Source organism: Hyperoodon ampullatus (genome assembly GCF_949752795.1).
Source record: "Hyperoodon ampullatus genome assembly, chromosome: 7".
Classification (NCBI taxonomy): Eukaryota; Metazoa; Chordata; class Mammalia; order Artiodactyla; family Ziphiidae; genus Hyperoodon; species Hyperoodon ampullatus.
The window spans coordinates 13744257-13798447 of NC_136920.1; the positions used below are offsets into that span (position 1 = coordinate 13744257).

Below are 54191 nucleotides of genomic sequence, written 5' to 3' on the forward strand. Positions count from 1 at the left end.
ACAGTGAGAGGCCCGCGTACCAAAAAAAAAAAAAAAAAAAAAAAACTTTACTTACAAAAACAGGCAGCTGGCCAGATCTGGCTGTGGATCACAACTTGCCAACCCTTGGCCTACATGGCACCAGTTCTTTGGTCATTTTGCTGTTACCTGTACTACATGAAGTTTTGTAATGTTCCGTGCATGCTTGAAAACTAATGATCATCTTATCCTTGGCCTGCTCCACTTTAAGCTTTAGGCCTGGCCCATGCAAACATTCGCTTTTGTAAAACCGTCACAGTGATTAAGAGATTGGATTTTGGAACCAGAGAGAACTGGTTGCCACTTTCCACTGGGTGGTTTAGGATAGATAAATTAACATCTCTAATCCTCAAGTTCCACATCTATAGGGAAAATAACCTACCTCACAGGGTTGGCATAAGGCAGACTTCAGTCATTAGCAGAAGTAGTATTAGAATCATCACTGAACCACTACTCTGTGAGGCAGGTTTCATTAAACCCATTTTACAAAGAAATTAAGCCTCAGACGTGTTTAGATAACCTGCTCCACATCTGACAGCTAGTGACAAAGTACTGATTCCCACCCATAACTTCTAGTTCCAAATCCAAAGTTTCCACTACTCAGACTCTGATTAATCAATCTGGTCATACTAACATGTAAGGAATTTATGCCACTCCTAGGCGAGGCTGCATTTTAAGACACCAGGAGAAAGGAGTTGCGAAATCGACTCCTTAATTCTTCGAATTAATTCTTTGTGGTCCAAGTTTAGTCCTTAAGGGGAAAGAAAGAGTTCTCCAGGGCCGAAAGGGCATGCAAGGTGCTAGCGGAGGTATACCCCCGAAACAGACTTCTGGAAGCAGGCTGCCGGGGCTTACACCCAGGACAAACGTTTTTCTGGGCTTGATCCTCTAAGCAGGTGGTGTCACCCAGCGGCGCACTCAGCCTCGATGACCTTGCTGCCCACGGCTGTGCTGCCGTTCTTGGCTCTCCCACTTCACCTGCCTGGAGCGCCTGGGACCTAAAAATACCTCCTTGGTGGAACCTCCCGGAACATGCATTCCGCTTTTTTTTTTTTTAATCGCCCTCATCACTTTGAGACACATAAATCACAGCCCTGACCCGCTGTCGACTCAGCGGGTGACGTGCCGCTGAAAGTGGCGACGAATTCTGTCCATTCCATTTCAATGACCTGAACTTTTATTTTTTTCCCTCCACTCGGCGCATATCGTATGTCGTGAGGGGTGCCAAGCAAAACCCGCGAAGACCGTGTTGGACGCTGGCAAAACAGTCTAGGAATCTCCATTTCTCCCAGTCCAGGCTAACCCTGGGACTCTTCAAAGCCCTATCCTGTGACAATCACAAGGCTTTTCTCCGCCCCGTCGGTGACGGAAAACTCGTGACTCAAACCTGAGCGCCGGGCGGGCACACAGAAGCCAGGGGCGGAGCTACAAGTCCAGATCGCGAGGAAGCCCCCGACGGGCGGCGCGTGCGCAGTGTCTCGCTATGGGACCTCCTTCCCGCCGCTGAGACTAGGAAGCGGGACGCCAAATCTGTCCCCGCGCAGCCGCCGCCGCCGGGCGCCGAACGGGGCGGCCGCCCTCCCCGAGGCGCGCCTGCGCACGTTCCCACGCACGCTCCGGCGTACGGCGGCGGCCAGGGGTCGCGAGCCGGTGGAGGACCCGCGCGTGGAGGATCCCGGAGAGTCAGCGCTTCTTCCCTCCCTCCCCTATTCCCCTCCCCGCTCCCTCCCCCCCCAAAGAATGTTCCGCTACGAGGTGAGTTGTTGCGACCGGAAGTAACCCCTCCCTCCCTCCCGCACTCCCCCCTCTTTCTCCCTCACCCCCCGCGCGTCTGTCCAACGCTCCTGGGGGGAGGGGGCGGGTGGCGGGACCCGCGGGACCGAGCGGAGTGCGTCGGGTCTGGCGTCGCGGGTTTAATCCGAGGGCTGTGAGCTGGCTTCGGGGGGGCGGGACTGTCCTATCAGTTGCCACCGAGGAGAACTGACCTCTGTTTTGGGGTGGGGAGGGCCCCTTAACCAGACCATCCCCCACCTCCGGAGGAGTGAGGAGTAGAGAGCGTTGCACCCACACTTGGTGGCTCTTGAGCAAGCGTCACCCGAGAAAGCCCAGAGACGCGTTTCCCGCCCTGGACCCGGAACCATCTCCCCTCCAATTACTTATACACACCCCCTTACAAACCGGCGACCGTCAGGGTCCCGGGGGCATGGACTCGCCCTTTGACTGGGGCCAAAGACCGTTTACTAAAGAGGACTCCGAATTGGGAAGGGGCGTGTCCAGCAGAAGTTCCTTCTGGGCGAGTGGAGGGGGACGTGGGTTTGGTGACGGTCCGGGTATGTAGCAACAGTCGAGAGTTCTGACAGTGTCACTGGTTCGCTGTATGACCTTTAGCGACTCCTAATCATTGGACAGGGTTTCTGGATTCGTAGAACCAAAGGGTTGGTTTAGATGACCCCTAAGAGTCTTTCCCATGTAAAAAGCAGTGATTTGGTTAAGTAGATCTTTGTGATTTGGGAGTGCTTCTGGAAGTTGCCTGTGATGGGGAGGCAGTTGCATGCTTGCTTTGTGTAAGTTTGTGAGACTTAAGATGGGTAGGATGGCCCTTTGACCTAACCTTTCATTTGGGAACAGCCTGGCTAAGAGGTAGCCAGTCAGGGTGTATCAGAAATGTGACTCCACAGAGAGTGTGGAATTCCGATCCTGAGTCTTTGAAAACTGGGGACACATAGACTTGGTATTTGATAGGAATGGTTCAAGATCAAACTGCCTTTATGTAAACATGGAGAGAGATGATGAGATGCAGTAGGCAAAGTTCCCAAAAGAAAAGAAAACTTGGAAAATAAATCAGTTGAAAACTGAAATGGGGGTGGGGGGTATGTTTAAGATAGAACACACCTAAGTTGTTAAACTGATGATATCTAGCATTGTTTAACAATACCCAATGTTTGCCTAAATCTTTGCCTCATTTGATCCTCACAACAACTTTCTGAGGTAGGTGGTATTGTCCCTGCATTACCACTTAAGAGATTGTGGCTTAGAGGCTAACACAGCCTGAGACAAAATAGGTGCTCAGGAGGTATTGAATGAATTAATCAGAAAGGATGTGACTTGCCCAAGTTGGTATCACTTGTAAGAGTAGAGACACAACTTAAACCTGTCACATCACAGCTTTTCAAGAGTTCACTTAATTGTGATTGAACACTTAGCTTTCTCCTTTATCACCAGAGTTTGGGCCTGTAGGAAAACAGAAGGGGAAAAGGAAAATGAAGAGAAAGCTTTAAAAGGGAATAATAAAATAGTTGAAAAGGTGACAAGAATATGGGGAAGATGAGAATTTCGTTGAAAAATATAGGTAGAACTCAAACAAAATAATAAAGTTTTAATTTTCAGTTGTCATTATTGTAACCAGTGATGGAAAGGAAGTTGGCAGGCCTCATTTCTTGGTTGCATGAGGAAATGCTGTTATTAGATTCTTGATAAATAGAGAAATGGAAGTTTGGGGGAAGAGGTTAAATAAGGAATAGGAACGAGAAGTTGAAAGAAAAGGTACTGAAGTCTTCCAGTGTCAGGGAAATTGGGGGATAGAAAAAATGCCATCTGCACAAAAAGTCATAATGAAGCTATTGTGTTGATCGGGAAGATAAAAACATTTTTTTAGAATGAGGTTGTGAACTTCATGAATAGCTGATCTCTTTTTTTAGTCTTTGGAGGATTGTCCTCTGGATGAAGATGAAGATGCATTTCAGGGCCTGGGAGAGGAAGATGAAGAGATTGATCAATTCAATGATGATACATTTGGGTCAGGTGCAGTTGGTAAGTGATGTCTTTCTTTTATAATGTCATCTTGGTCTCTTGCTGTTTTCAAATGCTCTCTTTTATAAGTACTTTTGTCTACGTAGGCGTAACCTCATTCACAAAGTTGGCAAACTGTTCTGTTCTTCACTCCAAGCATCTACCCTCCTCCTCTGGGCTTCTTTTTGCCTCACTTATAAAACCAAGTGTTTTCTAAGCCCTGTCCCTTCCAGCTTTATGATCTATGGCTCTAAGTTGACACTATAAGGAATTCAAATGATGAGAGAAGTGGACATTTTACAAAGGTTTAAGATAATCCTAGAAGAAGGAAATTTTTATTTGTGGAACATGGAACTTAAGGAAAACTAGTGGACTAGGAGAAAACTCAGATTCAGATGTATATGTTTTAAAATTCAGTTGATTAATAATATATTGCATGACCCTGCTATTACCCTATAGTATATTCAATAAATAAAGTTTTTTATTCCAAGAATTTTGGTGATAGAAAGTCTTCATAAGTTAGAAAAGTGTTGTGCACAGATGAAATTTTCTCATCCTTGGGTATAGATAAATATTCGTGGTGTTGGAAGTGGTTAAAAAATTAAAGAGCCAAACTAAACTAGAGGCCACAGTTATAATTACTGAGATGAAAGGTTTAGGGAGCAAACTTACATAATAAAGTTTGAGAGCTAGAGATCCTGGAACAAGTATACTAATAAGTTAAAATTAAACTGTACTTTGGAAAGATGAATAGGTAAGGGAAGTCCCTGGCAGTCCAGTGGTTAGGACTCTTCAGTCTCACTGCCAAGGGCCCGGGTTCATCCCTGGTCGGGGAACTAAGATCCCGCATAACCCGTGAAGCCAAAAAAAAAAAAGAATAGGTAAGGCCAGAAACTATAAAACTCTTAGAGGAAACATAGGCAGAACACTCTATGACATACATCACAGCAAGATCCTTTTTGACCCGTCTCCTAGAGAAATGGAAATAAAAACAAAAATAAACAAATGGGACTTAATGAAACTTAAAAGTTTTGCACAGCAAAGGAAACCATAAACAAGACAAAAAGACAACCCTCAGAATGGGAGAAAATATTTGCAAATGAAGCAACTGACAAAGGATTAATCTCCAAAATATACAAGCAGCTCACGCAGCTCAATAGCAAAAAACAAACAACCCAATCCCAAAAATGGGCAGAAGACCTAAACAGACATTTCTCCAAAGAAGACATACAGATTGCCAAGAAACACATGAAAGGATGTTCAACAGCACTAATCATTAGAGAAATGCAAATCAAAACTACAGTGAGGTATCACCTCACACTGGTCAGAATGGCCATCATCAAAAAATCTACCAATAAATGCTGGAGAGGGTGTGGAGAAAAGGGAACCCTCTTACACTGTTGGTGGGAATGTGAATTGGTACAGCCACTATGGAGAACAGTATGGAGGTTCCTTTAAAAACTAAAAATAGAACTACCATATGACCCAGCAATCCCACTACTGGGCATATACTCTGAGAAAACCATAATTCAAAAAGAGTTATGTACCACAGTGTTCATTGCAGCACTATTTACAGTAGCCAGGACATGGAAGCAACCTAAGTGTCCATTGACAGATGAATGGATAAAGAAGATGTGGTGCAGATATACAATGGAATATTACTCAGCCATAAAAAGAAATGAAATTGAGTTATTTGTAGTGAGGTGGATGGACCTAGAGACTCATACAGAGTGAAGTAAGTCAGAAGGAGAAAAACAAATATCATATGCTAACACATATATATGGAATCTAAAAAAAATAATAATGGTTCTAAAGAACCTAGGGGCAGGACAAGAATAAAAACACAGACGTAGAGAATGGACTTGACACGGGGAAGGGAAGTTGGGATGAAGTGAGAGAGTGGCATGGACATATATACACTACCAAATGTAAAACCGATGGCTAGTGGGAAGCAGCCACATAGCACAGGGAGATCAGCTTGGTGCTTTGTATCCACCTAGAGGGCTGGGATAGGGAGGGTTGGAGAGACATGCAAGAGGGAGGAGATACGGGAATATATGTTTATGTATAGCTGATTCACTTTGTTATACAGCAGAAACTAACATATCATTGTAAAGCAATTATACTCCAATAAAGATGTTAAAAAAACCCCAAAACATTGTATAGAGGTAACATTTTAACCACAATTCTGTCAGTATTGTGGGTTTTTGTTTTAGTATTGTTTTAAAATCATTTCTGTAATTGTTTTAAAATATTATCTCATAGTTTTAATTTTGTCCATTCCATTTCAATAAGATTTGACAAACACATTTGGAAAAAAAAAAAGATGAATAGGTAAGAGTCTATGCAACTCTCTTTGCTTTGACTGTTGGTGTTGAAAAGCAGCAGTGACCACATTTGTGTTGGGATGTGTGAATATGTGGGATTTCAGATATTCAAGTTAAGTAATAAGAGGAAATTTATCAGTAGTGGGTAACCCCAAAATGTTCAATATCAAAAACAAGTAAGAGGTCTTAAAAATGTTGTATTAGGACTTCCCTGGTGGCACAGGGGTTAAGAATCCACCTGCCAATGCAGGGGACATGGGATCAATCCCTAATCCCTGGTCGCGGGAGATCCCATATGCCAGTGAGCACCTAAGCCCGTGCGCCACAACTACTGAGCCTGCGCTCTAGAGCCCGCGCACCACAGCTACTCAAGCTCGCCCGCCTAGAGCCCGTGCTCCGCAACAAGAGAAGCCACCACAGTGAGAAGCCCGCGCACCGCAACAAAGAGTAACCCCTGCTCGCCACAACTAGAGGAAGCCTGTGTGCAGCAACAAAGACCCAACGCAGCCAAAAATAAAATAAAATAGTTGTACTGGTTACTGGTTTTGCACTGACCTAAACAGCTTAAGTTTATTTAAGCTTAGACTGAGTTGAATGAACTGGCAAAAATGAAAGAGTATACTATTTTCAATCAGGGTTTACAGAATTCCTTGGAGAGCTAAAACTGCTGCTGTTGGAAGCAGCAAGAGGAGCATTTAAGGTAGAAGCTAGGCTTATTACAGAAGGGAACCGAAGACCTTTTGGATTACAGCCATAGTTTAGGGGATGAGATTGTCCAAAAGGATGACATGATCTCAGATGCTGTTCTCTATCCATGGAGATCACAGGGAAAGGGACATAGAATAGAATGATGAAAGCAGGGAACTGATGTGAATTGCAAATTATATTTGAAACTTTAGTAAAAACCTATAGAATACAATAGAAGCTACAAACAGTGTGTGCTTGTTTCTGGAACTCTTTTTCTCTTAAAATATTGTACTGAATGTTACCATTTTTTAGCAAATTCATCTGTGTTAAAATGAAATTTATTAAAATGAAGTATGTTGAGGTTAGCCAGCATAGTAAATGTCCTCAGTTTCTAACCTGGACAGAAGAGGAATAGTTTTGCCTTCTCATTGACTTCCAGAGTGCTAGACAGTCTTTTTTTCTGAGTTTCTATGTTTCTCACAAGATGAGGAAAGTATTGCCTTAAAAGAATTTTAGAGTGTGCAGAACTGCATTTTATGTGATGGAAAATGAAAAAGCCACTAGGGTTACACAGTAAAAGAACAGGTGATAAAAAGTAAAGGCAGTGTAGTAGCATATGGTTAGCCCATTTTGTACCCTGAGGCACAAGGATGATTAAGGACTTCCTGGTCAACAAAGTTTATAATGGAGAAAAGATTTCCCAGTGTGAGCCCTTTCCATTGAGAGTATAATATACTTGAATTGTGAAGTTAAAACCTTAGTTCCTCATCTTGATATAAATACTATACGGGTTTATAAAAAGAAAATTGCTTTCTAAGTCGACCTGTGACTTGTTTAATATACTTCTAAAGGTAGATATACAGCTGGTGTAGAGAATTTAAACCAGGAGGTAAAATGTCAGACCTATGACATACATTTTGGTTGGTTGGTTTTTAACTCAAGGAGTGAGTATCTTGAGTAGTACTTGTTAGTACAGTAGTTATTTTAAGTCACTGGCTACAGATGCTCTGATGTCACCTTTCCTTAAGAAACTAGTCACTGTCTTCTGCATGGAAAAATGTTTGCATCATCTTTGAGCAGTAAATGGGCCACAGTAATCTCAACTCGTTCTCTAAAAGTAAATGCTTACACTTACAAGGTGCTTGTTATATGCTAGGGACTGTTCTAAGTGTTTCATGTATATTGTTAATCCTCATAGCAACCTTGCAAGGTAGGTACTATTATTATCCTCATGTTAACAAATGAAGAAGGAAAATGCCAGAGATGTTAAGTAACTATAAATACAATCAATGTAAGCTACCAGTTATGTTTTAACAGTCTTTGGGGGATCTTTGGGAATCTCCTGCCTCCACATGGAAGGGCTCCCCATTCTTTCTACTTCCTTTTTATTGATAGCTGCTAAAATCTTTAGGGACTGAGATTGCTCTAAAATTAAATCACCTCTACTTCCTGTTCATTTTGTTTTTATTCAGAAACAAATATCCCTGAGACAGACTTGAGGGGAATTACCACAACAAGCATACATTTATAAAAGCAGCCAGGAATTCAGTAACCCACATCAGGGTATAGGTTAATTAGTTGAAGGAAAACAGTTGTCTCTTTCCCTTCGTTTCTGTTATTTTTTTCCCGTACCCTTTATCATTTTGACCAATGTGGGTTGAGGTCAAGCATTGGCATATCTAAGTATGTTTTCAGGTCATTTGAAAAAGATACAGAGTGAAGTATCCTTTTATACTAAGGACGTGTGATCTCTGACATTACTGTTTCAGATGATTTTTCGCAAGAGCAAGAAATATATAAAATGAACATGATGGTGTTCTGTGGCATAGGTTTCTTTGCTTACATGTTTGAAAAAGTAACAATTCACAACAGAGCCTTTCTCACAGAATATGGCTACTTAACCAGCATTTTTTAAATTAATTATTAAGGACAAATTGATTATCATCTTTGGTGGGATGTAGTAAAGTTAGTAAATAGGATTATGAGAAGTGAATGAAAGCAATGCAAATTAGAACTCTTTTGCATTAGAATCAATCTTAACAAATCAGTTTCTTAAATTTGGGAAATAAATGTTTAAAAAAATCCCTTAATTCAGGATTATAGACTCCCTTTTTTTTTTTTTTCTGGCATTGTTGAGTCAGTAAAATTGCAAAAAGCAGTTAGTCCCTCAAAACATGCTTAGCTTACTCTTCCTTAGCAAAGATGATACAAATATTAATATCACAATTGATTTTTAATTACACTGTTCTTTAAGCATATTTTTTAAATAGCTGATAATTTAAATTAGTGCTGTGATTTTCATCTAAAGTAGCTTTTCCCCTTTACCACAAGTAGTGCATTCACATCTATCACAGTGCTCAAAGACTAGACAGTGGTTCTGATCATACAAGTTATAAATTTGGGAGTCCCACTTACCTCGTTTTTTTGTTTGTTTGTTTTTTGGCTGCGGCATGCGGGATCTTAGTTTCCTGACCAGGGACTGAACCTGTGACCCCTGCATTGGGAGCATGGAGTCTTAACCACTGGACTGCCAGGGAAATCCCTTACCTTGTTTTTTTTTTTTTTGGATCACTAGTGTTATATGATACATTGTTAAGTAATAAAAGTAGCAATTTTAAATGTTTATAATCTGACCCTGAAAGGGACTTAGGCTACTTAAATTTGTTATACATCTGAAGCTAATGTAATGTTGTACGTCAACTATACTTCAATAAATAAATTAAAAATTGCAAATAATCCAAATTTCCATCAGTAAGGGATAAGTTCAATTACTTTATTAGTAGAGTAGAATCTTATATAGGTATGAAAAAGAATGAGATGATATTATCAGTAGTTATGTGTTCCCACTTTAAAAAATTTAACATTCCTGAAGAATTATGGGGAACTTTCACTTTCTGAGTTACATATTTGTGTAATGTTTAAATTTTTTTAACAAACATGTATTTTAACAAGTTGCATATGAGCCCCTCAGAAAGTCTAAATCTTTTTTTAAGTGGCTACCATTAATTACACCCTTAGTATATACCAGGCACTTTTTTTTTTTCTTTTTTTCTTGTCGTGGTGCTCCCACTTCTTCCTTCTCCTTTCTTTAAATGAGGTATATAGAAAAATTATATGGGGAGGATTGTCATTAAGGACACTTTTTCAGAATTCTGTGTTTTTATGTTAGTAATTACCTGTTATCTCTCTGTTTTGAATTTTGCAGGACATACAAAACAAAACTAAAATAAGAATAAAAATATATAACATTTACAAAAGAATACATGGGGTTTTGGTGGGTTAGGAAGTAGTGCATGTTCAGATGAGGTGAAGGTAGAATTAAAATGAAAAGATTATTTAGGGAAAGCTTCAGTGAGGAGGGAAAGCTATCTGAATTTGAATGCTGAAAGGAGCAAAGTAGTAGAGCTTTTATGATGGAGCCAGAAGGGCATGATGAGCGATGAGGTCGAGGAGCACTGGAATGAGAGAAGTGAAGGAAGTAAGGTCTGGTTCTAGAGAAGCCGATAGAAGGTTCTGAAGATTTTCATCTGTGCTATAGCTGGACTCAAAAACAAGGCTGTGTCAGCATAAAAAACAACAACAACAACAAAATAACCTAGTGCCAGTGCTACAGATTATATAGTAGTATGTAGAAATAGACAGTTAAAGCAGAAGAGGACCGACGCTGGTCCAAGTCACCCACACCTTTCCTGTGGCATACTTGTAGTAGCCTCCTACCAGGCCTCCACGCTTCCAGTAGTGTTGCCCCTTTCTCTGCAAATCTGTTTTCAACACAGCAGCCAGAGTGATTCTTTCAAAAAGTCAAGCCACATCCAAACCTCCAGCAGCCCCCATTTCAGAGTGGCTCTAAAGGCCCTCTAGGAGCTCTCCCACTTTGACCTCATTTTTCTTCTCCTCTTCACCCCTGTTCATTCCAATCCAAGCACAGTCCTTGCTGCTTCTCAAAATCGTCAGTCTCTCATCTTAAGGCCGTTTTACTGACTGTCCCTCTGCCTGAGACACTCTTCTCCTAGATATCCCCATGGCTAACTTATTCTTGATATTTTGCTCAAATGTTACCTTCTCAATGAGACATACCTCTGACCATCCTATTTAAAGTTTTCAATTTGCTTCTCTTCCACCGTATTCCTGTAGCATATCATCTTCTAATACAGTATCTAATTTACTTATTTGTTATGTTCATTATCTATTATCTGTCTCTTCCCTGCTTAAAAAGCCACAGAAGGGCAGGGATCCTTGTCTATTTTGTACACCAATGTACCCCATGCACCTAAAACAATGTCTGTCACATAATAGATGCTCAAAAAATACTAACTGAATGACACGAATGGATTTAAAAGCTTGTAAAGAAGATGACAGTTACCTAAAAGAAAGTTGTACGCTAGCGCGAGTTTTTGCCTGAAATGTCACAGAATCTCAAACCAGCAGGTTGTACTATATCACCAACTTAGAAATTGGTTTCAGAATATAGTTTGCACATCGTTGCTAATGTATTAAGCTATTACTCTAAAAGTTTGAGTTTATTCCTGATAGGATGTTAGTTGTTCTCAATAGTGCAAAGCCCACTTTAAATGTGCCCCTTAGTTTAAACCTTATTTCATGTCTCTAGGTGGATAACAGAAGAATTTTATAAAACTTTTTTATTCCAATATGAGCTCTGTTTCTTTTTTATGATTTCCTTATAGATGATGATTGGCAGGAAGCACATGAGCGCCTGGCTGAGTTGGAAGAGAAGCTACCTGTGGCGGTTAATGAACAAACAGGCAACGGAGAAAGGGATGAGATGGACTTGTTAGGTGATCATGAGGAGAATCTGGCAGAAAGGCTCAGTAAGATGGTGATTGAAAATGAACTAGAAGATCCAGCTATCATGAGGGCAGTACAGACCAGGCCAGTGTTGCAAGTAAGTTACTGTGATCTGAGAGCAATAGCAGATTGATAATTAAAGCAAAGTATTGGGCTTGACTATTTTATTCCATCTACTATACTGAGAGAATTACATGTGCTATAGAAATTTGGTAGTATAATTCCTGATGATAGCAATTCTAGAGGGGAAGTTGGGAAATAAGGTATATTCTAGAACACTGTAGTTTCTATTCTCAAGCAGTTGAGGCTCTTTGGGAGCTTTGCTCACCGAAAGCTGGTAAGTTGCCCAGCGAGCCCGCACTCTTCTAGACTTTGTGTGTTTGTTTTCCTTTTTTGTTAGCCCCGACCAGGAAGTCTCAATTCCAGCATCTGGGATGGATCTGAAGTTCTGAGGCGAATCCGAGGACCACTGCTTGCTCAGGTACTAAACGTTTTCTCGTTATATAAAGATCCTAATACCGAAAAGCTGGCTCCTGTTGTTATCCTTTCCTTACTGGAACAATGTATGGATGTATATCCTTTGCCAGTCTTACGTTGATTATGTCATCCAGCACCCATAGCTGGACCTGTTGATTGTACCCTCCCCCAGACTCTCTGGTAATGCTCACTTGACTGTGCTTTCTTTGAAATGGTTGAAAGGGAGCCATTGGAACTCAAATTTGACAGCTTATGATTTGAATTACTTAAAGTCATCTTTAGGCAAAACTATAGGGACAGAGAACAGATCAGTGTTTGCCAGTGGTTGGGGGTGGTAGGAGAGGTTGACTACAAAGGAACAATACAAAGGAAGTTTGGGGAGTAATAAAACTTATGTGTCTTGATTTTGGTGTTAGATCCAGGACTCTCTGCATTTATCAAAATTTAGTGCTATACACTAAAGAGGGTAACATTTTTACTGGATGTGAAATAAAACTAAATAAAAAATTTTAAAGTAATTTCTCAAGATATCTGGCATCTGTAAAGGTTATTAAAATATTTCAAGGTAGCTAATTTTTTTAACACTACTTCCTCAATTAGGAAATGCCTACAGTGTCTGTGTTAGAATATGCCTTGCCTCAGAGGCCCCCACAGGGCCCAGAAGATGATCGGGACGTTTCTGAGCGTGCATTACCAAGGCGGTCAACTTCTCCTATCATTGGGAGTCCTCCTGTTAGAGCTGTCCCCATAGGCACCCCACCTAAGCAGACGGCTGTACCCAGCTTCAACCAACAGGTACCTCTCATTAACAGGCACTCAGCCCAGGATATTGGGAATCTGGGCAAAATTATTTGGGAAGTTGGTGATGCTGGGAGGAGGGTGGAAGTTTGGGGTAGGCGTTAGATTAAAAAGAAAAGTAGCCAATAGAGGAAAAGTTAGTACAAATAAGAGACACATTCCCCAATGCCCATTGCTGGTGCTACTACTGTTGCTGCTGCCTTTTAATTGGGGGAGAAAAAGGGTAGTTAACCACATTTAGTGTAAATGTCCTTTTTAAAATGTTTTGCTGGCTGCCCAAAACATTGGCAGAGAGGTAACTGAAAGCTGGGGGGAGTGGGAACACACAGCATTGTCCACATCCCTTTTTACCTTTAAGATATCCCTGCTTTCCCTAGAGCCTGTGCAGTCCTGTTCCATAGACTTTCCTCCACCTGAAACCAGCAGCTGAAAAGGAAGGCCAATTTGGAAGGTATGGGGGGAGGGTGGTATTGGTATGGCCTAGTTAGGCTCAATATCCTATGAAATGGTGGAGTCACAATGTACACGAAAGAGCTGAGCATGGCGGCCATATCATAGGGACTTCAGAATAGGACTTAGTTAATCCTCCAGCTTTCTTATCATTCCATCTCCCTCACTGCTACCAAAATATATCCTCTTGGAGAGAATTTGCAAGTCAGAATATCTGCTGGTACCTCCCTCAGATAGCATGGAAGGGTGGGGATAACTGGAGAATTAGCTAAATCTTCCTCAGTTAAAAGTGGCACATTGCTTGATATTTGTGAGAGGGAGTGACCAAAGGTTCTGTGTGTGGACCAAAGCCATAGCAATTTGCTTAGAAGTAGGGCTTTGCATTGAGTTCTGTGTCTCTGCCGGTACTCGAGGGGAGGAAGAGTAGGTAGAGGAAGAACTGACGTCACTGAGTGTAGTTGTATATATGTTTGTCCTGATAGATTCTGTGTCCGAAGCCTGTCCATGTTCGACCCCCGATGCCACCACGCTATCCTGCTCCCTACGGTGAGAGGATGTCTCCAAACCAGCTCTGCAGTGTCCCGGTATGTCACTTTACAATCTAATGAAAATATTTTCTGATCCCTGCCTGGTATGTAGACATCTCCTAAATCTTAACATGTTTCTTATAATCTCCATACTTGAATTTCTGGATCTGATAGTCCCCGGGTCCGAAGACATAGTTAGTTCCTCATATTCAGCTATTTCTTACCTCGACTCTTTTCTGATCTTAAAAATCTAAACTTGACGTGATCTGCTTTCTTGCTATTACAGTCCCTTATTCTACTTCTTTCTCTTTCATGTTATGTGATCATAGTGCTTTGTAACTTCTAGCATTACTCTCTTTCATATTCCTTCAGTGGACAGCTCAGCTCTACAATTTGAGAGCTTTTCTATCTAAGTTAATTCTGTATTTCTGTTGAGTTCCCCTGTTATTTACCTGTTTTCATGGTATAAATACAATTTTTTTTTTTTTTTAGAACTCTTCCCTACTGGGTCACCCTTTCCCTCCTAGTGTTCCTCCTGTTCTCAGCCCCCTCCAGAGAGCACAGCTTCTTGGAGGAGCACAGGTAAGCCTAGGGTTAGCTCAGCCCTTAAAGAGCTTTCTCACTTTCCTAAGGTTCACTAGCTGATATCCCCCTTTTTTGTTGTTAATCAGTCACTGCCGCCTCTTATTTTTTCCTTTACTTTCTCAAAGTTACTGATGGAAGCAGTATTCACTTTTCTGTGGATAAAAGTAAGGGGACTTGCTGATCAACTGAATCTAAGATCTTGTCCCTCTTGTAGCTACAGCCTGGACGGATGTCTCCCAGCCAGTTTGCACGGGTCCCTGGATTTGTTGGTAGTCCACTTGCTGCCATGAATCCCAAGTTGCTGCAAGGGCGAGTTGGGCAGATGCTTCCCCCAGCACCAGGCTTCCGTGCCTTCTTTAGTGCTCCAGCCCCCGCTACACCGTCTCCTCCTCAGCAGCACCCTCCTGGCCCAGGGCCTCACCTGCAAAACCTACGGTACACTAAAAACAAATGCCTCCATTTATCCATTGTCATCTAAGTCTCTTGATCATTGACGTTTAGTAATGTAACATAGAAGTCTGTTGATATTTGCAAGTGATACATTTTGAGATGTTATTTGATCCTCAAGTTGCCAAACACAGAAATGTTTGACAGTCTCCAGGCTTTCTTATGAATCACATTTCCCTCCAGTCACATGCTTCCTGTGTACATTTGCACATTACTAATCACCTTTTTTATTTCTCCTGAAGTTTCTTATGTCTCACTTATTTTACAAACACACACATACTTACATATGCACTAAGTGTTTGTCATTTAACAAGAATTATCATATACTAAGGAACAGAGAGGAAGTTCCCTGGCGGTCCAATGGTTAGGATTCGGTGCTTTCACTGCGATGACCTGGGTTCAGTGCCTGGTCGGGGAACTAAGATCCTGCATGCTGCACGGCTCAGCCAAAAAAAACCCCAAAAGGGAACAGAGATATAGATGTTGAGTTGTCAGCTAATCTCAGTGCTAGCTAGTTGCTTGCTTCCACTGTGATTTTATAACAAGAGGGGTTTAAGTTCCTGCTTCAGTGAAATTGTGTTTTATTATATATCGTATTGTATCAGTTAGGATTCTCCAGAGCAGCAGAACCAGTAGGATATAGATAAGTAAAGAAGAGATTTACTGTAAGGAATTGGCTTGCATGATTGTGGGGCTGGCAAGTCCAAAATTCATAGGGCAGGCCAGCAGCCTGGACATTTTGGTAGGAGTTGAGGTTGCAACCTTGAGTCTGAATTTATAGGGCAGGTGGGAAGGCTGGAAATTCAGTCAGGACATCCGTGTTCTAGTCTTGAGGCAAAATTCCTTACCTGGGAAACATGTTTTCCTTTCAACTGATTGGGCAAGACCCAACCACGTTATCGAGGGCCATCTCTTTTTTTCTTCAGGTCAACTAATTGTAAATGATAATCGCATCTACAAAATACCTTCACAGCAACATCTAGATGAGTGATTGTCCAAACAACTGGCTACCTTAGCCAAGTTGGTATAAAATTAACTATCACACATATATGTTTCAATGTCATTCCCAAATACTTGAAACTAAGTACATTAAATCTATTAGAGACTTCTCTTTAACAGGAGCAAAAAGAAAAAGAATTAAACTGCTTTACTGCTGATTCATTCTAATTTTATGATTGTCCTCTTAGGAGGTGAGAATTGGCTTTTGTGGAAGACATAAAAATACAGTGGTGTCTTCCTTCTGAAAGATCTTAGAATAGACTTTAGCATTCCCTTGGGTGAACCTGTATGAAGTTATCCTGTACTGACCATATTGTTAAAAACTTCAAGTCATCAGGATGACAGAATTGCACATCTTTTCCCATTTTGCTTAGATCACAGGCCCCAATGTTTAGACCAGACACAACGCACCTTCATCCACAGCACCGTCGACTCTTGCATCAGAGACAGCAACAGAATAGAAAGTAAGTACTTATCCTACTCCTTTGTGGTTTCTTAATTTAGCTTTCATTCTTGACTGATTTAGTTTACTTTTTAAGTAAATCTAATCAGTATTGCACTTATTGTAACTGGTTAAGTCAGATCATATATGCTGTTATTTTATGTTTTCAATGCACAGATTCTTTTTTTTTGAATTTTTGAATTTTACTTATTTTTTATACAGCAGGCTCTTACTAGGTATATATTTTATACATATTAGTGTGTATATGTCAATCCCAATCTCCCAATTCATCTCGCCACCACCACCCTTCTCCGCCACTTTCCCCCCTTGGTGTCCTTGTCCATATGTTTGTTCTTTACATCTGTGTGTCTATTTCTGCCCTGCACACCGGTTCATCTGTACCATTTTTCTAGGTTCCGCATATATGCATTAACATACGATACTTGTTTTTCTCTTTCTGACTTACTTCACTCTGTATGACAGTCTCTAGATCCATCCACGTCTCTACAAATGACCCAATTTCGTTCCTTTTTATGGCTGAGTAATACTCCATTGTATATATGTACCACATCTTCTATATCCATTCGTCTGTCGATGGGCATCTAGGTTGCTTCCATGACCTGGCTATTGTAAATAGTGCTGCAATGAACATTGGGGTGCATGTGTCTTTTTGAATTATGGTTTTCTCTGGGTATATGCCCTGTAGTGGGATTGCTGGATCATATGGTAATTCTATTTTTAGTTTTTTAAGAAATCTCCATACTGTTCTCCATAGTGGCTGTATCAATTTACATTCCCACCAACAGTGCAAGAGGGTTCCCTTTTCTCCACGCCCTCTCCAGCATTTGTTGTTTGTAGATTTTCTGATGATGCCCTTTCTAACTGGTGTGAGGTGATACCTCATTGTAGTTTTGATTTGCATTTCTGTCATAATTAGTTATGTTGAGCAGCTTTTCATGTGCTTCTTGGCCATCTGTATGTCTTCTTTGGAGAAATGTCTGTTTAGGTCTTCTGACCATTTTTGGATTGGGTTTTTTAAATATTGAGCTGCATGAGCTGTTTATATATTTTGGAGATTAATCCTTTGTCCATTGATTTGTTTGCAGATATTTTGTCCCATTCTGAGGGTTGTCTTTTTGTCTTGTTTGTAGTTTCCTTTGCTGTGCAAAAGCTTTGAAGTTTCATTAGGTCCCATTTGTGTATTTTTGTTTTTATTTCCATTAGGAGGTGGATCAGAAAAGATCTTGCTGTGATTCATGTCAAAGAGTGTTCTTCCTACGTTTTCCTCTAAGAGTTTTATAGTGTCCAGTCTTACATTTAGGTGTCTAATCCATTTTGAGTTTATTTTTGTTTATGGTGTTAGGGAGTGTTCTAATTTCATTCTTTTACATGTAACCATCCAGTTTTCCAAGCACCACTTATTGAAGGGACTGTCTTTTGTCCATTGTCATAGATTAGTGTGTGGGTTTATCTCTGGGCTGTCTATCCTGTTGCATTGATCTATGTTTCTGTTTTTGTGCCAGTACCATATTGTCTTGATTACTGTAGCTTTGTAGTATAGTCTGAAGTCAGGGAACCTGATTCCTCCAGCTCCATTTTTCTTTCTCAAGATTGATTTGGCTATTCGGGGTCTTTTGTGTTTACGTACAAATTGTGAAATTTTTTGTTCTAGTTCTGTGAAAAATGCCATTGGTAATTTGATAGGTATTGCATTGAATCTGTAGATTGCTTTGGGTAGTATAGTCATTTTCACAATATTGATTCTTCCAGTCCAAGAACATGGTATATCTCTCCCTCTGTTTGTGTCATCTTGGATTTCTTTCATCAGTGTCTTACAGTTTTCTGAGTACAAGTCTTACAAGTCTTTTACCTCCTTAGGTAGGTTTATTCCTAGGCATTTTATTCTTTTTGTGTGATGGTAAATGGGATTGTTTCCTTAATTTCTCTTTCTGATCTTTCATTGTTAGTGTATAGGAATGCAGGAGGTTTCTGTGCATTAATTTTGTATCCTGCAACCTTACCAAATTCATTGATTAGTTCTAGTAGTTTTCTGGTAGCGTCTTTAGGATTTTCTACGTATAGTATCATGTCATTGGGACCAGTGACAGTTTTACTTTTTCTTTTCCAATTTGTATTCCTTTTATTTCTTTTTCTTCCCTGATTGCTTTGGCTAGGACTTCCAATACTGTGCTGAATAATAGTGGCGAGAGTGGACATCCTTGTCTTGTTCCTGATCTTAGAGGAAATGCTTTCAGATTTTCACCATTGAGAACGATGTTTGCTGTAGGTTTGTCGTATATGGCATTTATTATGTTGGGGTAGGTTCCTTCTGTGCTCACTTTCTGGAGACTTTTTATCATAAATGAGTATTGAATTTTTTCAAACGCTTTTTCTGCATCTATTGAGATGAACATATGGTTTTTCTTCTTTAATTTGTTAATATGGTGTATCATGTTGATTGTTTTGCGTATATTGAAGAATCCTGCATCCCTGAGATAAATCCCACTTGATCATGGTATATGATCCTTTTAATGTGTTGTTGGATTCTGTTTGCTAGTATTTTGTGGAGGATTTTTGCATCTATATTCATCAGTGATATTGGTCTGTAATTTTCTTTTTTTTTAGTATCTTTGATTTCGGTATCAGGGTGATGGTGGCCTCATAGAATGAGTTTGGGAGTGTTCCTTCCTCTGCAGTTTTTTGGAAGAGTTTGAGACGGATGCGTGTTAGCTCTTCTCTAAATGTTTGATAGAATTCACCTGTGAAGACATCCGGTCCTGGATTTTTGTTTGTTGGAAGTTTTTTTTTCTTTTTTTTTGCGTTACGTGGGCCTCTCACTGTTGTGGCCTCTCCCATTGTGGAGCACAGGCTCCGGACGCACAGGCTCAGCGGCCATGGCTCACGGGCCCAGCCGCTCCGCGGCATGTGGGATCTTCCCGGACCAGGGCACGAACCCGTGTCCCCTTATCGGCAGGTGGACTCTCAACCACTGCGCCACCAGGGAAGCCCTGTTGGAAGATTTTTAAACATGGTTTCAATTTCGTTCCTTGTGATTGGTCTGTTCATATTTTCTGTTTCTTCCTCGTTCAGTCTTGGAAGGTTATACCTTTCTAAGAATTTGTCCATTTCTTCCAGGTTGTCCATTTTATTGGCATAGAGTTGCTTGTAGTAGTCTCTTAGGATGCTTTGTATTTTTGCAGTGTCTACTGTAACTTCTCCTTTTTCATTTCTAATTTTATTGATTTGAGTCCTCTCCCTCATTTGCTTGATGAGTCTGGCTAAAAGTTTGTCAATTTTGGTTATCTTCTCAAAGAACCAGCTTTTAGTTTTATTGATCTTTCCTACTATTTTCTTCGTTTCTATTTCATTTATTTCTGCTCTTATCTTTATGATTTCTTTCCTTCTGCCATCTTTGGGTTTTGTTTGTTCTTCTTTCTCTGGCTCCTTTAGGTGTAAGGTTAGATTGTTTACTTGAGATTTTTCTTGTTTCTTGTGGTAGGCTTATTGTATTGCTATAAACTTCCCTATTAGAACTGCTTTTGCTACATCCCATGGGTTTTCGATCGTCGTGTTTTCATTGTAATTTGTCTCTAGGTATTTTTTTATTTCCTCTTTGATTTCTTTAGTGATCTCTTGGTTTTTTAGTAACGTATTGTTTAGCCTCCATGTGTTTGCGTTTTTTATGTTTTTTTCCCTGTAATTGGTTTCTAATCTCATAGGGTTGTGGTCGGAAAAGATGTTTGATATGATTTCCATTTTCATAAATTTACCAAGGCTTGAGTTGTGACCCAAGATGTATCTATCCTGGATACTGTTCCATGTGCACTTGAGAAGAAAGTGTAATCTGCTGTTTTGGGATGGATTGTCCTATAAATATCAATTAAATCTATCTGGTCTGTTGTGTCATTTAAAGCTTGTATTTCCATACTAATTTTCTGTCTGGATGGTCTGTCCATTGGTGTAATTGAGGTGTTAAAGTCCCCCACTATTATTGTGTTACTATCTATTTCCCCTTTTATAGCTGTTAGCATTTGCCTTATGTATTGAGGTACTCCTATGTTGGGTGCATATATATTTATGATTGATACATCTTCTTCCTGGATTGATCCCTTGATCAATATGTAGTGTCCTTCTCTTTTGTAACATTCTTTATTTTAAAGTCTATTTTATCTGATATGAGTATTGCTACTCCAGCTTTCTTTTGATTTCCATTTGCATGGAATATCTTTTTTCCATCCCCTCACTTTCAGTCTGTATGTGTCCCTAGGTCTGAAGTCGGTCTCTTGTAGACAGCATATATATGGGTCTTGTTTTTGTATCCATTCAGCGAGCCTGTGTCTTTTGGTTGGAGCATTTAATCCATTCACATTTAAGGTAATTATTGATATGTATGTTCCTATGACCATTTTCTTAATTGTTATGGGTTTGTTTTTGTAGGTCCTTTTCTTCTCTTTTGTTTCCCACTTAGAGACGTTCCTGTAGCATTTGTTGTAGAGCTGGTTTGGTGGTGCTGAATTCTCTTAGCTTTTGCTTGTCTGTAAAGCTTTTGATTTCTCCATCGAATCTGAATGAGATCCTTGCCGGGTAGAATAATCTTGGTTGTAGATTCTTCTCTTTCATCACTTGAAATATATCATGCCACTCCCTTCTGGCTTGTAGAGTTTCTGCTGAGAAATCAGCTGTTAACCTTATGGGAGTTCCCTTGTATGTTATTTGTCATTTTTCCCTTGTTACTTACAATAATTTTTCTTTAATTTTTGTCAATTTGATTACTATGTGTCTCGGCATGTTTCTCCTTGGGTTTATCCTGACTGGGACTCTCTGCGCTTCCTGGACTCGGGTGGCTATTTCCTTTCCCATGTTAGGGACGTTTTTGCCTATAATCTCTTCAAATAATCTTTTCATCTCGGGTCCTTTCTCTCTCTCTTCTTCTGGGACCCCTAATGCAATTGTTGGTGCATTTAATGTTGTCCCAGAGGTCTCTTAGGCTGTCTTCATTTCTTTTCATTCTTTTTTCTTTATTCTGCTCCACGGCAGTGAATTCCACCATTCTGTGTTCCAGGTCACTTATCCTTTCTTCTGCCTCAGTTATTCTGCTATTGATTCCTTCCATTGTATTTTTCATTCAGTTATTGTATTGTTCATGTCTGTTTGTTCTTTAATTCTTCCAGGTGTTTGTTCTTTAATGCTTCTAGGTCTGTGTTAAACATTTCTTGCATCTTCTCAATCTTTGCCTCCATTCTTTTTCCGAGGTCCTGAATCATCTTCACTGTCATTATTCTGAATTCTTTTTCTGGAAGGTTGCCTATCTCCACTTCATTTAGTTGTTTTTCTGGGGTTTTATCTTGTTCCTTCATCTGGTACAAAGTCCTCTGCCTTTTCATTTTGTCTGTCTTTCTGTGAATGTGGTTTTCCTTCCACAGGTTGCAGAATTGTAGTTCTTGCTTCTGCTGTCTGCCCTCTGGTGGATGAGGCTATCCAAGAGGCTTGTGCAAGTTTCCTGATGGGAGGGACTGGTGGTGGGTAGAGCTGGCTGTTATTCTGGTGGGCAGAGCTCAGTAAAACTTTAATCCACTTGTCTGCTGATGGGTGGGGCTGGGTTCCCTCCCTGTTGGTTGTTTGGCTTGAGGCGACCCAGCACTGGAGCCTACCCACTCTTTGGTGGGGCTAATGGTGGACTCTGGGAGGGCTCACGCCAAGGAGTACTTCCCAGAACTTCTGCTGCCAGTGTCCTTGTTCCTATGGTGAGCCACAGCCACCCCCAGCCTCTGCAGGAAACCCTCCAGCACCAGCAGGTAGGTCTGGTTCAGTCTCCTATGGGGGTCACTGCTCCTTCCCCTGGGTCCCAATGCACACAGTACTTTGTGTGTGCCCTCCAAGAGTGGAATCTCTGTTTCCCCCAGTCCTGCCAAAGTCCTGCAATCAAATCCCACTAGCCTTCAAAGTCTGATTCTCTGGGAATTCCCCCTCCCGTTGCCAGACCCTCAGGTTGGGAAGCCTTATGTGGGGCTCAGAACCTTCACTCCGGTGGGTGGACTTCTGTGGTGTAAGTGTTCTCCAGTTTGTGAGTCACCCACCCAGCAGTTATGGGATTTGATTTTACTGTGATTGTGCCCCTCCTACCATCTCATTGCAGCTTCTCCTTTGTCTTTGGATGTGGGGTATCTTTATTGGTGAGTTCCAGTGTCTTCCTGTCGATGATTGTTCAGCAGTTAGTTGTGATTCCGGTGCTCTCACAAGAGGGAGTGTCCTCCATCCATTTCCACCTTCCAAAAACCGGAGCCCTGAACTTTAAATTATGTTATTAGATTCAGTAGCTGCCTGCATACCAATGCACAAGCTTTAAATGACAAGAGCTTATCAACTTATTTCCAAGTTACTATAATTCTGAAAAACAATTTAGATCTGGGGGGTGGGGAATCAGCATTTTATATTCACGGCTTACCAAGTTCTTTCCATACTTTTAATTACCTTTTGTTGACCATCTCAGCTCAGACATAATCTTGAATATAGTCTCTAGCATTACATTTGGGTCTTATGTAAAGCCAACAGTCACTCTTTATCTTTGCCTCTGTTTAATCCTCATTCAAATACATATTTATGTATGTGACCTCAGCTGTGTACCAGGCACTATAGTCAGTTTGGGGGATTGAAAGAAGAACAAGACATATCAAACTCTTGCCTTCATGGAGCTTATATTCTATCACCATTCTTATATATAAAATAAGAGAATTAAACATAATTTTGAGGGTTTTTTCAACCTTTCATTTTATGGTTCTTTGTGTGTAATTTACTTTTTCTTTCAAAAAACTTCCAGAATATTTTTTTCAGGGGAAAAAAACCAATTTGGACTCTTAAGATACAAAAAGTACAAACCATTAAGGAAAAGATTAATACATTTGACTGTTAAAATATGAAACTTGCTGTGCCTACAGTTAACATTATGGTATTATGTACTTCAGAATTTAAGAGTGTGGATCTCATGTTAAGTGTTCTTACCACCACCAAAAAAAGAGAAAGAAAGGGACACAAGGAGTAGGTGTTGGATATGTCTGTTACTTTGTTTATGGTGATGATAACACAAATGTTTGCATATGTCCAAACTTACCAATTTGTACACATTAAATATGTGCAGTTCTTTGTATATCAGTTATCACTTAATAAAGCAGTTTAAAAATATTTTAATAAAATTGCAAAAATATATTAAACTTCTGTGTAACAAAAGGCATCAAACACAAACATGTAATTTTCAATAGAGAAAACCTACATGGCTCATAAAAATGAAAAGATTTTTCAGATTCACTTGTAATCAGAAGAGTGCAAATTAGATAACCATTTTATATCCTCAGGCAAAACGTGAAGTGTCTCAACTGTCATTGTTGGCAGGAATGGTGTGCACAGCCTTTTGAGAGAGAATTTGGCAATAAATACTAAGGTTGATAATGTGGATGCACTGCATCCTAGTAGTTCTACTTTTCAGTATATACCTGTGTATATTATCATCAACCTGGCTAAATATGAAAGGCATAATGTTGAATGAGAAACAAGGAGCAGAACTGTATGTCTAATGTTGAATAAGAAACAAGGAGCAGAACTGTATGTCTAGTACCAGTTATGTAAAATGGAGTAACTGTATAATATTTAAAGGTAGATGTACAAGTAAAAAAAGTATAAAAACATTTCAGGGAGGTTGCATAACAAAGTCAGGATAGTAGTTCCTATAGGAAGGAAGGGAAGGTGGAAACCGTGATCTGGAGGGTATAGGTGGGCCTTCAACTGTAAATGTCACACGGTATTACTTTAATATTACTTTTTAAAAGTCTGGAGCAAATTTGACCAAATACTTTTTTTTTCATTAAGTCTAGATGGTGAGTAAATGGATTTTTTAAAAAAATAGTATTTGCTGGGCTTTTCTATATGTTTGAAGTATGTCATGATTTTCATCAAGTTTTTTAAAAAGTATATAGACTTGGGGTCAAATTGGCGTGTGTTCAAAATCTCTCACTCTGCTGCCTGGTGTCCTGCTTTAGGCAAGCTACTTGATCTCTTTTGGCCTCGGCTTGTTGTCTTAAGTGGAGAAAATAAATCTACCTTATTACCTCATAGGGTTATTGTGGGGCTTATACAAAAGTCCATAGGTGAGGGCTTCCCTGGTGGCACAGTGGTTGAGAGTCCGCCTGCTGATGCAGGGGACACGGGTTCGTGCCCCGGTCCGGGAAGATCCCACATGCCGCGGAGCGGCTGGGCCCGTGAGCCATGGCCGCTGAGCCTGCGCTTCCGGAGCCTGTGCTCCACAACGGGATAGGCCACAACAGTGAGAGGCCCGCGTACCGCAAAAAAAAAAAGTCCATAGGTGAAAGTGCTTAGCTTATGGTAAGGCACTTGGATCGTAGTTTTATTTCCTTAATTATGCATTGCACAGCTCTTTCCTTTCAAATTCTGTTAAGATTCGATTCTTTTTCACTCCTCTTTTAACAAAAGCAAAGGGGGACCTTTTTTTCAATTGGTCTGGTTTACTCCAGTGCTGTTACAAGGCATAATTCATGTATCCACTTGGAGTGAATGTGGCATATATTTCTTTTTCAGTCAGCATCGGAATCTCAATGGTGCAGGAGAAAGAGGAAGTCACCGGAGCAGTCATCAGGATCATCTCCGAAAGGATCCATATGCCAATCTCATGTTGCAGCGAGAAAAAGATTGGGTCTCTAAAATCCAGATGGTGCAGCTGCAAAGCACTGATCCCTACCTGGATGATTTTTATTACCAGGTAAGTACTCTGTGCTAGTTTTGAGGATAATAGTTTAGTCCCTTACCCTGGTGAAGGTACTCATTTAAATATTGGTAGAATTAAATGTTGATAGGATTTTCTTTTGAGGTTAGTCTTCAAGTGGATAAGAATTGACTAAGCAAATTCTGTCCTCTTTTCAAGCTGAAGAACCTGTCACACTATTCACTCAAAGGTTTGCATATATGCCTTTTATTTCTTACCTACGGAAGCTCTCAGACCAATATTTTCAAATCTTTTTGGCATCAATAATCTGGTTCTTTCAATGAAGAATATTGGCAGTCTAACTTTAAAGATATTTCCATTGATGATTATTTTGAAGGCTGGGATTTTTTGATAAAGTAAATTCATAGCAATCTAACAAAAATTAAAGACAATATATTTAGAGAGTACAAGTAGTGTTGCTACCACTAGTATAAGTTAATTATTTCATGATAAAGAAAGACTGTATTCTGTGCTTGTTTCAACTGAAATCATCTTCTCGTGGTAGAATTATTTTGAAAAACTGGAGAAACTGTCAGCTGCTGAAGAAGTGCAAGGTGATGGCCCAAAAAAGGAGCGCACCAAGCTCATTACCCCTCAGGTGGCCAAACTGGAGCACGCCTATAAGCCAGGTGAGGTCCTTATCCCCATAGCCCTAATGGAGAGATGTGGTGCTGCTGATAGGATAGAATAAAAGTAACTGTATAGATGATTGGATAGAGATGTTTGAAACTGATGTATAAAGTATCATTGTCCTTGACAAATGCACAGGTCAGCCTTATTCAAGCATGGAGTGAATGGTTTGACAGATAGCCTTTTAGATCCTTTTCTACTTGAGATTCCATGACTTTTTAAAACCTGTTATAATTTCTAGTATCCATAAAATAGATAAGGGGGAAATACTTCAGATTTTTATTTATTATTACAACCAAAAAAATGGGAAAGGATAGATGTTGATAAGAGATTGCTTTAGATAATACATAGATTTTTGTAGTAAATTGTTAGACTCTGTGTAAAGAATATAGACTATAAAGATCTTCTTTGAAAGCTGTCTGCCTGCATTTCTGAGTTTTTATTTGTTGGAAATCTTTTGTCCCTGCAGTGCAGTTTGAGGGCTCTTTGGGAAAGCTTACTGTCTCTAGTGTGAATAATCCCCGAAAAATGATTGATGCTGTTGTGACATCTCGGAGTGAGGATGATGTAAGTGTCTGTAGAATTGTGTGTTTAAAAAAGTCTGGGTCATCACCACTTCTTTGGGGGTCAGTGGGTTGGAATCCTAAGGCAGCCACGCAGGACCAGGGTGGCAGGAGCCTTTGAACTAGGTCACTCTGGCCGCAGGCAGCATCAGCTATTGACTCCAGTTTTTAAAACTATGATTTTCTCTGTGTTTTAAGATTTTCCTATGATATCTTCATCTTCCACTGCATTGTGCAATTACCTTTTGCCTATCTGTGAATTCAGTTTATGTGTGGGTTGATTCAGTCAACTCTATGACCTTTGTCCATATAAGTTTTGTTTTAGAGTATTAACTTTCAAAGAGTCAATATTCTCAAAGTATTGTTACAAATGGAATTACCTATGTGCCAGTAAATTATTTTTAACATGGGTAAAGAGTTCACATTGAATAGTCTTGTCTTTTTTTAGGAGACAAAAGAAAAACAGGTTCGGGACAAAAGACGAAAAACCCTTGTCATAATTGAGAAGGTAAGTTTTAGAATTTGTTACTGTAGTTAGTTTCAAATAAGGAACTATTAAATGTATGTGTACTCAACAATGGGAAAGTAAACAATCAGTTAGTGTTCCATGATTTTAATTAATGGATATATTTGTGTAAAGTGCTATTGTGTACAGGGCACACTAGAAAGGAATGTGGTATACCTCACCTATGGCCTCATGAAAAGAACACTGCAATTAGAAGTCCTGGGTTTTTATCCAAGCTTATTCAGTTAACAACTGTGAATGTTTTGGGGCAGGTCACCTTCCTAAGAAAATGAGAATAAAAATTACACTGTTCTGCCTATGAATTAATTCAGGTCTATTCAATCAGCTCACATATATTTATTGGACATTCCCTGGGTGCTGGGCACTGTCCTGGGTTCTAAGGAAAATCAGGTAATATATAAGCAGTTAGTGTTAAAGCATAAATACATATTGCAAGGCATAGAGCATAGGGGTTAGGAGCACAGACCCTGGAAGCAGTCTACAAATCATGTCTTTTCCCTTTCTCAGAGCTGTGACTTGAGGCAAGTTATTTAACCTTTCTGTGCTGTCCTCAGTTTCTTTATCTTTAAAAATGAAAACAGTAAGAGTCTCTTTCTCACTGGGCTGTGGTGAGTTAATATTCAGTAAATGAGTACTTGCAAAGTGTTTAGAGCAATATGCCTGGCACCCAGTAGTAAAATTAGCTGTGACCATTTTTATTAATATAAGGCATTACTTGGAGCAGTGGTACACATTGTTTATCTTACAGTGCTGTGGCTGCTGCTGGAGAATTTGGAAAGTGTGTAATCATTTCACTGTCTGCCTTCTAAATTAGAGGTCAAGGAGGTACAGGGAATGATGTTCGAAGAATTTTTTTAAGTTATTTCACTATGTTTTTCTGGGTTTAAAAGAGCACTTTTTTCCTCTCAATCTTATTACAATGTGCTCTCACTCTTTTGTCTTTATCTGGTATTCCTAAACTGTGAAGTTGTTTATCTATCTGTCTCTCACTTAGACCTATAGCTTACTCCTTGATGTGGAGGATTATGAAAGGCGTTACCTCCTAAGTCTGGAAGAAGAGCGACCTGCCCTGATGGATGAAAGAAAGCACAAAATTTGTAGCATGTATGACAACTTAAGCGGGAAATTGCCTGGACAGGAGAGGTAAGAGTAGTGTACTTTGGTAAAAACATAGACTAGCTAGACTCCTTCCTCTGCTACATTGAACTTTATATGTTCTACCCTTTGGATATCCTTCCTTACCATCTCAGTAAGCTCAAAGTCTTTCCTTTTGGCCTCAAATGCCACTTCATATAAAACATTTCACAATTCTTTCCAGCCAGGAAAAAAATCTATTTATCCTGAATTCATTTTTTCAGCAAGTACCTATTCAGGTATCTGCTAGGAACTGTGCTGGGCACTGGAGATACAGTGGGGAGCATTATTTAGCTTGTGTTGTTGAGCTTACAGATTGCATCTGGTTTATGCTTACTAATGTTCAACCTTGTGATCTTTATGTATTTTCTTTCCTACTAGGAGGGAAAGTATTAACACTTAACACTTCCTTGGGATTTCCATACAATACTTATTTGCTATGGAAACCAGTTGGTTTTCCAGTGGAGACTAAGCTCCTTAATATAACTTCTCTATATCTCTCTCATCTCTCTCCCACCCAGTATCTGGAACAGAATCTTGCTAATGGTAAATGTTCTATAAATCACAATATTTATTTGATGAATGCAAGAGGACTGTGTCTCCTAATCACTCCCTTTCTCTTTGCCCATTCAAGAGAATTGATGATTCTTCTAAGCCAGGACATACGCAAAACAGAACTTCAAAAAAGGACCTTCTTTTCGACACACCTTTTCTGGAGTCGGGCTGACAGGGAACTGGTTGAATAAATTTGGGTTTATCCATAGATTTGACTGTTATGCAGCCATTAAAATGTATGTAGTTAAAGTATTATTTATTGCCGTAGAAAAGTGTTGACAAGAAGTTGTTGAGTAAAAAAGTCAAATAACAAAGCCATATAAATTATATGGACCCTTTCTTTTTTTTTTTTTTTTTTTTTGCGGTACGCGGGCCTCTCACTGTTGTGACCTCTCCCGTTGTGGAGCACAGGCTCCGGACGCGCAGGCTCAGCAGCCATGGCTCACGGGCTTAGCCACTCCGCGGCATGTGGGATCTTCCCAGACCGGGGCACGAACCCGTGTCCCCTGCATCGGCAGGCGGACTCTCAACCACTGCGCCACCAGGGAAGCCCTGGACCCTTTCTTTTAAATGAAAGATAAAAATATACAATAGACAGCAAAAATGTCTTCAAAATGATAACACTAATAAATTATCTCTGAGATTATGAATATTTTATTCCTTTTTTCTTATATATATTTTCAGATTTTGCTGTTTTACCCATGTCATTTGTGTAGTTACTTAAAAGTTAATAAAGGAAATTAATGCATATAGTTTGATAAATTCTTTAACATACAATTTTTGAAATGATGATTTTCAGTATTTATGAAACGAAGAATTACTTGGTTTTTTTTTATTCTTTGAGACTATACCAAAACTCCACAGTAGCTTATTTATTTATTTATTTTTGGCTGCATTGGGTCTTCGTTGCCGCGTGTGGGCTTCCTCTAGTTGCAGCGAGCAGGGCTACTCTTTGTTGCAGTGCGCGGGCTTCTCATTGCGGTGGCTTCTCTTGTTGCAGAGCACGGGCTCTAGGCGCACGGGCTTCAGTAGTTGTGGCGCACAGGCTTAGTTACTCCGTGACATGGGGATCTTCCCGGGCCAGGGCTCGAACCTGTGTCCCCTGCATTGGCAGGCAGATTCTTAACCACTGCACCACCAGGGAAGCCCCGAAGAATTACTTTTTATTATTTGGTTGAGAGTTGGAGAAGTAATTCTATTTTGTAGTACAGATAATTGTAGAGTGAAAATAAATGCAGTGTATTCACTCAGTAACATGTAAGAGGAAAAAAAGGGATTTTTTACATTGTTCTTGCTGACCTGAGTTAGCATTTTTCTTTCCCTGCAGGCCCAGTGATGACCACTTTGTACAGATCATGTGCATCAGAAAAGGGAAGAGAATGGTTGCCCGTATTCTTCCTTTCCTCTCCACAGAGCAAGCGGCTGACATTCTCATGACAACAGCCAGGAACCTCCCTTTCCTTATCAAGAAGGATGCACAAGATGAGGTGATCCACCATGTGTGGGACATCTTTCCTTTGGGTCTTCATAGTTGATAAGATTTCTAGAATCCAGATTTCTTTTTGTCCCCTTTTCCCTTTTGTACTCTTTTATCTTTGGCAGAGTGATATGATTATTTAAAGCAAAAACTTTACTCCAGGCCTGTATTTTTAATGTCACTTTTTATCCAACAGACCATGTTCCTAAACAGGAGGAAAGCAGTAATTCCTGTGGTCTTACTTGAAGTAGTTGTAAAAGCTGTGGTCTGTGTCAGAATTGCTTGGGAAGCAGATAATTCAGCCCTACGCCAATCTTGCTGAATCAGAATTTACAGAGAGACGATCAGGGCTTCTGGGTTTATAACAACATCCCCAGCTGAATCTGATGCTCACTAAATTTGCAACTTATGATCTTGGTTACTTTGTTGGATATTAAGTATCATTCATTGGGCTGTTATTAGTAGCTAACATTGACCTGTAGACTTAGTTGAATGGTGTCCCACAGGAATTGGGCCAGTGCTTTTAAATGATTTTATCTAACCTAAACTGGGCTGGAATTTGAAACATGATTATCAAGTTTATAAGTTAACTCTTGGTAAGAATTGCTCTCTGCTTATGCGTGTCTTAATACTTGAAAGATTAGCACAATTTAAAATAGTCTTAGAATTTCAAAACAAGGAATTGATAAGGTTAGCACAAAGGGCTAGTGTTACTAAATGTGAGATTCAGAATAATAGAATTTATGAGCATGAACCTGAAAGATATGAAAATTATTCCTTCTGAAATGATAATAGAATTGAAAGAATTTCTTCATTCAGCAAATATTTATTGAACACTTCTATGTACCAGGCACTGTTTAGGTCCTAGAAATATAGCACCTAGTTCTAGGTGCTGAGAGTTAGGAATCCAAAGATGCCTGCTTTGGTAGAGCTTATCTGCTAGTGAGGAAAACTTGGTTAAGTGTAGAGGCTAAGTTTTTACCTGTATGCGTTAAAGAGTAATAGACCACATCTCTAAACACCATTTTTTTGAAGTAATAGTGTGTTCCAGGTCCTGAGGCATAAAATGTACAAGATAATTCTGGAATATCTTGTATCAGAAAGCAAGGAAGCTAAAAGATTACTAGGGTCCTGTGTAAAAGATGCACAGACCAATTTGAAGGGGTCTCCTTTTGGTCAAAATGGGATAATTTGCATCAGAAAGAAAAATTATAGGAGTGGATTGAAGTACATCAAATATATTTAGTTTAATGAGTTCATAATGGTATGAAAAAAATATACTAATCACCTTCAGAGATTGCCAGGCTACCAACTCATTATTCTGAAAAGTGGTAAATAAAGGAAAAGAAGCATTTATCCTGCCGCATTACAACCAAATGTCATGGTGACCAGAGAGTGATAATAGAAAAGTTCTTCTTTATAGAAGGTATATCAGCTAATAAATTCAAAAGAAATGATAAAATTAGAAAATTGCAGTTTTACAGCTCCTAATGGAAAAGCAATCAGTCTGGGCAGCAATCATTACTGGTGCTATCAAAGCATTAGGTAAAAGGTGGATGGGGACCTTTATGGTGGTTGGAGCAGGCTGGCGACACCTGAACCCACTGATGACTGTTTTTGGTTTTATTTATGTATGTATGTATTTATTTATGGCTGCGTTGGGTCTTCGTTGCTGCGTGCGGGCTTTCTCTAGTTGCAGCGAGTGGGGGCTACTCTTCATTTCGGTGCACGGGCTTCTCATCGCAGTGGCTTCTCTTGTTGCAGAGCATGGGCTCTAGGCACGTGGGCTTCAGTAGTTGTGGCAGGTGAGCTCAGTAGTTGTGGCTTGCGGGCTCTAGAGCGCAGGCTCAGTAGTTGTGGTGCACGGGCTTAGCTGCTCCGCCTCATGTGGGATCTTCCTGGACCAGGGCTCGAACCCGTGTCCCCTGCATTGGCAGGTGGGTTCTTAACCACTTTGCCACCAGGGAAGTCCCCCAGTGTTGACTGTTAACACCACTACGGGGAACAACCGGACACTATGTGCATCTTGATGTGATGCAGTAGAGAAAACACAGCTCTCTCCATGAAGTTTTCTTGCCATGCACCACCCTGACCCCTCCATTGAACTTGAATTGAATCAAACCTCTAATTATCAGTTTTTATGGGAAAAAACAGAGGATAGTGAAACCTGTTAAGTGACACCACAGAGGTGCAATTAGCCAGATCCAAACTATGGGACAAATGACCCAGTTTCTTCAACAAATAAATGGCATGAGAAAAGGAGATGGACAGTGACAAAGGAGCTATTAACAGATTGTAAAAGCCTTACCAGGGCTTCCCTGGTGGCGCAGTGGTTGAGAGTCCGCCTGCTGAGGCAGGGGACACGGGTTCGTTCCCCAGTCCAGGAAGATCCCACGTGCCGCGGAGCAGCTGGGCCTGTGAGCCACGGCCGCTGGGCCTGCGCGTCCGGAGCCTGTACTCCGCAACGGGAGAGGCCACAACAGTGAGAGGCCCATGTAACGCAAAAAAAGAAAAAACGCCTTACCAGCCAAATGCAATGTGTGGATTTATTTGAATCATGATTAAAATAAATCAACTACTGGGACTTCCCTGGTGGTCCAGTGGTTAAGACTCCACTCTCCCAATGCAGGGGGCCTCGGTTTGATCTCTGGTCAGGGAACTAGGTCCCACATGCTGCAACTAAGAGTTCGCATGCCGCAACTAATGATCCCGCGTGCTGTAACTAAGACCCAGCACAACCAAATAGATAAATATTTAAAAAATAAAAATAATAATTCACATTGCTGGTTCTAGACTGAATGTCCATCAAGCTAGGATGGGCGTGTACTGTATTCGCCAAAGCATTGAGGAAAGCCTTTGCTGTGTTGGACTATATTCACTGATGGCATTTAAAAAAAAAAAAAAAAGAAATGAGCTGTTAAAAGACATTTTTGAGACAGTTGGACAGTTGGAATAAATATTGAATGATAATTAAGGAATTAAACTTTGTTAGGTGTGATAATATTGTGAGAGATTTTGTTAGTGATGCCGATTGAAGTATTTATGGATGGAATGATCTTATATGGGAAGCACATAGATTTAATAAGTTTGGCAACCTGTTGTTGATTGAATTGTTGTTGAAGTTGGATTATGGGTATGTGGACTTCACTATACTGGTCTTTGTACTTTTGTGTATGTTTAAGAATGGTTTCATTTTTAAAGTTCTGTTTATTTAGAGTAGTAGATCATGAAAAGGAGTCTTCTGCATCCTTGGATGCTGTTTAAAGTAGAACCAGCCATCACTTTTTATGCCATGGGCATTGAGTGCTGGAAGCACCCTCAGTTTCCTTTCAAGTGTCATAACCTAGTTATACCAGTAGCTCTGTATTTTAATTTCCCAGTCCGGGCCTTAAGGCAAAACGGAATGAGTGGACTAGCAGGCTGGAATCCAGCAGCCTTGGAGTCTGGTTCTAGCTCGTAGCTTTGTAACCGAACACTGAGTTTCTGATCACTTAGCTTCTCTAATAATCTATAAAAATTGGTTAATCATTTCTCCATTTCCTCATTGAGCTTTTATAAAAAGATAAAACAAGATACAGTTAACTCTGAAAATACTTCTCGATAACTGTGTAGCACTGAGAATTTTACTTGTGTTAGAGTCCCTCTCACAATATATTAAAGTTGCCAGTTTACTCATGGCTTCTCCTCTACACCTTAGACCCCTGAGGGTCTGTCCTGTTTACTATTTGTTTTTAGCTCACACTCCTGGAACACTGTAAGCTTCTAAATATTTGTGGAGTGAATACTGATGTTTTATCATGAATCTTGCTGTGTATTTGAGAAGTGATTTTTACACCCTTGGTTCACACAAGTAATGCTGTTTCCTTCACAAGTTGAGTTGACAAAGTTCTCAGTAGCTACCATAGAATCTGCTGTTAAGATGCTGGTAGTATCTGCTGGGCTTGTCAGCCCTTTTTGGTTAAATCTTGCCTCGGGAAGTTGAATATACAACTGAGCATCCTTCCATCCATGCCCACTGATGGGGTGTGACTGAAGTAACAGTTGCCAAGATGTAATGCCCTTTTTTTTTTTTTGGTAGGTGCTGCCATGCTTATTGAGTCCCTTCTCTCTTCTCCTCTATCATCTTCCATCAGTGACTGTCACCAGCCTTCTGCAACAGCTAATGAACCTACCTCAGAGTGCAGCTGCACCAGCACCCTCCAATCCTCACCTCACTGCTGTGCTCCAGAACAAGGTGGTCTTGCCCTTTTATGTCCCTGAACTTTGAGAGGCATTTAAATTTGAGTTATGAGTAAAAATAATGACTGCTGTGGCGATTGTAACAACAACAACAACAAAAAAGGCTTCCTTCAGCCTTTTACATTAAGCTTATAGTGATAAAAACTAGAAATAACAGTGGTTTCAACAAAATAGAACGTTCTGTATCTCATGTGGAATAAATCTGGTATGGTGACTGCACGGTGTCAGGGGTACAGGCTCCTTCAGTTTCCCTTCTTTGCCATCCTTAGCAGTGGCTGCCATGCTTGTGACCTCTGATGGTCCACGATGGTTGTGGAATTTAAGGTTCCACTTTGTACCAGGAAGAGAGGTGTGTTTAGAAGGCCAAGGGGTGTGGAGTAGCTGTCTGTCCTCCTTATTTGGACCTTTTCCAGGAGCTCTAACCACCAACTTCTACTTAATCTCAATGGCCAGATCTTAGTCACATGCCACGCCTAACTGCAGGGAATGCTGGAGAACATCTTTTAGTTCACGCCATTGTCACCACAAATAAAATCAGGTCTAATAGGAGAAGGAAAGCATACAGTATTAGGTAGGTAATTAACGGTCTCTGTCATAAGAGACTATTTCATATTTCATCTATATCAGGTTAAAGATCCAGAGACTCCTAGGGGAAGCAGGATATAGAAGAACATGAGCTTTTATACAGAGCAGGTTTCCACTCCTTGTCTGCCACATCCTAGCTTTGTGACCCTGAACAGATTATTTCACTTTGCTGAGCCACACTTTCCTGATCTGTAATGTGGAGGTGATGAGGTCAATGTCAGAGTTGTCCTGTTTCTTAGATGAGAAAGCAGCCGTGAACGGTTCAGTATAATGCCTGGTACACAGTGAGCACTCTCTAAGGGCCGTCTGTTACAGTAGAGGGAAAAGTAGACCCAAGGCCTCTTTCTTCTTATACCTGAAAACCTGCCAAGCATGGCTCGGAAGGGCCGTGAGTACCTCAGAGCCTGAGAGGGTGATGGTGCCTCAGGGGACATAAGACAGGGGTTCTGGGGTAATCAGTTGTGTGTCTTCCATGTTATTTGGTCTCTTAGCTTTAATTTTGATAAAGACAGTAGAAAAGCATGAAGTCAGACAAGGTTATGTAACCCGTTGTTTTTCTGACAGTGACATGAAGGGAGCTTTTGTGGAAAGGCAAGGTTATCCTGTATGAGGTGAACTCAGAAAGGAGGGATGGAATCCCAAAATATCCCCAGCTTCTCTTTATGGTCCATTATAGCTGTGATTCATACATTTAACCTAGGACTTGAACATCCTCTCTAAGCCTTTATATTTCCAGATATGTGTGTCCTTTTTTAAGGAAATTTTCTCTTCATTCCCTGATCATCCCAGTTACCTTTCTTTTTATGTCTTCTCACAGGTCTTAACACCACTTTTCTTAATTCAAATTCTATTGAATGTTTTTTGTTCTATGAACTTTAATTTTCTGTATCAAAATTTGTCTTCACTTAACTCTTCTTTTTAATCCATTGCTGTTCTAGTAAACAGGAGAAAAGCTAAATCCCACATTACCCACGGCAAGGAGACATTATCTTGTCCTATCAGGGTGGGGTGGGGTCGGGTGTAGAGGACTGCTGGACCCTGGGGCTTCCTGTTTCCTTTGAGGGAGCTTGCTGCTGCTGTGCTAGGAGAAGGACACAGCCGCTCGGCTCGGCCCGATTGCACAGAGCAGCACAGCAGTGGGGTTCTTTTGGTCCAGCGTCGTTGCCCATCCAGCGCTGCGGTCCGCGCAGCAGCGGTCCAGGAGCAGTGGGTGCGGCGCCGCGTGACGCCCTCTGTCTCCTCTCGCAGTTCGGCCTGTCACTGCTGCTCGTCGTGCTGAGCCGGGGGGAAGACCTGCAGGGCTCAGACCCCACTTCAGAATCAACGCAGAGCAACCAGTGGTCAGTCTGGACTGTGTTTCTTCTCTTATTTTAAGTTCTTTTAGGTAATCTTTTCATTCTTTTTTTTATATTGTTATTTTTGATTTTCCCTTTCAGGACGGAGGTGATGTTCATGGCAACCCGAGAACTTCTGCGGATTCCCCAGGCAGCCCTGGCCAAGCCAGTCTCTATACCCACAAACCTAGTATCCCTGTTTTCTCGTTACGTTGACCGACAGAAACTGAACTTGCTGGAGACGAAACTGCAGTAAGTTGGAAACAGGAGAGTTCCACATCTCACTGAAGTTGGCACTTTAGAAGTTATGTTGAGGAGGCTGGGGGTGGGGGCATAAAACTGCATTCGGTGGAAGAGATTAAAGATTTCTGTCAAATACATGAGTATCTGCAAGATATAAAAGACTGTATTGGATGCAACAGAACCCTTGTTGTTAAATAAACGCTAAGGGTACAAATATCTTAGGTGTTTTGTTATGAGAGTTCATACAAGGATGTAACTCTAATACAAATGACTGACTTCTGTTTTAACTCATTTATACAGGTTTCCTTTCTCTCTTTCTTTGTACCGTAGGCTAGTTCAGGGGATACGATAAAAGATCTCCACATGTGTCCTGTACCTCCTTTTGGCTGCCACCTGCACTGCTGCCATCACCAATGGAGTGTTGTTTTTAATGAGGGAGGGAAGGTAGCTTATTCCCCAAAGCGTCTTGTGGGACTGATTCCTGTTCACAGGGGTTGGCTCTGAATGCCAGGTATTTCCCCACTGGTCTGTGAAATTTGGCTGGGTGATACTTCTGCTGGTTTCTTCTTACCTTCTGTGTTACAATTCTGCATGTCCTACTTTTACTCAATTCTTCTCAATTTTGCATTTTCTTTGCCCTAGAAACACAAATATAATCTCTCCCTTTATCCCACCACCACTACTCCAGTTCAGAGTAGATTGTAGCTTGCCAAAGGATTCCTTCCCTCATCCTACTGAAGTCTTTTTTCATTGCCCCATATTAATATGACTGTAGGAGAGCCAGTTAAGTAGAAGTCTATATATATGCGCACACACACGCCCCTATACACACACTTATGTGGTCTCCAAAGGATGCTTGAAGAACGAGTTTTAGATTGAGAAATATTTAGGTGACACAACGCTTCTTTAACCACAAACCAGTTGATGTATTTTTAATCTGTTTCTCGTCCCTCTTGTAATTAATTTGGTGGGTTCTACTTGTTTTCATATAAATACAGGGTATGGAGCACGTTTAATAAAACCAGAATTAATTGGCTTAATTGGCTGATGCCCAGCTCTAGGCTGAGAAGTCCTTCATCTCCTCCCCACTTGTATTTCCTTTGGTTCTGTCCACCTCAGTGAAAACAGCACACGGTTAAGCCTTTTTCCTGCTACAACTGCAGTGTACTTGAGCCTGTCCCCTCAAGTGCATGGAAGATTGCCCAAGATGACCCTAACCTAGAGCCTGCTTCCACAGTGTAGCTTTTGCACACTCAGTCTGTCTTCCTGAGACTACTTCAGTAAGCCATGCTTTCACTTCTCTCTTTTCTGTTTTTATTTGGTGCCATGGGGAGAAACCTCCACACCTAACCATGGAAGCTAAGTCCGGCCGGTGCTGCTCTTCAGTTTCCTCCACACTGTGGGCAGAGCTGCCGTCCTTGCTGCTTCATCTCACCCAGGTCCCATTCCCAGGCAGCCAGGGGCCTGGGTCTGAATGCGAGCAGGGACAAGCCTGCTGTGACCCTAGTCACTTATCCCTCCCCCATTCAGCAGTCAACCAGGATAAGGCGTTTTGATCCCTGGTGATTATAGCCCTCAAGGAAATGAAATCTGAATTAATTTCACATGACTGTCCTGTTGCACATTTTGCTGTTCTAGCCTTTTCGAATGTAGTGGGGGAACAGGTTATGATATTTAATGAGAGTAAACATTTTGCACATAAGTGTACAACAGTAAGGTCCTCCGTTATATCCAGCTCTCCTTGTTCTCCACCTCCATTTCTTCCCATTCAGTGGCCCTGGGTTCCGCCAGCTGTTCCCCCATGACATTCCCTAGCTTGACCTCTGCCATCATTTTCCACTAGGCGCCTTTCCTACCTTCCCTTCACAACCGATCAAGTGAAGGCTTGATTATTATTTCTTCTTTTCTGTGCTTTATCTTTTTTGTTTGGTTTTAATTAATAAAAATTAAAGTTTCTAAATTTACATTTTTATAGGGTATTGTAAATAAAAACAAATTGTATACTTGAAAAAAAATATGTGCCTCCATTTCTATTTATTACTTCTGAACATGCTTTTTAATGTGTTTCTAGCATATTTAGATAGACCTCTTGGTGTTGGGGATTGGTAAGGATATTATTACCTAATTTTTACTCTTTTTTATTTTGTCATAAAGGAGACAACACATAAAGATCTTATGTTTACATGATAAGTTTCCTTTAAAAACCTAGGATGCTTTCAGGACTTCCCTGGTGGCACAGTGGTTGAGAATCCGCCTGCCAGTGCAGGGGACATGGGTTCGAGCCCTGGTCTGGGAAGATCCCACGTGCCGCGGAGCAACTAAGCCCGTGCGCCACAACTACTGAGCCTGTGCTCTAGAGCCAGCGAACCACAACTACTGAAGCCCGTGCAGCCTAGAGCTCGTGCTCCACAACAAAGAGAAGCCACCACGATGAGAATCTCATGCACAGCAACGAAGACCCAGTGCAGCCAAAAATAAATAAATAAATTTATTTAAAAAACAAAAAGCCTTTTAAAAAAAACCTAGGCTGCTTTCAGCCATTGTCATTTGCCCGCAACTTTTTTTTAATATAAATTTATTTATTTGTTTGTTTGTCTTTGGCTGCGTTGGGTCTTCACTGCTGTGCGCGGGCTTTTCTCTAGTTGTGGTGAGCAGAGGCTACTCTTCATTGCAGTGCGCGGGCTTCTCACTGCGGTGGCTTCTCTTTGTTGCGGAGCACGAGCTCTAGGCACGCGGGCTTCAGTAGTTGTGGCTCGCTGGCTCTAGAGCACAGGCTCAGCAATTGCAGCACACAGGCTTAGTTGCTCCGTGGCACGTGGGATCTTCCTGGACCAGGGCTCGAACCCACGTCCCCTGCATTGGCAGGCAGATCCTAACCACTGTGCCACCAGGGAAGTCCCTCCTCTCCAACTTTTAGCTACAAAGCAGAATTATAAATTTCAATAGATGGACTGCAGTTCATCTTCATCTCTAGGCATATGAGACTTTTTTTTTAAATTTTTGGCTGCGTTGGGTCTTCGTTGCTGTGTGCAGGCTTTCTCTAGTTGCAGCGAGCGGGGGCTGCTCTTCGTTGCGGTGGCTTCTCTTGTTGCTGAGCACGGGCTCTAGGCTCACAGGCTTCAGGAATTGTGGCTCACGGGCTCTAGAGCGCAGGCTCAGTAGTTGTGGCGCATGGGCTTAGTTGCTCCGTGGCATGTGGGATCTTCCTGGACCAGGGATCAAACCCATGTCCCCTGCATTGGCAGGTGGATTCTTAACCACTGTGCCACCAGGGAAGTCCCGGCATATGAGACTTTTTAAAGAAACTTCACATAGCCCAGTTTGGCCTTAAGCTGCCCTCATGGTTAATATTTCCTTAACTCTCATTTATATCTCCTCAAAAGAGGTGGGAAAAAGTTGGTCATTCTTTATAGTAAATTCATGTTAATTATTTCAAACTTATCACAGCATTATTCATAATAGAAAAATTAGAAATAGCCTAAATGCCCAAGATCACAATAATGGCTAAGTAAATGATAACTGTGTCATGGACAATTAGAATATTTAACCATGGAAAGTGTTTATGATCTAGTATGGGGGAAAAGCAGAAAGTATATATGCTTTGAATCCAATTCTTTTTTTAAGAAAATGTATATATGATGAGAAAAAAATTGGGAGGATATGCCCTGCAGTTACCCCTGAAGGTGTCCATCTGTAGACGGCGGGATTATGGGGAACTTTCTTTTGCTTTCAGTATTTTCTAAATCTTCTATAGAGAAAACGCATTGCTTATATTCTTAGGGAAATACTGTCTTTGAAGAGCTTAGTTACATGGGAAAATACTTAAAAATATAATGTTAAGTATAAATAGTTTTTATATATGTATATGGCTTAACCTGTGTGGGGAAAAAAATGAGAAAGGAATGCAATCAAGGGTGATCAGAGAGCAGTGGATGCCTTTAAGGGGAAGGGTTGTGGAGGATTTTGTGTGTAGTTGATTGTTCCTGCTTTTCCATTGTCCAAATTGTCTTCAATGAGCATGTATTGCTGTTAGAGCCAAAGGGGGGTTATTCTCTAAAAACAGCTAAAATTAGTAGCCCTCTACTTTCTGGTGAGAAAATAAGTTCTAGTGGGACAAAAATGTCTGACCTAGTTGTGCTTGATTTCAGAGCCAGTGCATTTGACTTTGTAGCAAATGAATGTGCTGAAAAAAAAATGTGAAAGCAAGGCAATTATCCTGTGAGATGTGGTCAGGTATTCCACTATTGAACATTTAAAATGATATACTAGGGACTTACCTGGCTGTCCAGTGGTTAAGACTCTGTGCTTCCACTGCAGGGGACACAGGTTCGATCCCTGATTGGGGAACTAAGATCCCATATGCCATTCAGCATGGTGAAAAAATAAAATGATGTACCAGTTGAGGGGGTCAAAGAACCACTTTGATAAGTCCAAGCCATATCTCCCAGTAAGCTCCCATATGTACACGAAATTGCATTTTTTCCTGACTGCTAAATCAAGATGGATGGATCCCAGCTCCATCTCCAGAAAGATCTGCTCAAGTCCATTTTGCTCTAAGTGCCAGTCAGCTGGCTTTCACCAAACCTGCCCTATCAATCGTCAGGAAGGCCAAGACGATCTTCTGAATTTGATAGAGGTCACTGGATGCCCTCCACCATCTACTTCTGGAGAGCAATAATGTCCATTGTGTGAAAAGTGGAAGTGGGAGATTGGAAGGCATCTTACACTTTCCTTCACCCAGCTATGTTTAAATATATTGATACTGTGATCCTTAAGAAATTTATATATGGGTTTTTAGGCAACAAGTCTTTAATCTGAGGAATCCGTATCTTAAAATCACCATTTACCTTCTTGAAGCAGAAGCACAGTTGTGAATAGATTGCAGGTCTCATAACAGCCTCTACTTTGCCTTTTATTTTGTGAATGTTGCATGTAAGGCTGTTCCAAGGAGCTTGTCATTTATTATTCAGCGTGACTCTCTAAGCTCCCCAATTTAGCCAAGTTCATTCTCCAAGGCAGTGTTAACCTAAATCAGACCTGAGAGCTGGGAAACATCTAGAAGGGGGCTAGGTAATCAGTGATGTGTGCACTTTGCCAGTTGCGAATAGAATCTCTCATAAGTTGCTTAGATTTTACCAATCTAAAAAGAATTCCACCACCCCGGAAAAACCATGGCTAACAGTTCGGCATATTGTCCTCTAAGTGATTTTTCTATGCAATTGCATACATAGATAGAATGGTAGATATTTTTACTTTTTTTCTCAGTACATCATGGATATCTTTCTGTGTTAGTATATAGAGAGGTACCATGTTTGTTTTAATGGTTGTATGGTATTCCACTGTGTGCCATAATTTATTTAACTGCTCCCCTATTAATAGATTCAATCTCCAAATATTTTTTGCCCTCATTATTGTTCATCCAACAGTGAACAAAGGTAAACCCACAATATCACCTTACATTGCTGTAGTTTTTTTTTTTATAGTGTAACAAGAACACTAACATTCATTTACTAGTTCAGATATTCTCTATAACTTTTTGAAATAGAATGGGCAACTGTAATTGTACAGTACCAAAACGAGATCAGCAAGACCATCCAGCTAGTAAGGGCTAACACTAGAATTTAACCCGTAAAGTTTCAAGCTCCACATCTAGCGTCCTGGCTACAAGAAGGCTCCTGTTCCTCGACCCAAGTTTCATGTAAGAGCCACCTGAGAAGCTACAAGCATTTAAGGACACATCTGCAAACCCTTTTGATTGGGTTTTAATGCCTTCATTTTCAGTAGACAGATTAAATAATTCCCTCTCAGTAATGTCCAAAAAAGGTAATTCCGGTTTTAACTATTGGAGACAATTGCAATATATAAGGACCTGAATTACAGAAAGGCAGCTGTCAGGCATCTGTATGATCCTTTTGGTTTAAGCATCTTGAAAAGGAGATTTAAGAAAAGATTTCCTTCCACACCACTTCATCCCAATATTTTGAAATGCATTTTTTATATTAGATATATTCGGTCACAGGTGGTTGGCTCACTCATTAGTTCACTGCGTTAATATGTGAACTCCACAAATGCAGCAATTGCCTTGTTCACAGCTGTGCCCCAATTCCCAGCACAAGGGCAACACCTAGCAGGCATCCAACAAATGTCTTGTTCATAAAATAGTTGGGCTGTGAAGAAACAGCTTAAACGGGTTATTCAGAGGACAGATCTTAATGTAATAAATTAATCGGTGTGTGCAAGGCCCATTCCACACTACATTGTCACTCATTTTATCACAACAACCCCTAGGTCAGGAACAATTTGATAAGATAAATCAGACAAATGCTTGTGAATGTCCAGCGTTACTCCAGGTACACTGGTGACAAAAACAAAGGCTCTGCCCTGGGAGGATATTTGGTGATAAGTGCTAAGAAGAGAACAAACGAGGGTAAAGGAATGAAGAGGGGTGGGATTTGTACTTTAGACAGAGAGGCCAGGCAAGGCCTTGATGGGCATATGGCATTTAAGCAGGTACATGAATAATGAGAAGAGGAAGGCCACGCGACGGTCTCAGGAGAGCATCCCAAGTAAAATGCAGGAGATGGCCTCTCCCTGAGATGAGAATGGGTGAGGAGTTCATGGGACCACGGTGGGTTCATGTCGCTGGAGTGAAGGGAGCTGGTAGAGTGACCACACTACCCTGAAGGGATTTATTCACATTGCAACGGGAAGCCTTTGCAGAGTTCTTAAGGAAAAAGTACAAAACATCTGATTTGTGCTTTTAAAAGTCACTTTTCTGGCTGGGGGGTATAAATTAGGAGTTTGGGATTAACAGATACACACTACAGTATAAAATAGATACACAAGGACCTACAGTATAGCACAGGGAACTATATTCAATGTCTTGTAATTATAAGGGAAATAACCTGAGAACGATTAGATAGATAGATAGATAAGATAGATAGATGTATAACTGAATCGCTTTGCTCTTCACCTGAAACTAACACAACATTGTAAATCAACTATACTTCAATTTTATTTTATTATTATTTTTTTTTGCGGTACGCGGGCCTCCCACCGCCGTGGCCTCTCCCGTCGCGGAGCACAGGCTCCGGACGCGCAGGCTCAGCGGCCATGGCTCACGGGCCCAGCCGCTCCGTGGCATGTGGGATCCTCCCGGACCGGGGCGCGAACCCGCGTCCCCTGCATCGGTGGGCGGACTCCCAACCACTGCGCCACCAGGGAAGCCCTATACATCAATTTCTTAAAAATCACTTTGCTGGAAATTCCCTGGCTGTCCAGTGATTAGGACTCGGGGCTCAATCCCTGGTCGAGGAACTAAGATCCCGCAAGTCACGCTGCACGGCCAAAAATAAAATAAAATAAATTTAAAATAAAAAATAAAATCAGTTTGTTGTATGGAAAAGGAAATAGGCAAAAGAAGGGGCCACTTATGAGAAGGCCTCACAACACTGTTCCTGCTCTACAGGATGAGGAGAGGGAGCCTTTAAAAGGCAAAGTGATCAAGGGGCTAATTTTTTTAAAGTAGATTTAGGACGGATGTTACCTTGGGGTGTGTGGGGGGCTGTGGTTAAGAGAATGGGATTGGTATAAAGATGTAGGAAATAGGTCCTTTATATTTCTTACGTTGAGTTGTGGGTTGACAGGTATTCATTTTATTTTTGTGCTTCGTCACTTTTATATATCATGTGTTCTGTGAATGTTATGGGCTGAATTTTGTCCCTCATAACTCAAGTTGAAATGCCATTTGCAGCAACATGGATGGACCTAGAGATTATCATACTAAGTAAATCAGAGGAAGACAAATATCATATGATATCCCTTATATGTGGAATCTAAAAAAATGATACAAATGAACTTATTTACAAAACACAAATAGAGTCACAGATGTAGAAAGCAAACTTATGGTTACCAGGGGGGAAGTGGGGAGGGATAAATTGGGAGATTGGGATTGACATACACACACTACTATATATAAGATAGATAACTAATAAGGACCCACTGTATAGCACAGGGGACTCTACTCAATACTCTGTAATGGCCTATATGGGAAAAGAATCTAAAAAAGGGCAGATACATGTATATGTAAAACTGATTCACTTTGCTGTACAGCAGAAACTAACACAATGTTGTAAATCGACTATACTCCAATAAAAATTTTTTTAAAAAACAAAACTCAAGTTGAAGTCCTAACCCTCAATACCTCAGCATGTGACCATGTTTAGAGACAGCACATTTGAAGATGTATTAAGTTAAAGTGAGGTCATTAGGGGAATTCCCTGGCAGTCCAGTGGTTAGGACTCTGAGCTTTCACTGCTGAGGGTGCGTGTTCAATCCCTGGTCGGGGAAGTAAGATCCTGCATGGCATGGCCAAAAAAAATGAGGTCATTAGGGTGAGTTCTAATCCAATATGACTGGTGTCCTTACAAGAAGTGGTGGTGAGGACACAGGCACAGACAGGAGACCATGTGAAGATACAGGGAGAAGACAGCCATCTAAAAGTCAACACCTCAAGACTTCCCTGGTGGTCCAGTGGTTAAGACTCTGCACTTCCACTGCAAGGGGCGCAGCTTTGACCCCCTGTAGGTGAACAAGGATTCTGAATGCCGCACAGCCAAAAAAAATTAAAAATAAATAAGTCAACACCTCAGAAGAAACCAACCCTGCCAACACTTTGATCTCAGATTTCTAGCCTCCAGAATTGTGAGAAAATAAATTTCCATTGTTTAAGCTACCCTATCTTTGGTACTTTGTTATGACAGTCCTGGAAAACTAATAAGTTTAGGTGTCAAATATTTCATCATTAATTTTTTTTTAATTTTTAAAAATCCATAGGATAGTAGAAAAATATGTATCAAACTGTTAACAATGGTCATTTCTGGAAGGTGTGATTATGGGGAATTCTGATTTTCTCTGTTTACATTTCTGAACCCTTTATATCTTTTATAATGAGTATACTTTGGTTTGTATTTAAAGGAAGGAAGAAAAGGGAGAGAGAGCATGGACATGATTTGTCCAATATTGTAGTGAGTGAGTGGCAGAAAAAGAAAAACTGGATTACATTTACAATCATTTTCCAGCATTTCTCCATCTAACAGAGAAGCAGACATGTTGTATGGACTTCCAAAACTGTTCCTTAAAAGAAAGGAAATTCCCTTTTGTCCTCGTTCCTTCCCTCTTCTTGCTGCCTAGAATGAAGCTGTAATGACTGGAGCTCCAGCAGCCATCTTGGGGCAAAAGATAATCTCAACAATAGTAACAATGCACAGTGGAGGAGAAAGATGGAGGCTGTGTCTCTGAAGACTTCAGTGAGCTACCATGCCAACCCTGAGCTGCCTACCTCTGCATTTCTTTTCAATGTGAGAATAAACTCTTATGTGTTTAAACCAACATAAATTGGACCTCTGTTACTTGCAAATAAACCTAATCCTAATTATTACAAAGGATTTTTTTAGTCATTTGGTATTAGAGCTCATTAAGTGCTATTGGGGAAAAGTTTTTCTGAATAATCTTTTAAAAAAATTATTACAAATTTGAGGGAATTCTCCACCCACAACCTCCATTTTCTCTGAAGTGCAATGCATGATTATCTGATGTGAAACAGGAGGGTTTGTGTAGCCTAAAGAGTGTGCTTAAAAAGTTGGTACTGGGGCTTCCCTGGTGGCGCAGTGGTTGAGAGTCCGCCTGCCGACGCAGGGGACTACGGGTTCGTGCCCCGGTCCAGGAAGATCCCACATGCCGCAGAGCGGCTGGGCCCGTGAGCCATGGCCGTTGAGCCTGTGCGTCCGGAGCCTGTGCGTCCGGAGCCTGTGCTCCGCAATGGGAGAGGCCACAGCAGTGAGAGGCCTGCATACCTCAAAAAAAAAAAAAAAAAAAAAAATGTTGGTACAAGTTCCTGGGAGGAACAAGAACAGCGGCAGGGCTAGTGATACTTTCTAAAAATAAAAGAAACTAATTCTATTTTCTGTTATCAATTTTAACTAAACATCAGTTCATTGTGTGGATGACACATGACTTAACTATTTGAATAGTTTCTGTTATTAAGAAAAAAAAAGATTCCAAGCCACCAGCAGTATGAAGCCTGCCAAGGCTGAAGGCCTATTCATATCTGTGTTTGAATGCTGGCTTTGCTTTTATAAGTTATTTTACTTGTTTGAGTCTCAACTTCCCCATCTGTAAAAGGGATGGCAAAACAACTGGGATTGTGACAAAGAATAAATGAAATTACATTTGTAAAAGTGCTTAACACTCAGTAAAAGTTATTCCCTCACTTTTTTAATCCATTTGTACCTCATATAAAGTTCCAGTATTTCTAGGCTTGTCATACCCCAAGGAAGACCCGTGGGTCCCACCTGGATGAGTTATGTTGTGCTGCAAATATAATCTTAAATAATTAATAATTGCAGTTAGTGTTTATTGATTATTTACTATAGACCAGGCACATTTCATGCGTTTTTATTTAATCCTTCCCCAAAACCTTGAGAAATAGATGCTATTAATATGGTCATAAGGAAACTAGGAGAGGTCAAGTAAACAGTCCAAGATTTTTTTTTTTTTTTTTGGCCATACGGCACGACTTGTGGGGTTTTAGTTCCCCAACCAGGGATCGAACCCAGGCCTTCGGCAGTGAGAGCTCGGAGCCCTAACCACTGGACAGCCAGGGAATTCCCAACAGTCCAAGATTGCATTCACTTAGCACAAGCAGGATTTGAACCATGGAGACAGTAAAAAGATAACTGGTTGCCAGGGGTTCAGGGAGAAGGAGGGAGAGATGCATAGATGGAGCACAAAGGATTTTTAGGGCAGGGAAACGATTCTGCATGATACTGTAATAGTGGATACATGTCATTATACATTTGTAAAACTCACAGAATGTACAACACCAAGAGTGAACCCCAATGGTGATAATTATAACAAATGTACTACTCTGGATATTGATGGTGGGGAGGCTGTGTGTGTGCGGGGATGGGGGATATTAGAATTCTCTGTACTTTTGGCTCAATTTTTCTGTGTACCTAAAACTGCTCTTAAAAAGCATGAAAATATCCAAAGCATTGGTGATTGGCAGGTGAAACAGTCTGGACTGAACAGAGGAGTAAAACAATGAGATAGGAAAGGAAAGTTTGAACCCAGTAGTGAAGGGCCTTAGACAGTCAGGTGGGTAATTGGGACTTTAGCCTGTAAGTCAATGGAGGTTGTTGAGGACTACTGAGCAGGGAACTCAGTTAAAGAACAGACTTGTAGGAATAAACCTCTGGCTGCTATTGTGTGAGGAGAATTCGGGAAGATAGATTGGAGGCAAATAGGTAAAAGGCACAAGTGAGGGGATTTCCGTGGTGGTGCAGTGGATAAGACTCTGTCCTCCCAATGCAGGGGGCCCGGGTTTGATCCCTGGTCAGGGAACTGGATCCCACATGCATGCCACAACTAAGAGTTTGCATGCCACAACTAAGGAGGCTGTGAGCCACAACTAAGGAGCCTGCGAGCTGCAACGAAGACCTTGCACAACCAAGTAAATGAATAAATAAATATTAAAATAAATAAGTAAAATAAAATAAAACAACAGACCATAGGGTAGAATTCCAAATGATATTAAAAAAAAAAAGCACAAGTGGCCCTGTAAAGAAAGGGGTGCATAGATGTTGGTGGGAATGTAAATTGGTGCAGCCACTATAGAAAACAGTATAGAGGTTCCTAAAAAATTAAAAATTGAACTATCATGTGATCCAGCAATCCCACTTCTGGATATGTACCCCAAGGAAAGGAAATCAATACATCGAAGAGATCTGCACCCCTCACTGCAACGTTATTCACAATGGCCAAGACATGGAAACAACCTAATTGTGTGTCAATGGATGAATGAATGAAGAAAATGTTATATATACATATGAATATTATTCAGCCATGAGAAAGAAGGAAATCCTGCCATTTGTAACAATATGGATGGACTAAGTGAAACAAGTCAGATAGAGAAAGACAAATACTGTATGGTCTTACTTATACATAGAATCTTTTTTTTTTTTTTTGGCTGCATTGGGTCTTTGTTGCTGTGCAGGGGCTTTCTCTAGTTGCGGCAAGGTTGTGGTGCGTGGGCTTATTGCGGTGGCTTCTCTTGTTGCGGAGCATGGGCTCTAGGCACGTGGGTTTCAGTAGTTGTGGCACACGGGCTCAGTAGTTGTGGCTCGCGGGCTCTAGAGCGCAGGCTCAGTAGTTGTGGTGCACGGGGTTAGTTGCTCCGCGGCATGTGGGATCTTCCCAGACCAGGGCTCGAACCCGTGTCCCCTGCATTGGCAGGCGGATTCTCAACCACTGTGCCACCAGGGAAGCCCCTTACTTATATGGAGAATCTTAAAAACCCAAATTCACGGACTTCCCTGGCTGTCCAGTGGTTAAGACTCCACGCTTCCACTGCAGGGGGCGCAGGTTGGATCCCTGGTCAGGGAACTAAGGTCCCACGTGCTGCATGGTGGGTCCAAAAAAAAACGGGCTCACTCTCCTAATCCCTTCAATTGCTTCCTGTTGTACCTGTAACAGAACCCACACTCCTCAGGAGGACTTGTAGGCCTTTCACATCTACACTCTCCACCTCTAAATCCTCTACCTCAGCTACTGCCTCTCTTTTCCCCCTCAGGTCTTCACACAAGAAAGACTATCTCCATCCTTTCCTTTTTGTTCTAACTCCTCCCCAGTTGCTTAAAGTGAGTTTAATCCCTGTTTGAAACAGGTTACACCGTTATTCTCTTTCATGGCACCTTGGTTGTTCTCCATGTTACCTCAGGTATCATTACTGTACATATTTTCTCTATGCAAATACTGTATATATTCGTTTGTATGCTTCTAGTTTAATACCTGCCTGTCCCCAAGATCCTTTACGTTCCATGAGAAAATAGAGCCTATCTGTACATTCACCACTCTGCCCCCAACACTTGGCAAAAGACTGGAGATTGTACAGGAGATGCTCAATTCATATTTGTGAAATGAACGAATATGCTAGGCTGTGTGCTGTCACGAGGGAACCAAAGATGAAACACTGGAGGAACTCACCCTCGAGTAGGGGTGATACGGCAGGAACATAAATAATTGTAGAGTGAGACAATGAACCTCACAGGAAATTCTATGAGTCCCTAGGAAGGGGCATTATTCTAGGCAGGGAATTCAGAGCAGACTCTGCGGAGGGAGAGTACTATGTTGGGCTAGAAAGGAGGGAAAGTGGAGGGCAAATGTGGGTAAGACATAGGGATCAAGTTAATTGGTGTGTGGAGTATATCAAGACAAAAGAGTCAGAGAAGCTGGGAAAGAAGTGACACCAGATTGTCAAAGGGCTCACTTGCCAGGCTAAGAAATCTGTAGCTCACCCTTTGAAAACCTTTTAAAAATGTTTTCAGGGGGGCTTCCCTGGTGGCACAGTGGTTGAGGGTCTGCCTGCTAATGCAGGGCACACGGGTTCGAACCCTGGTCTGGGAGGATCCCACATGCCGCGGAGCAACTAGACCCGTGAGCCACAGCTGCTGAGCCTGCGCGTCTGGAGCCTGTGCTCCGTGACAAGAGAGGCCGCGATATTGAGAGGCCCGCGCACCGTGATGAAGAGTGGCCCCCGCTTGCCACAACTAGAGAGAGCCCTCTCACAGAGGCGAGGATGCAACATAGCCTAAATAAATAAATAAATAAATAAATAAACTCCTACCCCCAACATCAAAAAAAAAAAAAAAATGTTTTCAGGTATACAGTAAAAGTAGAGATACTAGTACAATAAATACCTGCATGCTTCTCACCAACATTCAGCAACTAACATTTTGCCTATTTGCTTTATATATAGATATACAGTTATGCAGATGTAGATATATAGATATGTGTGTGGGAGCTTTTCAAAGTTTATTACTTTTCTCTTTCTTCCCGTCTTTCCTCTTTCCTCCCTCCCTCCCTCCCTTCCTTCCTTCTTTCATTTTCTGAACATTGCAAAAGAAATCAACAGACTCCTAACATTTCTTCAAATTTTTTGCCTTTGTTTTTATTTATTTATTTTCTTCCAGTTTTATTGAGATATAATTGACACACAGCACTGTGTAAGTTTAAGGTGTACAGCATAATGATTCGACTTACATACATCATGAAATGATGACCACCATAAGTTTATAACCCATCTGTCATCTCATATAGATACAAAAGGAAAGAAATAGAACAAAAATATTTTCTTTCCTGTGATGAGAACTCTTAGGAATTACTCTCTTAACTTTCATGTATAATACGGTATTAATTATATCGATTATGTTGTGCATTACAGTTTCTAGTACTTATCTATCTTATAGCTGAACGTTTGTAACTTTTGGCTGCCTTCACCCAAGTGCTCCTCCCCCACCCCTGCCTCTGGTGACCTCAAATCTGATCTCTTTTTCTACAAATTTGTTTATTCATTTGTTTGTTTTTGAAGTATAACTGACCTACAACACTATGTTAGTTCCTGTTACACAAGATAGTGATTCGATATTTCTATATATTTCAAAATGTTCACCACAGTAAGTCTAGTTACCATTTGTCACCATACAAAGATATTACATAATTATTTATTCCCCACACTGTACATTTCATACCCATGACTAATTGATTTTGCAACTGGAAGCTTGTACCTCTTAACATCCCTCATCTATTTCTCTCCTTCCCCCAGCCCCCTCCCCTCTGGCAACTGCCTGTTTGTTTTCTATATCTATGACTCTGCTTATGTTTAGTTATGTTTGTTCTTTCTTTTTTTTTTTTAGATTCCACGTATAAGTGATAACATACTTTCTTTCCTGCCTTTCTCTGTCTGACTTATTTCACTAAGCACAATACCCTCCAGGTCCAACCATTTTGTTGCAAATTCAAATTTTCATCCATTTTTTAAGGCTGAGTAGTATTCCATTGTGTGTGTATACCATATTTTCTTTAGCCATTCATCCATCAGTAGACAGGCTGTTTCCATGTCTTAGCTATTGTAAACAATGCTGCAGTGAACACGGGGGTGCAGACATCTTTTTGAATTAGTGTTTTCATTTTCTTCAGATAATGACCCAGAAGTGGGATTGCTGGATCATATGGCAGTTCTATTTTTAATTTTTTGAGAAACCTCCATACTGTTTTCCATAGTGGCTACACCAATTTACATTCCCACTAACACTGCACAAAGGTTCCCTTTTCTCCACATCCTCGTCAACACTCGTTATTTGTTTTTTTTTTTGTTTTTTTTTTTTGATAACAGCCATTCTGACAGGTGTGAGGTGACATAACATTGTGGTTTTGATTTGCATTTCTCTGATGATTAGTGATTTTGAGCATCTTTTCACGTGTCTCTTGGCCATCTGTATGTCTTTTTTGGAAAAATGTCTATTCAGATCCTCTGCCCATTTTTTTTTTTTCAGGTCCACGGGCCTCTCACTGTTGTGGCCTCTCCCGTTGCGGAGCACAGGCTCCGGACGCGCAGGCTCAGTGGCCATGGCTCACGGGCCCAGCCGCTCCGCGGCATGTGGGATCTTCCCAGACCGGGGCACGAACCCGTGTCCCCTGCATCGGCAGGCAGACTCTCAACCACTGCGCCACCAGGGAAGCCCCTCTGCCCATTTTTTAATCGGGTTGTTTGGCTTTTTGATGTTGAGTTGTACGAGTTCTTTGTATGTTTTAGATATTAACCTCTTATCAAATATATTGTTTGCAAATACCTTCTCCCATTCAGTAGGCTGCCTTTTCATTTTGTTGATAATTTCCTTCGTTGTGCAAAAGCTTTTAAGTTTGATTAGGTCCCATTTGTTTATTTTTTCTTTGTTTCTCTTTCCTGAGGAGACATATCCCAAAAAATATTTCTAAGACTTATGTCAAAGAGCATACTGCCGATGTTTCCTTCTAGAAGTTTTATGGCTTCAGGCCTTACATTTAAGTCTTTAATCCATTTTGAATTTATTTTTCAATATGGTGTGAGAGGGTAGTCCAGTTTGATTCTTTTGCAGGTAGCTGTCCAGTTTCCCCAACACCACTTATTGAAGAGGCTATTTCTCCAGATTCTAAAGATGCTTTCATTTATATCCATCATACCTACATTGAACATACGTACATTGAACAAATACATTGAACAAATGTAATAACTGCTTTTTACTGGTATTAGATCATCTAATACCAGTCCATTTTCAAATTTCCCCAGTTATCCTCCAAATGTCTGAAAAGCAGTTTTTTGGGGGTTTTTGTTTGTTTTTTCAGAACCAGAATCCAGTCAAGCATTTGATTGTGTGGATTTCTTCTTTAAATTAAAAAAAAATTACAACAATCACCATGTGACTCTTTGTTATGATATCACTTTTCCTTAATCTTTATATCTTATCTTCTGTAAAACCAGTTGTCTTATAGAATGTCTCACATTTTTTATTTACTTGATTGTCTCCTTGGGGGTGTTTTTTATCTGGTTCCTTCAGCCCCTGTAACACCTTACGTTTTTGTAGCTGTTTAGTTTATCAAACACGTTTGTATGCATTTAATCACAACAGTATCGCTATAAGGCTTTATTCCTATTTAACAGAAACGAATACTGAGGCTTGGAGTGCTTAAATGACTTTTCCAAAGCCAGAGAGCCAGTAAGTAGCAAAGGCAGGACTCAAGCATAAAGGGATTCACTTTAGTTGAGTTAAAACAACAATTAATCCCAAACAGCCTACATCTAACTGTAGATTTTCAAAGTGCATTCTCTCTCCAGAATTCAATAGATATTTTTCTTTTAAAAACGTTTTCAGAAAAAGGACCTTTTAAGAAATATTTTATTTTCCTGATACCGTGAAGCACATTGCCAAGAAAAAGCAATTTGTTTTACAACGTCTAGCAGCTATTTCTCTTGTCCAGCAAAACTAGCAAAATGTAACAGATGCCAGGTTCCCCCCAAAGCTCCATTTGTAACAACAGTTCACAACGTCTAAATGTTAAACGAGTTACTGAATTTATGACTTTCATAAATGTGTGAACAGTCAATTTATCTAAAATAACTATTTTCTGTGCAAAGTTAAGCATACACATGTGCGCTTATGATGCTACAACCAACAAGGGCCTTTAGAACTGTTAGAGACGCCGGTCGGAAGCACACGTAAAGTCAGGTCTTCTCCAGTCTATTTTCTCCTCACAGCTGGGTCAGCAACTCGTGGAACAGAATTAGGAGAAGCTTATGACAGTCTACAATCAAGAGATAAGGGGTGTGGTGCGACGATGAGCAAACCAGGCAAAGGAATTAGGGTGGTGGATTCAGCAGGAAACTGGGGAAGACATTTCTGGGCTCCCCAGGAATTCAGGCCTCCAGCTTGGAGCCAGCTGCTAGAAGGGGGCCCTAGAAGGGAGAGACATAGGCAGGGGCTGACTACTGAGAATCACTCTTCTCAACAAGAAACTATGGAAATCTTAACTCAGAGAGAGGGATTCCCAACACTGCGCGTACATCAAAAACCGCTTTTAAGAAGCTGACTCGCTTTCGTCTCTAGCAAACTTCCACAAAGGTGGCAGCAGGCGAGCACGCCCCGCAAGTGCCCTTCCCTAGTTTTATTGGCTGCCCTGGCCTGCCCCTTTCTCAATCTGTTTCTTTCATTGGTTAGCATTGTTACGCTCCTGCTTTCACAGACAACTCCCGGAACCAATCATCTCCAACCACCGCTCTGTCTCTCCGCCGACTTGTGAGTGGCATCCATTCCAACCAATAAAAAATGAAAGTGAGGCTGTGAAGACTACACTCTTCCCCTTTCTCCTCAACTCGTTCAGCAAATGGTAGAAAAGGTTGAGCAGCTGAT

At 40.9% G+C, this 54191-nt stretch overlaps 1 protein-coding gene across 1 annotated transcript; it reads left to right on the forward strand.

The window, feature by feature from the left end:
- Window positions 1-1758: 1758 nt before the first annotated feature.
- PATL1 (PAT1 homolog 1, processing body mRNA decay factor) lies at window positions 1759-36760 on the forward strand (the record flags this gene model as incomplete). Its single annotated transcript, XM_079707929.1, has 19 exons — window positions 1759-1773; window positions 3717-3828; window positions 11507-11724; window positions 12028-12108; window positions 12705-12899; window positions 13835-13936; window positions 14372-14461; window positions 14679-14899; window positions 16285-16374; window positions 24939-25119; window positions 25628-25751; window positions 26222-26319; window positions 26764-26823; window positions 27836-27984; window positions 29858-30017; window positions 34086-34241; window positions 36080-36171; window positions 36268-36417; window positions 36739-36760. The coding sequence occupies 19 exons, from the start codon at window positions 1759-1761 to the stop codon at window positions 36758-36760; spliced, it is 2316 nt and encodes a 771-aa protein (XP_079564055.1).
- Between the last annotated feature and the right edge of the window lie 17431 nt (window positions 36761-54191).